Below are 72,089 nucleotides of genomic sequence, written 5' to 3' on the forward strand. Positions count from 1 at the left end.
TTAATAATGTTGGTAAACCATTCTCCTTGTCAGTGAACGACTTGGCAATGAAAGTTTTCTAATGTTGTGCTGGTTATTTTCTTGTCAACTTGATACAAACTGAGTCACCTGGGAAGAGGGAACCCTATTTGAGAAAATGCCTCCATAGACAGGGTTTCTCTGTGCAGTTTTGGTGCCTGTCCTGGATCTCTCTATATAGACCAAACTGGCCTCGAACTCAGAGATCCACCTGGCTCTGCCTCCCAAGTGCTGGGATTAAAAGCATGCGCCACCAGCACTAGGCCGTGGGAAATTTTCTTGATTAATGATTGGTTTGGAGGGGTACCATCCACTGTGCCTTTGTACTACCCCTGGAGTGGTTGTCCTGAATTGTAGGGGAAAAAAGCAAGATGAGCCAGCTGAGGAGCAATCCAGTAAGCAACATTTCTCCATGGCCTCTGCTTCAGTTCCTGCCTCCAAGAGTTCCTATCCCAATCTCTCTCAATGACAGACTTATCACTTGGAAGTGGACGATGAAACAAACCATTTCTTCCTCTTAGCCGGTCCTGTCAGTGTTTTATCACAGCGAGGAGAAGCAAGCTAAAACAAGCCATGATCAACAAGGTACAAGAAAATAACCCGTAAGAAGCTTCTTGAATACAGACTCTTTGACCTTGAAAAGAAGATGCAGAAGAAATGGTGGCACACATGGAATATTTTCCAGTAACTCGGGAACTTCAGGCACTGTGCTATACCCTGAGGTGATGCAGGCCCACCTGACCTGAAAATGATGCAGAGCTGAAAAATGATAAACCCTGACTTCTTCATGAAACTGTCTTTATATCATCCTCAGACCGCCTTGCCTCTACATTGCTTTTAAGATAAATATCATTAGTTTAACCTAGTTTGAGATGCAGATAACTGTACTTCAGCCAAAACATCCTAACTGCTGCTATTAATCATCATTAAAATTAATTGGTGAATTTATTTTCATATTTTTTAACTAAGATGAAGAAACTGCAGTGTGCAACTATATTACAGGGATTACAGGGATCATACTGACTGAGGATCCCCATCACAAATGACTACGTCCACTTTAGCTCAGATGAACAATAGTACTCCTGATACATAGATTCCATCACAGTTAGCTGTTTCTATTAGAGCTGTTTTAATCTCTGATTTTTCAAGTGTTTATCATTTTGAGCAATTAGGACAAAGAAAAAAACATCAAGGAGAGTCTGAGACTAATATCTAAGACTCTTAAGCAATGGTTTGGACTAGCCAGGTGGGAAAAGGCAGAAACATAACAATACAAAGAAAAGAAAGGCAAACTGATCAACAAAAATGACATATTAAAATTGTCAAGAAATTAAGAAAATAAATGATAATAGATAATGTTGAAGTTACTAGCACATATAATGATTTTAAAAAAGAACCATATAAATGGTGCCGATAATACCCCAACTAGATATCATAAAATATCCAGTACCAGGAATTGGTTACATCTTTTTGAGTTGTTAGCCAAAAGGACTATTGCCAATGTTATTGGTTATCCTCTACAACAGTGGTTCTGAACCTATGGGTCACAGTCCTTTTGGGGGAGGATGTTGAACGACCCTTTTCCCAGGGGTTGACCAAGACCATCGGAAATATCAGTTATTTACATGACGATTCATAACAGTAGCAAAATGATAGTTATGAGGTAGCAACAAAATAATTTTGTGGTTGGGGGGCGTCACCACAATATAAAGAACTATATTAAAAGGTCACAGCATTAGGAGGATTGAGAACCTCTGCTCTGACAGCCCTTATTGCTGAAGACAACACCTTCTTATACCACAGAACATGGACAAATACAGCTGGTACTCCACTGGTAGCTTTTACCCCTACTAGTTAACATTTATAGTGCTAGATGATGCTATACACATTACTGGAGGAGAAAAATAATCATCAGTCTTATCCAGCTATGAACCCTGAAAGCTATAATAACAACCTGACTGCAAGATACGACCACTCGAGCAACAGTGGCCCAAGGTTAAGGAGTCACCAACTACTTTCTTTTACTTGAATTTAAGGTGCACTCTAGGAGATGGAACCTATATCTGATATTGTTAAGGATTTGAAGAACATGATATTAAACAGGGCATGGGCCCAAGGGAAATCCTACTACTATTATTATGCTAAATGAACACTACAGTAAAATAACTCCTAATTCCATATTGCTACAATCAGAGATGAATGCGTTGCTCAATCCTCATCAGAGAAGCTTTTCCTTACAGTAGCTGCTAATCAATACAAAATCATTGCATACAGTAAGAGACATTGGAGTGCTCAGCCTTAAAGGGACTCCACTCGGGGTTCCATGTGGAAGAGGAGCTGGAAAGATTTTTAAGAACCAGAGGTGGTGGATGGTTTTAAGGAAACAACATTTTCCAGACACATCAGGGCAGATGTATATATAAACTCACAGATACTGTGACAGCAGGCACAGAACCACCACAAATCAAGCCAGACAAAAATCCCAATGTGAAGGACAGGAAGTGGGCATAAAGTCACACCCTTGACTTAGATTTTATTCACAAATGACAGGTGTGGTGAGAAGGCAAAACACTTTTTTCAATGGAGTGACAATGAGTACCTGAACCATACTCTAGGGCAGGTACCACCCTCAGGAGTAGATGAAAAACACAAATTTGGCTCCATGTTTTCAGTGACTTTTTCTCTTCCTTCCTTCTTTCCTTCCTTCCCTCCTTCATTCCTTCCTTCATTTCTTTATTCATTCCTTCATTTCTTTATTTCTTTTTCATTTTGTTGTTTAAAACAGAGAAAGACTATGAAGTTGGGTGGGTAGGGAGGAGAAGGATCTGGGAGGAGATAGGGGATAGGAGAGATTATTATGAAAACACACCGTATGAAATTCTTACATGAAAAGTTAAAAGAAAAAGAAAAAATAGATTCCATTAAAAAAAGGAAGGTTTGTATTGTCCAACTCTCCTTCAATGACATGTCTTGATCTGTGATGGAGACTAACAACACTGCAGTGGTTTTTCCTCCATGGTGTGTTATGTTAGAGAAGAAAAGTGACAGGAAACAAAGTGCACGAGCTGCAAGGGTGGAAGTTAATGGGCAATGGATGCCACAGGACAATAGAAAAGTCATGAATATGGGATATCTACCAAGGACAATTGAAGGCACTGAGTGGAGCCAGCCCAAGAGAGAGACCATGTGGGCTGCAAAATAGCCCATAGGCACAGGGCTGCCCCAGGCCATTAGAATTACATCCTGATACTGTGTTCCCTGGCTGCTGAACAAGGAGCTACAGGGTGTAGTATTCTCTCCTCTGTGTTTTAGTCTTGCTTTGATCCCATTTCTGATACAGTATCTCTTTTGGAATGGATATGTTTACTGTATACCACTGCATATTGAAAGTACACAACTCTCCTTTTCCTTTGTAGGGATGTACAACTAAATGATCACCAGGATCAACAGAAACTCTGACCATAGAACTGAATAATGTTGGAACTATTGATGCATTATGAAATGACAATGGGCCTTTGGGAGCCAGTGGCAAAGTACTATATGGGAATATGAAATGTCTCCCATAGATGCATGTTGCCCAGACAGCGATGCTACATTGGGAGACTGGAGCCTTTAGAAAATGGGGCCTAGCTAGCAGAATGAGGCCACTGGAGGAGGGATTTTGAAGGTTATACCTGCTGCCTAGTTCCTACCTCCCTGTGTCTGCCATGATGTGAACAGCTGTCCCTGAGCCCATGATCCTGCCAGCATAATGATCTGCCCAAAAAAAGTGTGAACTGAACTCTGTGAAATTATGAGTTTAGAGAAATCTTTCCTCCTCTAGAGTTGTTTGGTTAAGAGTTTTATCATACTAATGCAGAGGGAACAGACAGAGCTGTTGAGAAGAAGTGAAACAATGCTATCAGTCTTCTTTGAGCCTCTTTTGAACATTCCACTTACCGCAGGCCCTTTAGAAAGTGTAAGGATGAAACCCTTCAAGGAGCCATTCTTAATCCCACAAGGGAAGGCTTGCTTTTGGTATACTTTGTTTTTAGGTATAGAGTGACTTAAATGATTGAAGATTTGGGAGAGAGAACATTGACATGTTGTGGTCAGAGTCATTTCTTCCTATGAAGGTAAATTTATAAAGCACATCCAAGTTCTTGCTTTTGGGCTTCTAGCAATGAGTTCATGCATTGGTAGAGGGGTCTGGAGTTGGTTGTTCTGTCTAGATTTGCTGTCTGTGTTGGACTGATAACAGAACTCTGATTATTAGAATTAATAACCCCAAGTATGTGACTAATCTTGAGCTATGTCATCCAGTTGAGCATGCTTGTGATTCAAATGTTACTTTAACTTTATATGATAACCTGATGCTTAACATCACAGACTGTTAGTGTCTTACAAAGGAAGAAGAGAAATTCTAAGAACCCCAAAATGTGCATTCAATTTATTTCAATATCCATCTTTAATTATGTGGTAGTCCTTATGAATTGAATCATCTAACCAACAAATGTCATTAAGAAATATGCTTGAAACATAGACTAAAATTGTTTTACTCAATATTTGAAACATATTTGGGTTGTGTGTTATTTTTTTAAAGTAGCTTAGTGAGAATAATGATCTCATATTTAAGCATATGTCATTCCTTAAGCATCATCAGATTTACTCACTGAACTCTCCATAGACATTTAGTGAACTCGTTAGATATTCAGAATGAACTTAAATGGCAACACTGAGCTCATGAAACCGGCATTGGATTTATGGTTTGGACAGGAAGTCCACATGATAATGGTGGCTTCCAGACTAAGGCATTGCATGGATGAGACACACAACTTAGACAAGCTGTCTCCAGAAGCCTATCATACCTCTGCACAAGCAAGGAGTTCCACTGGGCATGTGAGTTCCATGTGAGAACATTTGGATTTTGTTGGTTCTATTGTTTGTCCGACATCATCGTCATATTGTGAGGCTGAACTCTAGGCATTTCATGTACACTAAAAGATGCTTAACTTAAAGAGCAATGTTTCCATAATTTCATAAAATGAAATGTGACATTTAGTTTCATAGAAGGCTTTTATTTCCTGTGGGTTTTATTCAGAGTTTTGAGATGTTAAATTTAGAATTTTGTTTTCACAAATGTTTATGTGTTTTATTTAATTATATGAGAATAGACAAGTTTAAAAAAAAACTAAAGACATATAATTCACTCTCCCATTGCTTACACACAACCATGATATAGTTTGAGCTTATAAATTGATATGTAAAAAAGTCAATCTCTGAATATTATTCCTTCAGAAATAGCATTTTAAATTATCTCTTTTCCTTTGACCTCAGTATATAACTTTTGAAAATCTTAAGCAGCTCTATGGATAAAAAATACAACCCCTTTCTGTCACGGTGTTGCTCTGATTAATTGATAAATAAAACGCTGATTGGCCAGTAGTGAAGCAGGAAGTAAAGTATAGGCAGGATAAACAGAGAGGAGAATTCTGGGAAGTGGAAGGCTGAGTCAGGAGACGCTGCCAGCTGCCACTGCCATGAGAAGTAAGATGTAAAGATGCAGGTAAGCCACGAGCCATGTGACAAGGTATAGATTTATAGAAATTGATTAATTTAAGATATAAGAACTAGATAGCAAGAAGCCTGTCCCTGCCATACAGTTTATAAGTCTCTGTGTGTCTGAGCAGCTGCAGGAGCCAGGTGGACCCAGGAAAACTCCAGCTACAACTCCTCATCTTTACTTATAGATTCATGGGATGATTAACATTCATTGTTAGCCACAACGGATTTAGAACTTCAGGGAGACACACCGCTGGGGATGTCTATTAGGACATTTTCAGACAGGTTTAACTTGGGGAAGGGGAAGGAAGAGGGACACATTCTGAATTTGTACACCATCTCAATCTCATAGGCTGGTGTCCTGACCTGAGTAAAAAAAAAGTGAATTGAGCATTCCTGAGTCTGTGTCCTGACAGTGGCTGCCGTGTGACCAGCTCTTTTATTTTCCTGCTGTCATGCATTCTCTGCCATGATGAACTGTATCCCCTGAAATCCCGAGCCAAAATAAACCTTTGCTTCCCTAAATTGCTTTTGCCGGCTATTTTTTTTTCCCATAGCAATGAGAAATGTAACTCATGCAGAAGACTTGTGCAGAGGAATAAGCTGGAGCTGCCAGCTATAATTGTTATCCATATCACTAAAAACAAATTTCATGCTCTGCACTGGGACCACATAAACAGTGCCCCGAGGAAAAGACTCCACTCACCGAATGCTCCAATCATAAGAAGGCAAATCCCTTGAAAGATGAGATCATATATTCAGAATGCCTCTGAAGAGGTTCCGTTTTAACAACTGCCTGAGCAAGTATTTCCTCAGGTCCAGCTACCAAGGATCTCAGAAGCCGCTACAGCTATGGCAGAAGGGAGCCAGACTCTATTCCAAACTGGCGGCATCCTGTGAAAGCATCATCCACACGACGTTAGTTTACCAGGCATGCAAAATCCAAGCGTTATAGGGTCATAGAGGATTCAGAAAGTTGTTGCAGTCAGGAAATGTGCGGCAGGGGTGGATTTCTCACAAGGGGGATGCCCTGAGAGTCCACTGTGTGAATCTCTGGATGTCCCAGGATGATGGTATGCCCAGTGGAGATAGCTGCAGGAGCAGAGTGGAGGCAGCTCAAGAGAAATCGTATGAGTGCTACAGGGGGCAGAGCGGGGCTTTTAGAGACGGAACTAATGTGACGGCATTGGGCAAAGAGTGTGAGACCAGGAAACAGAGACGGAATGTAGTAATTTAAAGTGATGGTTAATCTTCACTGTCCACGTGATGGGATTTGGAACAACCTAAGAGACGCACTTCTAGGCATGTCTGTGCTGGCTTCTCCAGAGTGGCTTAAATGAGAATGGAAGGACCACCTTGAATGTGGAGTGGCCCCATCCCATGGACATAGGTCCCAAGCTGAAAAAAAAGGAAAAAGAAAAAAAAAAAAAAAGGAGTGAGCCAAGTACCAGCATCCCTGTCTTTCTGCTTCCTGACGTTGGCGTCAATGTGACCAACTGCCCATATACCTGCTACAATGCGGTTTTCTGCCACAGTGGAAGTCATCTGCTCAAGCCATCAACCAAGACAAACTCTTCCTTCCTTAAGTGACTTTTACCAGGTGTTTCATCAAATAATTAGAAAAGCAACAAATAAAATCTGTTTCCCTTTCTAATTGTAGAATTTCTATTTACATACATTTGTGTGTCCTTAGGAGGCTTGATGAGGTATTTTAACTTATAGCAAGCCAATAAACAGCATGGGAGCATTGAAATTTCTTTTGTGTACAACACATTGTTTTTAATTATATTAACCCTACTGTCCTGTGTAAACCCAGAGATTATTCTTCCCACTTAATTGTATCCCCAGCAGATCCCTACATCCCCCCTCTCCTATCTTCCTCAGTTTTTGGTGCTCATCATTGTACTCCCAGAATCCACCAATATAAGATTTTGGAATCCCATCTTTGAGTGAGAACAGGCATGTAGCAATTGTTTCCCTGCTCAGCTTATGCTAGCTAAGGTAATGCCCTCCAGATACATGTGTGTTCGTGTGCAGATATTTTCTTTAGAAAAACCATATTCCTGAAGGAGTTGAAAACATGTCATCTCAGAATAAAATAAACTGGCATGTTGATTATTTCAAGCTATAATCATTTGATGAATGTTACAACCAGAATAGGCCGTTTGGATTTTCTCTGCCTCCATACTTGACCATTATAAAGATTTTCTTGAAAGGAATGTTCTTCACATAACAAAGCTGGAAAATAGACCTGGCAGCTAGGGAGTGGTAACTGGGGCTGCAATGGACCAGAATAAATAAACTCTTTGGAGCAATCCTTCACTCCCTTCCACATCTGCCCTCTGTATATTTCTGAGTGATAGTCCTAAAATTTACTATCTTAGACCCGACAGCTGTCAAACATTCACAGATTTATTATGATTAGCCTAAAAGGCATCATGCTTGGCTATTCCCTTTGTAATGGGCGTGTTGCTGGTTGTCTAGAGGTTTGCCCAGCTTGTTCACTAGCCCAAAGGTTGAGGGACAAGGAAAACAGACCAAGCTGCAGAGAAAAGGAAAATGGCTTTCTAGAGGAGAGAAGACTAAGGCTGGAAGTTGGTTAGATGAAGGCTGGCTTGCATACATTATATGGCTTCTGGGTCCTCCCCTTCCTCTATTGGTCCTGTTTAGATATCAGTCTTGTGCCTTCCCAGGGTTCCTCTTCACAATGTCTTCTGGGAACAAGAAGCCACTATCTCAAGGAGCCTGCCGTTGCTTTCTCTGTCTACCGATGTTCGTATAACTCTGCTTCACCTTGGCTTTCACTTGTAAAGATTGTCATATACAAGAAATTTAAATAGTGGCAGCCCACGCCTATAATCCCAGCACTTGGGAGACAGAGACAAGCAGATCTCTGTGAGTTCGAGGCCAGCCTGGTCTACAGAGTAAGCTGCAGGACAAGCTCCAAAAAGCTACAGAGAAACCCTGCCTCAGAAAAAAGAAAGAAAATTAATTAAATGTGTGTACTTTCTCTTTATTCACTCTAATATCAGATCCACCCAAAATCCCTGTACATGAACTAAGGGGAGGATACTCCATGGAAATCAGACAGGATCTCTCTGCTTTACTCTCTCTTTTCCTGTTATAGTCTTTCAATGAAAAAAGGGGTCTCCTTGCCTGCGCCAGCTAACACCTCAGCAAGGATGTTGGAGTTGGTATATAATCTAAGACATGAGGCCTTTAGGTGTTTCTTCCACACGGTTATTACTAAATGGAATGAGAAGTAGGTTAATGCAAATGTATTTATGAATTTTTCATGTGTGAAGAGTTTGTGATTATTTGAAAGCTTATTATCCATTACAAGTGTTTTAAACTGTATATCAATGGCATAATAGAAATTTTGTCACCATGTCAACCTGCTTTCAAACTATCCCTTGACCAGATAAAACAAGTGGTTTTCATAGAAAACAGATTGTCAAGTGTAATTGATATGGATTTATAGATTATTTGACATTTTTTTAAAGACAATTGAAGTACAGGCGCGTTTACTTCAGTGTAAAAATACGAAGTGACACATTCCTGTAAAATATCATAAGGAAAACTCCCAGAATAAAGGCAACTATACAATATACATCAGAGCACATTTTAAGGAAATAATTTATATTGTTTATTACACCTTCTGACAACACACGATCACGACTTTCAATCTTTTCACCAGTTTTCAAAAATGGATTTTTCAATAAAGCAATCCATGACTGTACTCAGATATTTAAATACTCCTCTTTCAATAACTGGTGGGCAAATAAGAAGAAACTCACTAAAGACTGATGTGCTAGGCAGGGGGTGCTGGGTAAGTGGGAAAGAGGCACTGGGTAAGTAGGTAAAGGGTGCTGGATAAGTAGGTAAAAGGTGCTGGGTAAGTAGGCAGGGGGTGCTGGGTAAGTAGGTAAGTTGTTGAGAAAGTAAAGGAAACACAAGTGATGTACCAAATAGATGATTTATTGGAGCTTCCTACCAGAAAGCTAATAAATAAGGCAGATAAGCTTAACCAAGGTCAAAAACAGGTTGATAAACTTCTTAGTGGCAAACTGGGCAGGGAATCTGACCAAAGTGTCAAGCGGTGTCGACCTCCTCAGTTCTGTCGTGGCACTAGAGTAGCTGCTGGCCCCTCACATGCTGCTGTTTTTTGTTTTTATGATTTTTATTTTATGTGTATTTTATGCATCGTGAGCATGCCTGATGCTCATAAAAGCCACATTAGGGTGACAGATCTCCTGGAACTGGCATTGTAGATGTTTTGAGCAACTATGTGGGTATATGGGTGCTGGGAAGCACACACAGGTGCTATGCAAGAGTTTGTCAAAGCTGTGCATCACCACACCTGGTACAGGCAGTTGATTATTGACTAGTTACCAAGAGTACACACTGAGTGGGGAAGGGTTGTCCATGAATTGTGTAGTGTAAATCCTGTATCCACATGCCAGAGAGTGTAACTATGTCTGTCTTTTCTCATACAGAGAAATCAACTGAAACAAATACTTAGATGAAGGATGTGAAACTTAAGTGTTAGAAAATTATGAGTGACTACTAGCACATTAGTAAGCCCCAAATAAATAAACTATATTGTTCATATAAATCAATATGCACCATATAACTCTGTATAGATTAAAATATAAGAAATATATGGGCTTGTTGGACAATCATGAGACTTGAGTTTGGACCCCCAATACCCACATAAAACTCTGGTATTATGTGTGGTACATGCCTGTAATCCCAGTGCTATAAAAGCAGAGGTAGGAGATCCCTAGGTCTTGCTGTCCAGCCAGTCTACCTGAATTGGTGAGCTTTGGGCTCATATCGAGAGCCCGTGCTGTGGGATGGTCTGTATGTCAAATTGCTCTGATTGGTCAATAAATAAAACACTGATTGGCCAGTGGCCAGGCAGGAAGTATAGGCAGGACTAACAGAGAGGAGAATGGAGAGAACAGGAAGGCAGGAGGAGTCACTGACAGCTGCCACCCTGACAAGCAGCATGAAAAGATGCCGGTAAGCCATGAGCCACATGGCAAGGTATAGATTTATGGAAATGGATTAATTTAAGCCATAAGAACAGTCAGCAAGAATCCTGCCACGGCCATACAGTTTGTAAGCAATATAAGTCTCTGTGTTTACTTGGTTGGGTCTGAGCGGCTGTGGGACTGGTGAGTAACAGAGATTTGTCTTGACTGTGGGCAAGGCAGGAAAACTCTAGCTACAACCCCATCTCAAAAATTAAGATGGATAGACAAGAAGGAAGACACTCATTTTCAGTCTCTAGCTTTCATCCTCATACATACATATATGTATGCATACGGCTCACACATAATGCATACATGAACACATACACCATACACAAAATAAATATATATGAACTAACTAATTTAAAATGATCATTTCTCTTCTTGAAAATTGTCTATAAGCCATAAGGAAAGAAAAAAAAAACAGACATTGGAACTACATTTTCAGTAACAACAGATCTATGGAACCCAACCCACAGGAAGAGCTACTAATTACAAAGGAAGTCAAATCCAGGGAAGCAAGAGAAAGCCTGCACAGGTTAGTTTTTAAAGTGACTGAGCTCCTAGACTGATTCTGCTCTCCATGGGATGAGCATTGCAGTAATAAACACTCCCATAATTATTACTGTTGTACACAAATTCATATCCATATCCACATATATATACATATACAAATACACATTGGAAGTAATGAGCACAGATTGTATCGCCCATATGTCCATGAGTTTTTTAATGACCACAAGGATGTGGGCAAGCTTTCCGTGAGCTTATCCCTGAAGAAAACTGACTCCCCCACCCCCAGAAGCCATGAAATGCCTGTAGCTCTTCAACTGGGCATAGGGACTTATGAACCTGTCCCCCACCCATGTTAGCATGTTGAGTGGTGTGATCTTGTGCAAGTTTTATACAGGCAAAAATAGTGTTTAGAGTTCCTGGTGCAATATCCCTTCTATGTCCGGAAGGAATTTCATAGCTGTCTTCCTGGTCCTCTGGCTCTACAGGCTTCCCACCCTTTCTTCCATTTTTTTTTCCTTGAGCTTTGGGAATAGGTATTATATGACAGATGTCCCATTTGAGGATGTAAAGTCCACAGTTACCATTCCTTGTAAAAGCTTCTGTTTTCTGCAAAATAAAGCTTCATTGATGAAGGATGAGAGATGCACTTCTCCGTTGGGTAAGGAAAAATATTTAAGAAACAGTTGAACACTTTATCAGTTGAACAAAATGGCAGTGGGAGGGCTCTCCTCCAGGCTCTGTGATCTCTCCAACCACAAGTCTCTGGCTGGCTATCTAGTACCAGGCATAAGTTCTCATCTGTTGAGTAGGACTTCAGTCTAACCAGACAGCTGTGTGTTATTCCTAGTAGATTAGTGCCACTATTCCACCATCGGGCATACTTTAAGATTATAAAAACCTTAAAGCAAATTCACATTTCAAAAGACTCAGGCTGATATGTTGATACAATATCACATTAGTAAATATAATCATTATCGGTAGTGCTGAGAGCTAATTTTATTGTCATATGGCTTCTTCAAATGTATAATGTTCAACTGACATGTTTATCATCTTATCAGAAAATTAACATATGGAAAATACCTACAACACCAGATCTATTTTGTAAAAGCCTCTAAATGATTTGTCTCTAAGTACAACATCAAGAGAAGAAAAGTCAAACTGCAGAGTACCAGTTGAGAAATGTGAAATCTTGGGACAACAAGCTGTACTCTAGAGAACAACTCAAAGAAGTTTGGAGAGATGTGTCAGCAGTTAGGAGCATCTGCCACTCTGCTAGAGGACCTGAGTTCCCAGCACCCATGCCAGGCTGCTCATAACCACGCATGAATCTGGCTCCAGGGTATCCAATGCCCTCTTCTGAACTCAGCAGACACAGACCCACATGGCAAACACACACACATACACAATACATAACATAAACAAAAACAAATCTCAGAAGGAAAAAAATTAAAAACATACAGTTTAAACCTTTTGCAAAGTAACAAATGTGAGGGTTGTGGAAAGAAACCTTTACCAAGTATACGTTCATTGTGCCATTGTCTGCTTAGATATGTCAGTGGAGTATCCATGGCTTTTCTGCTTTCATGAGAGAAAGAAGAGAAAGAACATTGGCTTCTACAGTTATATCTTTTTCTACTTCAATCATAACTAAAATTGTCAAACCAAGTGCATATTCTTGTGAGCTCCAGGAAGTCCCTGATCACACTTCTTTTAATCATTTCAATGTTCTGGCTGTCTTCTGTTTCAGTTCTAATTCAAAGAGCACTTTTAACTTTAAATGACTTCCTGAATTATTTTTGAAATAAAGGCTATATATATATATATATATATATATATATATATATATATATGGAGCTAAGAACATTTTCTGATACTAATTTATGATTCAAAATTATATCTTCTGTAGTTATTTCATGACATTTAATATGTTGATAATATTTGTGCATGTATGTACCTTTCAAACACACATATACATATACATATACATATACATATACATATACATATACATATACATATACATATGTATACATAGGCTGAGAACTTTTCTATTGAAGAATAAGTGTCTGAAGTTATTTGGGAATATTAGAAAGTCCTGTTAATCTATCAACTACTGTACTAGAGACCCTCTGATAATATACTCAAGAATACCTTTCTTGTTAATCCTCATAACTAGCATCTTGATTTTTACATAAACAATGCAAGCACAAGTTACAAAGGAACAACCCAAGGGCATGAGTTCAATTCAAATTTCCAGCCATTACTGTCTCCTTACCAAGAGTCAAATCATGATCTCCGACATTTCAGGGCTTCCAGAGACAATCTGCATACATAAACCACACACACACACACACACACACACACACACACACACACACACGAGAGAGAGAGAGAGAGAGAGAGAGAGAGAGAGAGAGAGAGAGAGAGAGAGAGAGAGAGAGAATAATAAACAATAAACAATGTACACTCTTCTTTATTCTTTATCTCACTAAATATGATGACAACTACCCAAGAAAAAATGGAGGTGCCTTATTTTGCTTTAAAACCACAAGTAACACTGGAGTGGTAGTTTGTGAATCATACTTGCTCATGGGGGGTGGTGATTTCTAATCACTTGCTGGTAGGTGGGATCATTGCTGACATTAACATCTCATGTAATTATACACCCATATAGGCATATTTGCAAAGTAAAATTCTATGGCTGATACATGTGTTTGAAAGGTACATACATGCACAAATATTATCAACATATTAAGTGTTGTGAAATAACTATAGAAGATATAAATTTGAATCATAAATTAATATCAGAAAATGTTCTTTGCTCCACAACTCTTACTGAAATAATTTAAAAATTTGAACCATGAATGTACACATTAGCCTAAAGCATCAAATATTTATATTTTAAAGCTTTAGCTTCAATTTCATTTTTTAATTTTAAATATGAACAAATAAGTTGTTTGTAGAGCTCATTTCTTTCTTTTAACCCTTACCTTGCATGAACTCCAAAGTGGTCATGCCTCAAATTTCTACATTCCTTCCCATCTTTTATGTTCCTCATGGAAGGGGGATGGGATGATCCAGGAGACACAGGAGTTGAGGAGAGTCCCTGGAAATGAAGAGTGCATGAAAAAGTCTTATGGACACACACTGTTAACCCAATACAAAATAGGGGCTGGAGGGACATCTCAGCTGTTAAGAGCACTGGCTGCTCTCCTCTAGGACCCAAGTTCGATACCCTCTTCTGGCCTTGTTTGGCACCAGACATGCACATGGTGCACAGACAGGCATACAAACAAAACAACCACACACAAATAAGATAAATAAAATAAGATTTGATTATTATACTCCATTTGTTGGTATTTTTGTGGTATTCAAAACATAACACAGTCTTAATAATAACAACCCCAGGATTTTCTTATGAGATTCATTATAATCGATTTTATGCATTATATAATTATGATGTTTACATTTCTGTGTGTTATGTATAAAAACAGAAATATTGGTTTTGTAATATTAATCTGATGCTTGTGGCTTTACTACATTTATTAAAGTTAAAGACACACCACACACACACAAAGCATTCTACAAAATTACTTCCATTTCTAAGGTATATCAGTACATCATCAATAGACACATCTCTTATGGTGCTTCTTATACTTCTAGTTATTTCCTTTGTTGTTTTTGTATTTTGAGATAGAATATCATGTAGCCCTGACTGGCCTCCAACTCATTGTAGAGTCAAGGATGGTCTTGTACTGCTGACCCTCCTGCCTCTACATCCTATTTCTGAGAATAGAGCAGTGTACAGATAATAACCATGACAGAAGTCCTTGTATACTTCCTAACTCCAACATACAGTGTTAACTTTTTGTATGCAGAATAACCCTTGTTATTGGACCATGTTGAATATTTTTTAACCAGGCTTTTTCTAGCCCTGTTCAACTGAGTTTTATTAGAAATTTAACTATATTCCCAATTCTTTTCAGCATCTGTTGCTTTTACACAGTTGTTGTTGTTTTTTAGTTGCTAGCATGATAAGCCGATTATTCTTTGATATTTAAAATTGTTTGCCCTTTTGCTTTATTGAGCACTTGAGTTACTTTACAGTAATTTTATTTCAAAATCTCAGTGCACTGCATTTGTTAATGTTTTAATTAGAATTTGCCATCAACTGTCACAAGATTTGTTGTGATTTTCTTCTTTGGCCTGTTCTTACAGTCAACATTATGATAATTTCATTTAAAACTGATGTTGCCTTTCATTTTATGATCTGGGAAATTGGAAGTTCTCTTGAGGTTCTATGACTTTGAACAGTTTGTGGGATTTCCACTACAAACATTTGTAAGAGGTATACTACTTTGGATATTATGTTTTGATAACTTTATACATTTTTTTAAAGTCAATGATCATTGTGTATGTATATGACGCATGTGTGCAAGGTGGGGGTCATTTCCAACCACAGGAATCATATTTTGAAACTGAAGCCTGCTAATTAGATTTGAACTTGGGCATGGCTGTGCTCACAGGTAGGCTCTCAGAAGACACTGCAGAGGACAAGATAATACTGAGAGACAATAAATCTATGTGCTTTATACTCAGGAGGCAGACATCTGATTAAGGCCAGCCTGGTCCTCAGAGAGTTCCAAGTCATCCATGGCTATACATAGAAACCCTGTCCTGAAAACCAAAATAACAAAAAAAGGAAAGAAAAGAAAAGAAAAAAACTATGTGCATTAAACAAGTAAGTTTGTGGAGCTAGAGCATCAACTATTACAAGTAATTTATAGTTTTCCATGATTAAAAGATGCCTCCTACATTGTCTAGTTGTGGGAGTGTCTACTCCATTTGTGGTTACTAAAGTTGTTTCAGACTTTCAAAGTCAAGACCACATATCTTACTCTGCAGAAGCTTTGCTATTAAAACTCTCAGTAGCCCCCAATGTAGCTTTGGTTTTCTAGTCTATATTGGTATATTTATTTGTTGGTAAAATTATTCTGAAATGTCTTTCTGAATTCAGAAATGCTCTGGAACATTCTTCTGTGCTTGAAACTAGCTTAGCACTAAAAGAGCACATGTATTTTTGTTGTTTGTTTGTTTGTTTTGTTTTGTTTACAATGGATAATTACTATCTACTGAATTCTACTATCAACAGACACAGAGGAAATCCAGATAGTCATAATAGCATACTTATAAAGAAGCTATACTCAACCAAATAGGATTAACAGTCAAAGTGGTTATCCTACCAAAAGAAGTCTACAGATTCAATTCAATCCCCATCAAAATTCCAACACAATTCTTCACAGATCTTGAAAGGACAATTCTCAGTTCCCTATGGGGGGAAAAAAACAACCAAAGTAGCTAAAACAACCGTGAACAATTAAAGAACAGCTGGAGGTCTCACAATTCCCAATTTCAAGTTGTACTACAGAGTTACATTATAAAAAAACACATGCTATTGTCATAAAAACAGACAAGTTGATCAATGGAATTGAATTGAAGACCCAGACACCTATGATCACCTGATTTATGATAAGTTATTATGTCGATCTGTTTTCACTGGTCTGTGCCATGAAGGGACCATGTCAAAATCTCAATGACTTAGAACAGTAAATGTACCCTTCTTGTTCAGATCCATATGAAATGCAAAATGGCTGATTCTACTCCAGCTCAGCTGCTAAAAACACCATCTACCTGTTCTTTGCAGAACAGATACAGGTATCAAACATAACCTCAGACTCACATTTAATACTTTTGCTCAAGTGGGACATGTCACATAGTCATTCTCCATTATCCAAAGTAAGATTCTCAGTGAGCCTAAAGTAAATGGGGCAGAAAGATTTAACAGAACACACTATAAAAGGAAAAGATGAATCCTTTCCACCAACCATAAAATAAGTCACAGCAGTGCTAACTCATTGCTTTGGCCCTTTTTAAATGACATTCTGGTTCCCTGGAAGGTTATTCTTCATCTTTAGTTTGTCCAAATCTGTCACTTTCCAGAGTTCAACTTAACTGAGTCTAGTCCCTTCAAGTGGCTCCTCATCCCCTGATATTTTGATTTTCTGTGCTCTCCTGTATTTATATTTATTGCTTATTTTTATGTCAAACAAAACTCTGTATAATAGTGTGTTTGTTATTACTCTTGTGCTTTATTGATGGACAAGGACCAAACTGGTTAATACACCTGATTTGCACCATAGATGCTCTAACAAGTTATGTAGTAATGTTTTGTTTTACCCCTTTCCTTTGAAAATTGGTTCCAAAGAATTTTTTTTAAAGTAGGAAAAATACAATGATTCCACTATTTCAAAATTGATGCCATTTATTTATATTGCAAGAACTTATATAATGTATTGTAGCATGTCTAAATCTGTATTACTTAACAGTGTACTCAATAAACACTGAGCTATCTGCAGCTCGATTTAATGGGAAAACATATGATATGGAGGCTTAGCTACTGAATATGTGTCTGCCTTTGGGAAACTAACAACGTATCTGAGTCTTATATGTAAGATATGAGTAATGTCTATCTAGAGAACATGATATAGAATAGACAAGGATCACTAGGATCTTATTTGTCATAGGCACCAAATGTAGTAATTATTTCCCGTGCTCATAATTACTTTTTGTTTATCCTTGGACATTTGACAATTTATAAAGCACTGATTGAGACTGGTTCCAGTTATGAAGTAGAATCAGCTCCTTCTCTATCAAATAAAGCTAAGGTGACGGCTTCATGGATAGTGGCCAAAGCAATAAGGACACATTCAGTTTACAGAGAAGACAAGCAGAGGCATTTGGGAAAAGTTTGTGAAGGTAAGGAGAAAGGCTTGGATAAAAGTGGCTATTTAAAGACCTGTATACCGTGTGTGTGTGTGTGTGTGTGTGTGTGTGTGTGTGTGTGTGTGTGTGTGTGTGTATGTGTTTGGTGCATGTGATACAGGCGCACATGATGTGGGATGGCGGCGATGCCATGAGTACAGGTGGAGAACACAGAGCATCCACAGTGTCTTTTCCAATCACTCTCCACCGTATTGCTTCCAGACAGGTTCTGTCACAAAACCGGAAGCTCACCATTTTGCTTCGATTGCCTCACCCACAAGCTCCTAGGATTGCCTCTTTTTCCTCTCCCAGTGCGTTCATGGAGGTGGGGGTGTTGGTCATGTGCAGCCATGGCTGGCTTATTTTTCAGCATGAGGATTTGAACTCAGTTCCTCATGATTGCACAGCAAGTGAAATTATTTGCCCACTGGGATATTTCTTCAGCCATTCACAGAACTGTGTGAAAAGCCAGAAAACTATTATGAAACCATTAAGTAACTATTTCATACACTTACAGCAGTGTGACATAAATCATAGATCTTGAAAAGTTCTGGTATCACCAAAAGAAATACTTTCCAACTGTACAGTATTTTTAAAGTCTAAAGCAGAAATAAGCATGGGCAATATATAAAACAGAAAGTGTACTCATACTGCTGAGTCCTATGCTGGACTTGCCACTATTAACTGGGATCTGTCTCTGAAGTGTTTGAGGTCCTTGAAAATGGCATGATAACATTTTGAAGTCACAAAGTATGCATTTCTATCTGTCTACAGCCTCTATCTTTGAAGTGTTCGGGGTCCTTGAAAATGCCATGAGCACATTTGAAATCACAAAGTATGCATTTCTATCAGAACATGGCACCTTGTGATGTTCAATTTATGCTTATATGTCCACATATAATTTATATTATTTCTGAGTATGGATAACCATGCTGTGAATGATGGAAATATGTGATTCAATTATTCACACTACGAGGCAAACCCAATGGCAGCTCCAGCAAGCAATCAAATATTACAAATGTCAAGGCTGCACATTTTTAGCTAAATATGGTGGCACTGTCCTGTAGTGCCAGTACATTTCTGGAATGATAAGACAGGAGAATTGCAAGCTCAAGGTAAGTGGGTGTGTAACACATTAGGACAAGGTCAAAAAGAAGGGTCTTTCTTTCCCATCTTTACACTATCCCTGAATGTCTTCTGTCTTTATCTTCTCAGTTAAAGAGCAACAATCTGAAAGTCATTTAGCGGTACAGTGGTCCTCTTATCTGTGACAGATAAACTCCAAGATGTACAGTGGGTACTTGAAGAATGTGTGTGTGTGTGTGTGTGTGTGTGTGTGTGTGTGTGTGTGTGTGTTGTGTATAACATGCCTGCTAAAGCTTGATTTAGAAATCATGCATAGTCAGCATTAGTAATAGCTAATGATAAAAAAGAGCAATTATAACAAAAACCCACAGAAAAATCTTATGAACTGTTTCATATTTAATATGTTCAGACAATACTTAAGTATAAGGTAGTTAAAAACTTGGAAAGCAGAACTATAGATAAGGGGATATGGTACACTCTGTGTGTGTGTGTGTGTGTGTGTGTGTGTGTGTGAACAATAACAGTGATAGGCACATATGAGAAACTCATAAGCAGATGTTCTCCACCTTCAATAAAAGTTATGACAGTCTAATACCCATAAAACACTTGAATCTTCTTATTTTCAGGACTCTGTGTCCTTTTTATGTTTTATAGAAAACCAGGACTGTCTGTCTCTAAGTTAGCAAAATAAATTTCAATTTATTACCACTGTAACTGCATACTTTCTTACTTTAGATACAGAGAACAAAGTTAGATTCCTTTCTTAAAAGTTTCCAAGTCTTTATTATTTTTTACACCCTCATCCATTGGAGATTACCACAGCCATAGCAGCAACTTTGGAAAAGCATCATTGCCAAAAATGTGTAAGTATTTAAGAATGTTGAATATATACAGCACTTTTTTTAATCATCAATTGAAAAAAAAATGTCATGACAAAACTGTCCCTTTCTTCATTTCACTAACAGTGAGATACTCACATTAAAGCAAAATTAAAGCATCAATTCTGAGAATAATAGAAAAAAGTAAAGCAAAATCAACATCTGAAAGGTTTACAATGTGTTTCTAAAACAAGAGCAGTAGCAAAAGGATCCAGTGCATGTATCATTTTATGCTTCAAATTCTCTCTTTAGCCACTAAGAATAATTAGACCATATACACAAACATGAAAACTAAGATTAAATGAAGTCACAAGTCACATCAGAGAAGAAATTGTCATAATTTAGTTTTGTGGCTTAATAGTGGCTGATAGGATAAGCTGGTAATTCTGGAAACTGAGCTGAGAACATTTTCACACCTTCCCGTTACTCCTTTTCCAGTGGGAGATTTCTTCATTAGGGAGCCCATGCCAACTGTTTTGAAATCATTGAGTTACTTCCCACAGAAACAGCATTGTTTCTGATTTCTGAAATACTAGAGTGGTTCAATAGAGCCCACTGGGTGTTCTATGTTCCTTCGTGCCTTCATTTTGTCATTGGTGCTTCTGGACTCAGCACATAAGACTTTCACACCGTGAAAGACCACATAGCAAGAAACATGTGTAAGCCCCTCAAGGCATGGAGTGGCCCAGCCCCTCCCCTGAGGACCTCCAACCACCAGGTTCCACCCACAGAACACTCTAACTGCCTTAACAGCTTGACCCAGCCCTACCCTAAAGAATAAAAAGCCCCAACTCAGGATTTGATATCCCACCAATCCTTGGGCTTGCCCCAAGCTCTGGACTTGAAATCCCACCAATCCCCACCTTTGAAAGCTCCACTATGGAAAGCCCCGCCCACCCAAGAAATCCCATGTAAACCCTGTCTTCTGCTCAGTTCTCTGATGCTCTTCACCTGAGCAGAGGCAGCCATCTTTCTGGGTTTCCCCCCTCCCAATAAATCTCTCTGTGTGTGGTTTGTTGTGCAGGGTGACTTTGTGGTATTTCTTAGCTCCCCACTGCCAGGATTCCTTTCCATCTGAGCTGTAACACTCACACAATGACGCTGCTAAATTCTAGTACTGTCCACAACACCTTCTTATTCTCAAGTAGAGACAGGAATTCCCTGTTGTCTCTGGTTAAATGATACTCATGTATCTCATCCTATTGAAGGGCTTTTCACACATAAAAATTCAAAATCAGATGCTATAACACCAAAGCTGAATGATAAGGTTAAAAGCTAAGACTAATAATTAATTGAGGGCAAATTGGTAGCAAGTAACTAATTACTCCTATTAGTGGATGAAATGAGTCTTAAAGATCCCAAGAAAGCCTTTTCTGATTCACACACTCAACACAGAGCAACTCATCTCTGGTTTTCAAAGTGCTTAGGGATTTCTTTTTTGTCCACCAGCAACAAATCAGTTCTCTGGAGGGCATCAGGTGAGGTGTAATTTAATTTACTTCTAACACTTTCTGTTTGGAGACAGTGTCCTATCCCATGGTTAAAGCTTACAACTCACAATTGCCCCTACGGTCAGAGGCCAACTATACGCCCCAATTTAGGACCCGTGCTTCTGATCAAATGGCTACTGATGACAATGTGATCCTCTTTGAGGAGTTACATGAATTTTCTAGAGTAGCTCAGAGAACCTAGGGAACTATTTTAATTACATATATCACAAACAAACCAGCTGAAGCCAGACAAAAGAGGAATGTAGAGCAATCAGGGTGGGCAGAGGATTCACGCTCCAGGAACCTAAACATCTGGGTACACACAAGTCCACAAACACTGTCCCTTTTAAGTTTTGGTGAAGATTTCACAGGATAGGCATGATTGATTCAGCTTGACCTTCAACTCTACTTCCCTACTTAGAGGTCAGGGAATGGGGCTGACATCCCCAACCTCTGATTAGGCCTTGGTCTTTCTAGTTGTCAGCTCCTATCCTGAAACAAGGGCCTACCTTCCACCAGTAATCTTATTAGCATACAAAGACACTCATCTCTGGAGATACTGAAGGTTTTAGGAGCTGCTTACAAGCACAAGAGGCAGAGAATATGTATGTGTGTGTGTGGACATGTATGTCTCTGAGCGCTTTATACTCAACATCGCAGACCTCATGTGAACAGTGTGAAATCTCCCTGTTTCAAGATCCTTAACTGTACTGCTATGATTGCAATATGAAGCATATTCTCACAAATGGTTGTTTGTTGGGGATTGACCTCTGTTGTGCAACTATTTTGGGATGCTCTAGCAACCTTAGGTTTCAACTGGCCCTGAAGTTTCAGAATAAAATGGCCCAACTCTTGAACTAAGATTTTCAGTGGGCAATGGAAATTTTTCATAGAACTAAAACTGGAAAAAGAATACATTCTCAACTTGAAGTTACTTTAAAATCTGAGGAGAAATAAAGAGAGAAGTTTCAGGTTTGAAGTCAAGAATACAGATAGGCATTCAATGTAGATGGGGGGGAAATCCATATATATAATCATATGTTATATATATATATATATATATATATATATATATATATATATGAAGAGGCCATAAATTTGAGTAGTGGTGACAGAGATATGGGATGAGTTGGAAGTGGGAGAAGGAGGGGTAGACATGATGTAAATACAATACTTATGAAAGAAATTCTGAAACACTTTCAAATTAAAAAAAAACCCACAGGCATTGTAAGAAAGATTATTAACTTCAAAGACATTTTCCTCGAAGAGAACTCATTTTAAGAATAAAAATAAATCTTTCTTGAATGTGCTAGGAAGTTTTAATTTTCATTAGCAGTTAATAAAGTTATTCATGTGGAAGTGTATTCAACAAATACTCCTCCTTTTGATTTCCAATGGACATTGTGTGTACCAGCTTCATTAAAATAAGTAATATTTGAAAATTATAAAAAAAATAATCCCTTCATTTTTCTTAGGTATTTTGACACAGGACACAAAACTAATTTATATATGAAGTCACTTTGCCATTGAAAGAAATTCAGTCACAGGTTCCTGGGTTTATAAAAATGGACATATGTAGGGACTTTGTTCTGACTCCCGCACTAGTAATCATGACTTCACATGAAGAAAGACTGGGTCTGGCTTATCTTTGATGAGCATGGTGGCGCTTGTCTATAATCCCAACATTTGGCTAATGTAGAAGGATCATAGATTTAAGGTTAGCCATTCAAGGACCTCCTGGGCTATGTGGTGGGTGGACTTCAGGATAGCATGAGCTACAAAATGAGATATCTTCTCAAGTAAATAAATAAACAAATAAATAATCCATCTCTCTTTGTCAATCAGTCTGTCGGTGTAAAGAAGAATGACCTTTGTTCCAGATTAATTTTCTCTAAAACATTTTTATTTTCAGCAGAAGTCTTCTACACTCAGACAGATAATGCCAAGGATAGGTGAAGTTGTACCTGGGAGAAAGAGCCAGGAAACAGGTCAACCCCTGAAGCTTGGGAATGGACACTATTTGGTGATCTGGACCCTAAACTGAGGAGGAGCAGAAGGCCAGAAGAGAGATGGGTCAGAAACCAGGGAGAAAACAAATCCTTAAGGTGGCAGTGTCTGCTCCATCAGGCTCCTGTCTCCGCATCTTCTCCTGCTGGGGCAGGTGGGAACTCTAGAAGCAGTGGAAGCAACCAGCGAGTCACCTCTGTTAAAGTGGTGATGATATGTGGAGAAAGTTGAGATCAACTCCTCTGATTCATGAAAACACACAGTTCTAGAAAATCCCTACCCACTTCCCTTTTGAAAAAATCTCTAAATTTACACAAATGATCTTTCTCCTTCATGTAATGACAAAGAAAGTCAGATTATTTTGGTAAACTTTCAGGAATGATACTCACCCAACTTAATAGCTTCTTAACCAGGCTCTGCTTATAATTTCATAACAAGTACATAATCCCTCTTGCTCATCCATACAAGCCTTCTGCTTTTGCCTCTTGAAGAGATTTTGATGTTGACACTATACTTCACAGACTCCCACTTGAACATGAGTTCTTACGTTTTATGAGTGTTCCATCTTGGATTGCCATCTATGAATACAGATAGGCCATATTGTTTCTCAGAGCAGACAGTTAGTCTCTTTATGTGAGTATTTAACATCTGTCTAGTAATGAGAGGCAATCTTTGTGTGTGGGCCATAAAATTTCAATGGATGAAAAGTATCTGTCTTTCCAGAATACATATTTTTATACTTCTCCTCAAGATTCTAAAATATGTATCTAAAAGAATTTGTAGGTGGTAATATTTTACATCCATGTACACAAACCTATAGAGTCTAGATCCATTGTCTTATATATTTTATATTCCTAACTTGTGGCTTCATCAGACTCAATCAACCATTGTTTGAGTTAATAGACCATTCCCCATACTCAGCACAACTATCAATTTCCACAGCCAAGCACCATGGTAACTGATCACTTCTAATCTATTCTAGGGAGAATGCAAACAATTGGGACTATCATTGAAAAAGAATCACAAATCAAGTCGTGCGTGTGTGCATGTGTGTGTGTGCGTGTGTGTGTGTGTATGTGTGTGTGTAAGACAATCTGAAGGAACTCATTTTTAGCATAGAAGAAACTGATTTCAATTAATAAAGAGTTAAATATTACAGGATTAATTAGTTGCTTTGTTTCTAGTCTCCCTTGCATTACTTCATTTTTGTATTAGAGTCTCAAAACATAAACAAAGTGAAAAATCACTAAGGCAAAGGGAAGTTATAATTTCTATCTTATGAACTTAACCTTTTTTTTTCTTCCTGTAGAATTCTGGCAGCTGAAATATTTTATATGAAAAGCAACGGCTGGCAAATTGTTAAAGTGTTTGGGAAATTCTGGCATACTAGTATTAGTTTAAGACAATGCTGGCTGACACAAGCTGTAGCATTAGGCAGATTAAAAAGACAAATGGAAATGTAAGAACAGAAATAACAAAAGGTCATTGCTCCACAGTAGGATCTTGCCCTGGGCTTGGACAGTAGATAAAAGAGCTGCAATTGCTGCTGAGGGATGCCATTAAGAAGAGAAAGAAGATTCCATCTACATCTGATCCATACTAATTCATTGCCCAACCTGTCACTATGGGACACCAGCACATAGATTTGCAAAAGACTGAATGCAATTATTCCTGTTTTCCTAGTCACAATTTGAAATGTCATTCACAGAGCAAACAGCTTCGAGTGTGGTTTTCAATGTATTTTCATTAAGTTCCCCTGAGTTTTTTCCATCAATTTTGTAACAAATGTATGTGTGCACATTCGTGTGTGTTTAAAGCCTGATAACTAAATATTGAAGAATACCATTGATATTTTGATACATAGTTTGTAAGCTTTTTCCATGTGTATATAAATATACTGCTTTTACCTTAAAAATCAAAACCACCATAATTTAGTCAACTTATAATCCATAGTGGTTTCAGTTAACCAGGATAGTCCATCTAACAACTTGTATGAAAATATGAAGAATTTTCTTTTCAAATTTTCCCTGAGAAAAAACATGCAGAAAAAAACAATGTCAGCAGTGAATTCAAACTGCAAATGTCACACTTTCAAATTTTGTCCCCATCAAGTAAGGATAAACAATTGATGCTAATAGGTCACTTAACTAAATGCCATGCCAGAAGCATTTTCGCTGTATTCCCCAGTCTTTGAGGTTCCCACTATGCCAGTCTCTATTCTGTTAAACCACATGTGTGCAAGCATATCCTTTCCCTTAAGCTCTTCCTAATATATATATGTTTAGTTCTGGACTTCCACTGAATTTAACTCAAGATGTCCCTCTTCTGATTGTCTCTGCTCTTCTTCCTGCTTGGCTCTGTTCTAGGATTTGGGTGGCTTGTCACTGATTATGAATGGAAAGCAGATGCATTTTATCTTGGTTTCCCTTACCTCTGGTGATGTATTTCATCCCATCTGGGCCTCTGTGATTAAACCAACCATCGTGACAGATGTCTGCAGTCCTGCTCTGCTCTGCAGTGGCTAGAGTCACTATCTATCTTCGTGTCCTCCTCCAACGGCACTGTCCCCTCCCTGTAGATCCTCATTGTTCCTGTGTGACGTGGGAACTGAGCATGGTGCTCAGACTTCAGCGCCCTCGGCTCCTCTAGTCTCAGCGTGAGCTGCTAGGAAGTTAATCTTTCACGTATTGAATATGGTTGAAAATTATAATATTCAAAATTATCTCACAATGGCATATTCATACACCATGTATTAATTAGGGGGAAGTTTTTAATGTACAATTTTAAGTACATAGATACACAAGCACATAAATATGCATCATTTTGGTGACCTGAGTTATAGAAATGTCTCCATATTAAAAACCAGGGTACATGGGTGATAAAATACTGTAGGCATCCTCTCATAACTGCAGAGATATTTTCCCTACACAACAAATTGTGAACAGTTATTATATTACTCTCCAGTCTGTGAAAAGACAGAAGGTGTGTGCACAGGCTATAAAAAGAATGTACAAGACAAGAGCAAGCAGAAGTTCATTGAAAAATACTGCAAGAGAGCAATGGTAAGTCCTAGAGAAGGATTGCAATTCAATTAGAATGGTTAAGGGGACATTACTTTGGTTTTCTCCATGGGCCATTTGTACATAGCCTGTATATGCAGACATCTCACTATCTTGCTTTGCAGTACATTTTGCAACATGAAGTGATTTTTTTCCTGTGACTGTCATTTTGGGTAATGCACCATGGGTTCTTATGAGTTATGGTCTTGCCATCTGCATAAAACGTCATCAGTCACTAGGGCTCAGGTTCCTAAAGGCCATCATCTGGTTGATAGAGTGTGGGAATTTAGCTACTATTTTTGACTCTTTGTCTCAATATTTTTTTTACATTTTTTCTTTTATTATTAAAAGAAATGAATTATAAAATTGTAAAACATGTTTTTGGTAAAATGAAAAAGTAGACATGCTCATATTACTCAATATGTCATTATAGCCCAATAAGTAATATTTGCTTATTTAAATTTGTAAAATACATTTTTCAGAATTAATATAGATCTGCATATGAGAACAACTCATTGCTCTGGCCCCTCCCTTCTACACAAGGAACTTCTCTTCTAGTCATCCTCAGGTACTTCCTTCCTTCTACATTACCTATGCTATCTCTCACCAAATCTTTGGTTCTCCAGTTCTAAGTGTGAGCAGATTCCATCCTTTTCCCCATTATGAGCCTCATGCAAACAACCATTCATAGTCTTCCCATCATTCTTCCTTCCATATCTTTGTCTTACTACAATAGTCTGGTTTCCACCAATACCCCATTGATATTTTAAACATTTTCATTTAAAAAAAAGTTCCTCATCAACTTTAAAAAAAGGTAGACTAATCAACTGTACCCTTAAAAACATGAATGACTCCTAGAAAATAATCAGTTTTTTTAAAAAGAAAATGTTAGAAAGTTAGAATTACATAATAGTAAGTTTCTCTGATTTTTTTCCACTTAGCAATATGAATTTACATTTTCTCAATGCTATTTCAAAAACATGTTTGAATAAATAGCTCATTCATTTTAACACAATAGTCCACAAAGCCTGCTTCATGAATAGGGTTATAGTTTCTTTGAAGAGAAACTTCCTTACTTCCAATTGGGAATGTAAAGTTGTTGAAAACATTCTTGTGTAATCTGTGTGTTTTTGTGCACGTGCATGAATGTGAGTGTGTAGTTTATTACTCATTTTGTTAAATGTCTAGGACACATTTGAATAAGTCTGTGGTGTTTTGAATAAGAATGACCCCTATAGGCTCATAGATTTGCCTGCCTGCTCATCTAGGGAGTGTCACTATTAGGAGGTATGGCCTTGTCAGAGTAGGTGTGGCCTTGTTGGAGGAAGTGTGTAACTGGGGGTCAGCTTTGAGCTTTCAAATGCTCAAGCCAGGGCCAGTGTCTCTTTCTTCCTGCTGCCTGCTAATCTAGATATAGAACTCTTGGCTCCTTTTCCAGCACCATGTCTGTCTGCATACCACTATGCTTCCTGCCATGACAATAGTGGACTAAACCTCTGAACCTGTAAACCAGCCCCAGCTGAATGCTTTCCTTTATGAGAGTTGCCACAATCATGGTGTCTCTTCACAGCAATAAAAATCCTAACTAAGACAAAGACAAAGGCTAGTTAGTCTTATAAGAAACCAATAAGCTCTTAAAAGGTGACTACACCATTCTTCATCCCCAGCAATAAGGACTAAGTTGCTTTTGCCCCACAACCTCACTAACGTTGGCATGGTGATTTGCATTAATTTCATCCATCTATTGGGTTTTAACAGTAACTCACTGTGGTTCTCTCCAGTGGCACATAATGTCAAAATATATGCTTGCATGCTTACTACGAATGAAGTAGGAATACATACATACATTCATAATACATACATATGTGTGTGTGTGTGTGTGTGTGTGTGTGTGTCTTCTTTTGTGAGGTTTTGATTCTCATCTTTGCCCACTTTCAATTTTTTGTTGTTGTACTGCATTTGAAATATTCTTTGTATATTTTACAAATAAGTATTTATTAGATGCATTTTAAATTTTATTCTACTTTGTGATTTGTTCCTCATTCTCCTAGCAATCCACAGGCATAAGCTTATTTTAAATTTTATTTTAATGAACTTTGACTTCTCAAAGTTTATCATGGATCACACTTTTGGCATTATGTCTTAAGAATCACAATCAAACACAAGGTCACCTAGATTTTCTCAATGCAATGTTTTGAAAAATTTCATTTCACATTATAGTTTTAAAATAAATTATGTAAAGTCTTTCTCTTCCTCCATCTCAGCCTCTTTCCCTTCCATCCCCTTCCCTTCTGTTCCTTTCCCTCCACTCCCTTTCCCTCTACTCCTCTCCCCTTCCTTCTTCCTTCCTATTGTTTTTTGCAAATGGATGTTGCATTAAGAAGGTACTTCATCATTTGCTGTTTGATCAAACTTTAGTTGACTATATTGGTACTGCTCAATTTCCCAACACTATGTTATGTTCCCCAGATCTGTGCCACTATCTGCTGTCTTGGTAATTGTACTATATTGTAAATATACAGGACTGTGACTCCTGACTTTGCCCTTCATTTTCATTATTGGTACTCAGTATTGGCTATTCTGAGCTTTTGCCTTGCCATATAAACTTAACAATCTTGTTGTTGAAATCCAAACAACAGCTCACTGGGGCTTTTATTTGGATTGTGCTGATCTATTGATCAAGCAGGGCACCTTAACAGTATTGAGTCTTGCTATTCATAAATATGGGACACAAATTGATAAATACTAGCTTCAGTTTAGTCCACCCAAGTTTGACATTTTCTTCCTGAACGTATTCCACATTTCTTGAGGTTTAAGTAGGATTTTTGTTTAGTGCTACCACAAATGATCATCTTTTACATTTAAATTCCAATAGTCCATCTATGTTATACAGGAAAGTGGCTTATATGCATTAGTCTATATTGTAACATTCCTATATTCTACTAGGAATTTTTGTCTTATTGCATTTCATAGATTTTTAAGCATGGTGTTGAATAGCAGAGGTGAGGTGAAACAACCTTGTCTTGTTCCAGCCTTAGGGACCAGCATATAGTTTTATAACCATTACATAGGTTTGCCACAGGCTTTTTGAAGATGTCTTTTTATTAGCCTGAGGAAGTTCTTTCTCTAGTTCCATTTACTAGTGAGGGATTAGTCATGAATCAGGAAATGATCTTGCCAAATACATTTTCTGCATCTTTCAATATGATCATGTGATAATTTTTATTATACAGCCTATTTGTCAGTAGGTTGATTATATTAAAAATGAAAGTTGAGGTGGGACTGGTGGGTGGGGGAAGGGGAAGGGGAGGGGGGCAGGAAGGGAGAGAACAAGGGAATCTGTGGCTGTTATGTAGAACTGAATAGTATTGTAAAATAAAATAAATAAATAAATAAATAAATAAATAAATAAATAAATAAATAAATAAATAAATAAATATATCCGTACAAAAAAAAAAAAGAAAGAAAGAAAGAAAGTTGAACCAGAACATTGAACTTCAGTGAACCCCACTTGGCCATGTTGTTTGTATACATGTAGATTTGATTTGCTAACATTTTGTTCAGGATTATTGAATGTGTGTTCATAAGAGGTTTTCATCTGTATTTTGCATTTTCTGTATACAGTTTGTATTGTCTAGTTTGAGTAACAAGGGTTATTCTGGTTCATGGAAACAATGAAGAAGACTCTTTCTGCTTCTGTTTCCTGGAACATGTTGTAGAGAGCAGATACCTCTTCATTCTTAAATGTCTGATGCGATTCAGTGACAGATGGATTTTGCTCTCTCCACTTGAGAAAGTTGTCTATACATTTAATGCATATATTATGATGATCATATATACATAAACAGATGTGTATATACATATATACACAATTGATGCCACATTTCCGATTAGTGCTTGAGTCTGCTTGTACCTTTCCTGACTGGTCTGACTGGGTATACACAGGTTGTTTTTCTGTCATCACTGTTGTCTTGTTTTCTTTGAGGACCAGCTTTCAATTTTCTTTATTTTGTTTCCTCTTTAGTGATTCTTGCGGTAACTTTATTCATTCTCTTGTTTTCCTGTCTTAGATATCTATTGCATTCTTGTGGCTTCTTTCTTTAGGAGAAAGCTTAGATTCTGAATTTATATCTTTCTCCTTTTATGATATATGAACTCAATACCACATATTTCCTCTCTTAATTCCTCCCCTGTTGGCCATAAATTTTATTTAGTAGTGGTCTTATTCAGGTTTAAATAGTTTCAGGGGTTTTTATTTTGTACTCTGATTACAATTGTGCGTTTATAGACATGTGCTGATTGATCTCCAAACACTTTGAGAGTTCATTAGTATTTTTCTGGTTTAATTCTGGTTTCATGTCACTACAGTCTAAGGACATGGCAATGTATGATTCCTATTCTTTTATACTTGTTGAGGTATATTTTCTGGACCAGAATGTGGTCCTTGGTAAATGCTCCGTGTGAGCTCAGGAAAGAGGGACATTCTGCAGCTGTTGGATAAAGCAGTCTATAAATGTCATTGCAGTCACTAGCATGAAGATGGTGATCAGTGTAACTCTATCTTTAGTGACATTAGCTTGTTGGATCTGTCAAATAATAATAGATATAGATGCTTATTGAAATCTCCAAATGTTAAGAGGGAATTATTTACATTTCTGTTGTAGTTTAGCCCATTTTTGCCTCACATACTTTTATGATCTGTTATTAGGCACAAATACAGTAAGAAATATATTACTTTCTGCCCCCTTCTTGCTTTATTGACATACATATTGACTCTTAGCCTATAAATTTCTGTGTTTAATATCTACCTTCTCCCAATAGAGTCAAACTTCATAAGAACTGGAAATTAGTCTGTTTGGAACTCATAAGAACTCAATCAATACTTTTAAAATAAATGAATAAAGTAACAAATTGATAAATGAACAGTATCCCATGCCATGTACCACAATGTATGTTATTCTATTTTTCTTTTTGAGAAAGATTTACATTTTTATTTGTATGAGTGGGGATTTTGGGGTTTTTGTTTGTTTGTTTGTTTGTTTGTTTGTTTGTTTTGTTTTGTTTTGTTTGAGACAAGGTTCCTCTGTGTAGCTTTGCGCCTTTCCTGGAACTATGTAGCCAGGCTGGTCTCAAACTCACAGAGATTCACCTGACTCTGCCTCCCGAGTGCTGGAATTAAAGGTGTGCGCCACCACTACCCGGCTTGTGTGAGTGTTTTGTCTGCATATATGTATGCTCATCAAGTGACTGCCTGGTGCCTAGAAAGGTCAGAAGAAGGCTTTGCATCTCCCAGAATTAGAGTCACAGATGGTTGTGAATTATCATGTGGGTTCTGGGAACTGAACCTGTGTCCTCAAAAGAACAAGAGTGCTCTTAAGCACCAAGTCATCTCACCAATGTCCCCTCCCCCTCCACATGTTATTCCTTCCTTACCAATAGTCAGATCAACACAGTAATTCATATGTTTGAATGAATGTTTTTGTCTAACAAACATACTTGTCTAAGAAACTAAAAGTCAAAATGGAAAACCATTCACAAGAACTGACCATTGATTTTCAAGGCAGTTCTTTCTCAGGCTTGCCTCACTGCTAGTACTGACATCTTGTATTCGCCCCATATTTTGATTTTCTGTCTCGTTATTGGAGGCTATACATGAATCTGTTGTGTGAGGATAGTATGTAATAATAATGCAAATCAACTTTTGACAGAGTCCACAAATTTCACACAAAGAAATGTGTGTTATGCCCAAGAGTAGACAAATGCTAAATCAATCACAAAACAATTACAATGAGATATGGCACCGTTAAACCAGTTAACATGACAGAGAGGAAAACTGACAGCCGTGATTGTGTGACAGATGTCGCAAAAGACTTCCTTTAAGGCTGAGGTGGTAAAACAAGCTTGTGTGCTAAAATGTTTGCCCTGCAGACATGATGATTGAGTTTGAGACCTCTGAAGCTCTTCCCCAGAACTGCCCCCTCTCCTGACAAGTTACTGACTGGCAGGTAGGTCACATTTGTGATCACAGGTCCATGAAGCAGAAACAGAAGGATCTCCAAAGTGGTGGGGCAGCCAAACAAGTCTACTAGTGAATTCCAGGACAGTGAGAGATCTTATCTCATAATACACACAAAGCGGTACATGAAGAGCAACAGCTGGGGTTGTTCTCTAGCTCACACACACACACACACACACACACACACACACACACGCACGCACGCACGCACGCACACGCACACGCATGCGCACAGCCTAAAATAGTTATTTTATAACTAAAGGACAATGAGAGCTCTTGGGATGAATGAATTTATCTTAACGATTGTTCTGGGAACGCCATAAATAGGGCATTTGCTACCATGTGACCATCATATGTTCAAAGGGCTCTGTTAAATTAAAAAAAAAAGTCAAGCTTCTATTATACTTTGTGAATAGAAATAAGCACAGGTGAAATCAGAATTTACAGATCTTCTCCTACAGTCTTCATTCCCTCCTCACCCCATCCCTTTTTCTCACTTGCCAATACCCAATGCATTCTCTCTCTGGAAACATGCCGGTCATGACAGCCATGAAATCAGACTTCCTTCTTTCCCCCATCCCTCTGTCACAGTCATCAACACTGGAGGAAGTTCCTTCCTGGAATCAGATAGGCAATTCTCACTCTCCTTCCTTTCTTCTAATTCTAATTGTCCAGTCCCATCTACAGCCCAATAGCACATCACCTTCAGGGGCCTGTCTTCTCTCTCTTCATTTTTCTCCCTCCTGAGGATCCTCTCAGATCCACAAATCTCTAGCTTGTCCCCATTCCTGTGTATCAGCTCCTAATACCTAAAAATAAGTTCTACCCTGGATCCCCCAGGGGTCACACCAAACAGAGACTTAGAAGTAGTCCCTACCAAGCAACCCACAGCAATCACAAGCTCCTAAGATTCAGAGAGGGCAACAGAAACCAAAGACTGAAAAACTATTCATAAAAGAAAAGACCAGATATCAACACTAGAATTACAATCATCCTAACCCCAGGTGTCTAGATGCCAGTATAAAAACACAATAACATCCAGGACAATATATCTCCACTAGAGCCCAGCAACCTTACTTACTAGGCCATTAAGAAAGCAATATAAATGAAGCACAAGACAGAGACCTCAAAATATCTCTTATGAATATGCGTAAGGACATTAGAAAGAATATAGATAAACCCATTAATGAAAATACAGACAATGGAATGAAATGAAGAAAACTGTTCAAGATATGAAAGAAGAAATAGAATCATAGAAAAAAAGGAAACTCAAACCAGACGAAACCTGAAAATGAAAAATTTAGGAACTCAAGCAGGAGCCTCAAGATACAAGCCTCTCCAATAGAATATAAAAGATGAAAGAGAGAATCTCAGGCATTGAGAAAAAGATAAAAGAAATGGGTATCTCAGCCAAAGAAAGAGTTAATCTAAAAAAAAAAATCTGGCAAAAATCATCCAGGAAATCTGGGGTACTATGAAAAGACCAAATCTAAGAATAATAGGAAGAGAGAAAGAAGAAGAAACTTGGTCAAAAGCACAGAAGATATTTTCAACAAAATCATAGAAAAAAAATCCTAACATAAAAAGAAAATGCCTATCAAGGTACAAGAAGTATACAGAACACCAAATAGACTGGATCAGAAAATAAAGTCCCCTTGGTACATAATAATCAGAACATTAAATGTACAGAACAAAGAAAGAATATTGAAAGCTGAAAAGGAAAAGTCCAATTAGGTCTATTTTCTTTACCCAGACCTAATGGAAAAAATTAATGTTTTTCCCCCCTATGGAGACTCTTAAAAACCCAAAGAGCCTAAAACAGATGTTCTACAAATCTAAGAGACCACAGATGTCAGTCCAAATGACTATACCCAGCAAAACTTTCAACATTAGTAGATGAAGAAAAAAATCATTCCACAATAATACAAATTTAAGCAGTATCTACCTAAAAATCCAGCTTTACAGAAGGTGCTAGAAAGAAAACTCCAATCTAAAGAGGTTAACCACACCCAAGAAAACACAAGGAATAAATAATTTTAGATCATCAAACCAAAAAGCTGGAGTGGGGGTGGGGTGAGACCCACACCACACAAAAAAAATGGAAATCAATAAATACTGCTCATTGATAACTTTCAATATCAATCCTCTCAATTACCCAAGAATAACAGAATAAAAGACAAGAATAACAGATTGGGTGTGAGAACAAGATCCATCCTTCTGCTGAATCTAAGAAACACACCTTAACACCAAGTAAAGACATCACCTCAGAGTAAGAGGATGAAAAGGAGATAACAACCAATAACCCAAGAAACAAGATAGGATATCCATTTTAATGACTGGCAAAATACACTGCAATACACTAATCCAAAGAGAGAGACAAGGACAATGTTTACTCATCAAAGGAAAAAATCCATCTTGAGGATATTACAATTCTTAACATCAATGCTCCAAACACAAAGGGACCCAAATGCATGACAGAAACACTACTCCAGCTTAAATCACATATTAACCATCACACACTGATAGTGGGTGACTTCAATAGCCCACTTTCACCAACAGACAGATCATCCAGACAAAAACTAAACAGAGAAATGCTGAAGCCAACTGACATCATAAAACAAAATATACCTAGCAGATATTTATAAAACATTTCACCAAAACACAAAAGAATATACTTTCTCCTCAGAATCTCATGGACTTTTCTCCAAAACTGGCCACATAATTGGGCACAAAGCAGGTTTTAACATATACAAGAAAATTGAAATAACACCCTACATCCTATCTGATCATCACAGACTAAAGCTGAATATCAACAATAGAAAGCTTACAGATTGTTGGAAACTGAACAATACACTGTTGAATTTATAAAAAAGCATCAAGACAGAAATTATGAAAGAAATTTAAAACTTTTAAAATTAAATGAAAATACCCAAACTTTTGGACACAATGAAGGTGGTTCAAAGAGGCAAGCTCATAGCACTAAGTGCCTATGTTAAAAAACAATTAGAGATCCCATCCTAGTAACTTAAAAACACTCCTTAAATCTCTAGAACAAGAAAATAAGAAATCGTATACAAAATGGGTGGTTGGCAAGAAATAAACTCAGGGCTGAAATCAGTATTTTTAGAAACAAACGACAACAACAACAAAAATACACGAACTCAATGGAACAGATTTGGCTCTTTGAGAAAAATCGATAAAATTGACAAACCTATAGCCAAATGAATGAAAAGGTGAAAGGAGAAGATCCAAATTAACAGCATTAGAGATGAGAAAGGAGGACAAAATTATATCCACTGAGGAAACCCAGAGAATTATAAGGACAGGATCAAAATGCCCATCCTCCACTAAATTGCAAAATGTAAAAGATATGTTCTTGATATATACAACCTACTAAAGTTAAGGTCAGACAAACAATTTAAATAGATCTATAACCCCTCATGAAATAGAAGCAGTAATTAAAAGGCTACCAACAACAACAAAAAAAAGTCCAGGACTAGATGGTTTTAGAGCAAAATTCTACCAAGAAGAATTAATGCCAATACTCCTCAAATTATTCCACAAAATAGACAGAGGGAACATTGCCTAATTTATTTTATGAGGCCATAGTTACCTTAATACCCAAACCACATAAAGACCCAACAAAGAAAGAGAATTGCAGACCAATTTTCCTTATGAACATAGATGCAAAAATACATACTTGCAAACTGAATCCAAGGACACATCAAAAAGATCATCCACCATAATCAAGTAAGCTTCATCTGAGAAATGCAAACAAAACAAAACAAAACAGGTTTTGTTTTAACAAATTGCTAAAACAATCCTGAATAATATGGGAACTCTTGGCAGTATCACCATCCCTGATCTCAAATTTCACTTCAGACCTATAGTAATAAATACAGCATGATATTGGCATGAAAAAAAGACATGCTAGTCAATGGAATCAAACTGAATACCCTTACATAAATCCACACACCTATGGATGACTGACTTTTTTAAAATAAAGAAACCTGAAATACATACTGTGAAAAAGACAGTATCCTCAACAAATGCTTCTGACCACACTGGATGACTACGGACAGAAAAATACAAGTAGGCCCATAAATATCACCCTGCACAAAATTCAAATCCAAATGAATCAAAGACCTGAACATGAAACCAGATCCACTGAACCTGATAGAGGAGAGAGTGGAGAATGGCCTTGAAGTAATTGGTACAGGACAAGACTTTCTGAACAGAACACCATTAGCACAGGCACCACGGTCAGCAATTAATAAATGCCACCTCAGGAAACTGAGAAGTTTCTGCATGGTAAAGGTCACAATCATTCAGGCAAAGTGGCAGACTATAGAATGGGAAAGATTTTTAGCAACTGCACATCTGACCGATAGCTAATATCTAAAACATGCAAAGAACTCAAAACACTGGAAGCCAAGAAAGCAACCCAATTTAAAAACAGGGTACAGACCCAAACAAAGGGTTCTCAAAAGAGGAAACTCAAATGATTGAGAAACAAAGAAATGTTCAACATCCTTACTTCTTTGAGATTTCATCTTATACCAGTCCAAATGGCCAACATCAACAAAAGATGCATGACAGCTCATGCTAGTGAAGATGTGGGGCAAGAGGAATACTCATACACTGCTGGTGGGAGTTCAAACATGTACAGCCACTATGGAAATCAGGGTAGTGGTTCCTTGGGAAGCTGAGAATAGGTCTTCCTCAAGATCTAGCTATATCATTCTTGGGCATATAGCCAAAGGACTCTACATTCTACCACAGATACACTTGTTCAACCATGTTCACTGCGGCTCTATTCTTAACAGCCAGACACTGGAAATAGACTAGACATTCATCAATGAATGGATGGATAAAAATAATGTGGTACATTTACACAGTCATTTAAGTGTTTAGGCTTAGGGTTAGGGTTTGTGAATGTTGGTAGTTAAGTCTTTGATAAGCAGGCTACAATCCACAGAACCACAGAGATTAGGTACAGAGTAAGGGACTGGGGGGAGGATTGGATTACAGTCGGAAAAGTAAATAGTCTAGACAGTGATGGATGGATGGGGGTCCTGTAACAGTAGGGAAAAAGGTAAGAAGAGGTTAAGGGAGGAATATGTTGAGAGACAGCTAAAACTGAAGGCCATTTAAGAAATTGTATAGAAACCTAATACAGTAGAAGTTTCTTACAATATATACATGTATAAAGGTGATCTAAATGAAATCACCAAATAGTGGGGGAGACAGAGTACCTTCTAAACATTTCTCATCACCACATAAATTCTCCAATTCTGGGAATGGGTTAAATCTAACTGAGTTTTTGGCCAAAAGGGATCCCTTGGGAACCTTCAAACAACCCAGGCTATTGCCAAGGTTATCAGTTTCTCTCTACAAACTGATGGTAAGGCCCCCTTGCTGAAGACAACACATACACAACTCACTGAACATGGAATAGCTGAGGTGATTCTACTGACAATCTCTCACTCTTACTGACTAATGTTCATGGTACTTTGCATTGATACTGTGGAAAAAGGTAAGCATCCACCCCGCTACAAACCCTCTGCTCTGCAATGGTGACTTGCATGTAAGATGTGCGGGTATATAAGTGGCATAAAGCTTGTGGGAGTAACCAACCCATATCTGATTGGATTTAAGACCCTCTCCATGAGATGGAACCCAACCCCAATACTGCTCTAATGGCCAGGAACTTGAGACTAGATAGACCAAGGACCTAAGTGAAAATTAAATACTACTGTCTGCTGAAAAAACACAGGAACAAAACCAACTCCAGTGACAATGTATTATAACTCATAGATTAATGCCTTGCTCATAGACATCAGAGAAGCTTCGTCTTGTATTGTATGGAAACAAACATAGAGACCTACAGCTGCACAATGTGGAGAGAGTGGGAGATCTTGGAAAACTCAGTCATCAATGGGATGTCCATCAATTCCTTTCTCTCATGGCTCGGCGAACCCTGCGGAAGAGGTAGTAGAAAGACTGTAAGAGCCGGAAGAGATAGAGAACACCAAGGAAACAAGGCTGTCTAAACACAGCAGGACCAATGAGCATATGAATTATTGAAGACTGTAGCAGCATGCACTGGGCCTGCAGAAGTTTGAGCTGGATAGGGTTCCAGTGCCGAGAGTTTACATAATCCCACTTTCTAAACCCAGAAACTATCTCTAATTGATAAGGGATCAAAATGAAAAAAAAACTGGTTCTCTCTAATGGAGTCTCACTGGATATACAAACTACTCTTAAGGCCAGACTCCACCCCCAGCATTAGATGGCCAACACAAAACAAACTCTATGGCATTTTTTGAGGTTATTTTGTCTGATAATACTTTGTCTGGGTTTTTTTCTTAACCTATAAGTCTTTACTAATATATTATGGTTTCTGTTTTGCATTTTTAGGGGATTTTTGCGTATGCCAATGTGGGTGTCTCTTCTCATTCTTTTTCTTTGACTTTTTGCTTTTCCTTTCATTTGTCTGTTTTGACCTACTTAGTTTGTTTTTTTAAAATCTCATTTTACTTCATTTTCTAAAAATGTTTAGATGCCTATTTGTTTTTGAGAAAGGATGTGGATTTGTTTGGTGGGGAGATAGTGAGGATATTGGAGGAGTTGGAGGAGAGGGAACCACAATTAGGATATATTTTATGAAAGACAGGTCAATTCTTAATTTAAAAAGCCCTAATCAGCTACAAATAAATTGATGTTTCCTTACTCTCAAATAAATAACTTTAGGATTTAATTCTATTATCTGTGAGGTTAATTGCTTTCTATAATATTTGGTTTTGTTTGTCAAGCAAACTCTATAAATTATATTCCACCATCTTCCTTGAAATCTGGTCCTCATTTAAAATGTACTGACTTTAGTGCACATCTATCAAATCACAGTTCTCTAGTCACTAGGGTGTTAATTCAAGGCTGGGCTTCCAGCGAGCTGAGTTCTCATAGAGGAACTGGTATCGATTCCCTAACACCCGCCACCCCCACCCCTGCTTCAGTACTTTTCTTTAAGTAACTCTAATTTTAGAGACTAGGAACTAGATGTCGGAATGTGAACATGATATCATTGGACTTGTAAATCAAACAAAGGCTTGGGTAGCATCTCATTCATGCACTGTCTGTTCTCCATGCCACTAGAAGCTTCATGTGAAAAGGATCAGTTTTTATCATTCTGTACTCCAGCACCAAGGACAGAGAACTGTGCTGCTAGTATGAATGAAAGCACACTGAGGAATTCCTCAAATATTTGTAAGCCAATGTAAGTTCAAAGTTCTGCTTTGGTGGGAAACACAGATCTCTAGAGACAGAACCACTAGTAATGAATCTTAATGTTGCTCTTAATATCAGCACGAGTTATGATAAGTCATTAACTCCTTTAACTTTTTTTTCCAGTGAAATTGGTGGGGATGATATACAAGACAGTGATTTTGTTAATACTCAAAGTAATTCTGTCCCTCTTTCCCACAGATGGGACTATAAATACAATTTAGAAGGTAGAATACAGCTAAATAACTAGATCTTGGGGGAAAAAATAAATCAATTAAATATAAATATTTCAGGGATTTGGTTCATATCAGTGAGGGATTCAGGCTACCAGAGCTGTCCAGGTCAACTATTAAACTGAAGTGGGTGCCTGTACCTGCTTGCCTTTCTTAGAAGCAATGTCAAGAGGGATGTTGGGAAATAGGCCTTCTGAAGGGTAAAGGGAGAGCAGCAGAGCCAGCAAGAGCAGGCTCGGTATCCACTAAAGGAGTAAGGGCCAGAGGGTTAGGGTGGGAAGAGCTACAGCAGTATAGTTCTAAGAAAATCATTCAGGCTGCAGAGGAGTCTCCAAGCAACAGTTGCCTAGCAGCCAATGTTGAGCAGAAACCATCTCTAATAACACCCCCATTGTAGTTAGTCACTGACTGGCAACAGTCCAAGGAAAACTGGTCTGAGTGGTGGCTCTGAAGAGGTGGTCCCTTGAGCTGTCAATCTACCAGTCCACACAATGGCTCTTGAAAGAGAATCCAGCATTGCCATAAGATATACACATATATGATAAAACTCAGAAAAAAACCTTCCTTAAAAGTTTCTTTTTATTACCATTACTTCATAATATTAAGCTACATCCTGACATTTTCCTTCTCTTATACAATTCTAACTTTTCCAGTTCCACTCTTCATTCCAAAATGTCTATATTTACCATTAAGTCAGATTCTGACCCCTTCTCCCCAACTCTCTAATGAATTCTTGCCCTCAAATATAGTAATCAGTTAATATGCATTTTCTTACAGCCACCACTTTTCAAGTATAAGCCAAAATCCCTCCTTGAAATGCCAATGTAGTGATTTCAATACAACTTGAATTGACCTTATAAAAATATGCAAGACTAAACTAAACTCAATCGTTTTCCTCTTCCTTTTGGCTACCAATGTGACTCAATATCATCATTCCTCTCCAAAGATGTCACACTCGAAAAAGTTGAGTCTTCTTCTCCTCTTGATATATAGAGGACAGTTGGGATTTGTCAACCCCCCACTCATTTCTAACCACAGCATAACAGTCAATGTCATCACCATCCTAATATCACACTGTGACATTAGTGTCCTTCCATTAATCTCACTCCATGAAATAAAGGGAGCATTTTAGCATTATTACAGTGTCAGTGTCTTAAAGAAGGTTAAAAATGGCTTACTATCCAGCATCTAAGCAGCAGTTTCGGGTCAGGAGCAGTTTTTCAAGCAGAGGGAAATTAAAGTTCCACATCTGTGAAAACATTTCGAATGATGTCAGAAATGGAAAACTAATGTAAAACATTGTGAAAAAAGCATTGCAAAAAATCTTTATAGATAATTCTTATTTTCTACCATATTGTGTAATAATACAGCATGGGATTTTTGAATGACCTCTTACATAATTATTTCTAGACACAAGGAAATTCTGTTTGAAATCAAAACTAAGTTTCAACATAAGGAAAAGTGGCATAATCTTTTATTCCATCCATGGAAACAATAAAATTTAAACTGTGGATTTTAGCATTCAACAGGGGATTGTTAAAAAATATTTTAACATACCTTCAAGGTCTTGCACAGATGAGGACTTCAGAATAATTAATGTTAACCAGAATTAGGATAAATTGGGCAAAGTAACAGTCTGTGTTAACAGTAGCCCTGCATGTGTGAGTCAGACGCAAACAAATCTTAGAGCTTTAGCCATGAGCTGGATACTCTAGAGTGGACATATGGAACTCCCTCTCCAGCCACCCTCCCTCTACGTATTCTACAACTGCCTCTACTTCTCTTGGAAGTAAATGTAACCTGAATAGAATACACAGCCTCTCCTCGAAGTTCTAAGAATGAACTGAGCATCCTCTAACCAAGAAGAGCACAGAGCAACTTTCTCATCTAGAATTTGCCTGGTATCCACCTCTCATGTTCTCTTTCTCAGCTGAGATGACCCATGCCTTCAAACGAAATACTTCCACCTGGCCCTTCTGCCAGAAAAACTGGCCGGTACAACTGCAAAGAGACTTCCTGTCTTGGTCCTGACATTTCTGCTTCACCCTCCTTCCCAAATTGCTAAGCTGCATCAATACACATAGTTTTGTTGAACATTTAGGTATGAGCTGCTAAGGAAATGCAAATAGTAACATGCAGACAAAAATGCATATACTGTCTCTCTCCACCACACACTTTCCAGGCAAGGTGTTCCAAACCACTCGAGGCTACCTCCTCCAAAGAGAAGCAATAGATGTAATTATCTTACAATGTAGAATCATGCCAACAAATAGCCTTAGGAATGTGCTGCAGAATGGTATGTCCCCAGCTCATTGCCCTTTGCCCCTATTGTGGGGTTGCCTACCACTCACCAGGATTAAGAGAACATTCATCATCACAAAACTCACCTTCTGTGCAGAATTCCTAATACTTTTCTCCATGCTTTGCATTCACCGAAATGATAGACTCATACTCTTTTTTTGTCAAAGAACACATTTAGTTTTTTTCTTTTTAAAATTTATTTTTAATTAAACATGACATCATTTCACCCTTTCCTTTCCTCTGTCCAGTCCTTCCTGTGTACACCCCTTGCTCCCTGTGGAAATCATGGCTTCTTTTTCTTTAATTATTATCACGACACACACACGCACACTTACATGTACACGCTTAAGTGTATAAATACAACTTCTCAGCTCACTTAGTGTACTTGTATGTGTGTCATTTCATGATTGAGAACTTGGTATTATATAAGCAATTAGTGGGCGTCTCCCTAAGAAAGTCTATTGCTCTTGCTCTCAGTGTTTGCTCTCCTCAGTTCCAGTAGTACTTTGTCAATGTGGAGGACCCCATGAGATTTCCCCCTTCCATGTCAGCAGCCTGTTGTGCTTATTTAGATAGCCATGCTGAGGTATCATGGACAAAGCTTTCCTGTCATTTTTAGGAGACACATTGTCACAACAGGTGTTCCACTCCCTGTTCTGCAATGTCCACTAAGCCTTAGGTGAGGGGGTTGTGTTGTAGACATACCATTTGCACCTGAACACCCATGATCAGTTGTTCTTTGCTTTTTGTTGTGGCTTTTCATAATGGTCCTTGTCTGGTAGTCTGTTTCAAAAAGTGCTTATTTCAATGAGTGGTGAGAGCTATACCCATCTGTGAGTATAAGGATAAGTAGGTAGAATACAATTAAAAATATGCTGGATTAGGACAGTGGTAGATTCTTCTCTAGGATCCATGACATTGCTAGCCCTGGGTAGTTTTCTAGGTTTCCGGGACCAGATATGGTTTTCCATCCTATTGAGAGAGCCGTTGGTTACTACCAACATATGTATACCACCACTGAACCTTCAGGATTATCATGGCATGCTGGTTGTTGTGCTTCCTGGGCATCATGGTTGGGTAGGACTATTAGTTGTATTACAGCTGGGGAGAACTATCCACTGCTTCCCTCTCTTGGAAGCTTGTATAACATGTTCCAGTAGTACAAAAACTAGTCCTCAGGAAGGAGCCTTTCAAGTCAGATCCACTCCGAGTCCAGGTCTTTTTTCCAAAGTGCATGATGTCTTTAGCAATAAGGACTACCATCAACATCTGGGAAGCAAACACGGGCAACAGCAATAGCCTATATTGTTTGGGAGTCTCTTGGAATCCCATGACCAACCAAAGGAGAGTTTCCCATGCTTGGGATTGGGGCTTTTGTTATAACATGTCTATGGCTCACGGAAGGAGCTTTGTCAGCCCAGGTGATATAACTTCATTTAAACTATGTATATGTACATATGCACATAGATTTGTATGTGTTATATGCTATTTAGAGTAAATAGTTAATTAATAATATGATACATATAGCCTTTTCAAACATCCTTAAGGTTTCTTAACCTTCTTCACTCCCTCTCCCCTGTACTGGCCTCAGGCCCCCTCCCTCTTGAATTAAAGCACCCTCTATTGTATTCATTTCTCCTTTCATATCTCTTATATCCTGCTATCCCATTCTCTAGCTCTTCCCTTTATGGTCCCCTTTTTTACTCTCCTGGTTTCTGTGGTAGTGACTCCATGCTATATACTCACATCTGAAGACTTGGAGCTAGGAACCACAGATGAGAGAGAACATTCATCTTTCCAGGCCTGGGCTATCTCACTCAATATGATTTCTTTTAATTCCATCCATTTACCTACAAATTTTGTGATTTTATTTTTCTTGATCAGCGAACAGTATTTCACAGTATATACTTATCACATTTCATTATCCATCCATCTGTTGAAGGACATCATGGTGGTTTGAATGAGAATGCCCCCCCCCCCCCCGCGCCCCATAGACTCATATTTGAATGCTTGATCCTTAGTTGGAAGAACTCCTATTGAGGAGGATTGGGAAATATGGATCAGTTGGAGGAAGTGTGTCACTGGAGATGTGTTTTGAGGTTTCAAAAGCCTATGCTAGGCCCAGTCTCTTTCTCTCTGCCTGCTGCTTCTCTGGTGCCAGCTTGCCTGCCTGTTATCATGTTCCTAACCATGATGGGCATGAATTCACCCTCTGAAACTGTAAGCAAATCCCAGTTAAATGACGTCTTTTATTGCTTGGGTCATGGTGTCTCTTCACAGCAATAGAAAAGTAACTAAGAAAGACATTTAAGTTGATTCTGTTTCCTACCTACTGTAAATAGAGAGACAATGAACATTGCTAAGCCAATACCTATGGAGTAAGTTATCAAGTCCTTTAGGCATATATCAGAGGACAGTATAGCTGGGTCACATGGTAGATTTATTTTGGAAGTTCTCCCCACTCATTTCCAGAGGGGTTGGGGCAGTTTTCAACTCCATCAACAGTAAGTGATAGCCCCACCCCCACATCCTCTTTAGCGTTTGTTATTGATTTTTGCCATTCTGACTGGAATATGATGAAATCTCAAATTTATTTTGATTTTAATTTCTTTAATTGCCAGGGATTTTGAACAACTTTTTGAGATATTTCTTAGACTCCTTGATTTCTTCTTTTTGAGAATTCTCTGTTCATGTCCCAAGACCAATTTTTGAATGGGTTATAGGTTTTGTTTTGTATTTATTTTTGACTTTTCCATATATTCAGATGTATAGCTGTCAATGATTCTCTCCCATTTTGTGGGTTCCCTTTTTACTTTATTGGTTGTTACTTTAGCTGTTCGGAAGATTTTTAAATTTATGAGGTTCCACTTGTCAATTGTTGGCCTTAATTGCTGGGTAAATGGAGTCCTATTCAGAAAGGACTTCACCAATATTATGTAGTGTGATACCAGTGTTTTCTTCTAGAAGTTTCTGTGTTTCTGGTTTCACATTTAAGTCTGTTATCTGCACAGTTTGTTTTTGTGCAAAGTGATAGATATAGATAGAATTTCTTTTTATATGTGTGTATCTAGTTCTCCCAGCATGCTTTGTTGAAGATGCTGTGTTTTCTCCAGTTTATGTTTTTTGCCATCTTTGTCAAATATAAAGTGTCACAGTTATGTATACTCATGTTTGGATCTATTTTGTTAAATTGGTCTACATGTCTCTTTTTATGCCAGTACCATACTTTATTATTAATTTATTATTATTATTATTATTATTATTATTATTTACTCTGTAATATATATTGATGTCAGAAGTGGTAATTCCTCCAGTATTTTTTTTTGTTCTAAATTTTTTGGACATATTGTGTCTTTTGGGGTTTTAAATGAATTTTAGGATTTTTTTTTCTGTTTCTGTGAAGAATGAGATGGGGATTTTACCTGGGATTGTATTGAATCTGTAAATAGGCTTTGGTAAGAATGATCATTATTATGATATTAATCTTACCAATGTTTTGACTGTGTGGATATAGTGAGCAGTCCTATCCCTCTTGCTGATTTCAAATAGATTGCTTCAAGTCTTCCCCATTTAGCATGGTGTTAGTTGAGGGTCTGTCATACAGTTTTTATTATGTTGAGGAATGTTCCCTCCAGTTCTACCCTCCAGGACTTTGATCATGACAGCATGTTGGTTTTGTAAAGGATCTTTTTATATTTATTGATATAATCAAGTGGTTTTTATCTGTGTCTACTTATTTAATCCATTGCATTTATTAACTTGCATATGTTGAATGACCCTTGCATCTTCAGAATAAAGCCAACTTGGTCATAGTGGATAATCTTTATGATGTATGTCTATATTCAGTTTGCAAGTTTTTATGATTTTTTGATGTTATGTTCATCAGGCTATTGGCCTGTGTTTTTATTTTCTGTTGAGTCTTTACCTGATTTTGGTATTAGATTAATTTTGTCTTCATAGAAAGAGTTTAGTAATGTTCCTTCTATTTCTTGGAATAGCATAAGAAAGATTGGCTATAGATCTTTGAAAGTCTGGTAGAATTCTGGTGTGAATTCATCTGGGCCTGGGCTTTTTTTAGTTTGAAGACTTAATAGTTTCAATTTCTTCACTTGTTTTTATAAGTCTCTTTAGGTTGTTAATCTTCTTGGTTTAACTTTGATGATTTTGATGGATCTAGAAATTTATCCCTTTCTTTTAGATTTCCCAATTTAATGGAGTACATGATTTTTTAAAAATATTCCTTATTCTGAACTTTTATGTGTTTATTGTACAGGTTTTCTGGTCATGTCTGAGCCCGTTAATTTAGGTACTTTCTTTCTTTCTGTCAGCTGGCCAAAAGTCTATCAATCTTGTTTATCTTCTCAAAGAACTAGCTCTTAGATTCATTGACTCTTTGTAGTCTTTGCTTTGTTTCTATTTCATTAATCTCTGTGCTGATTTTTATGATTTCTTGCTGCCCAGTGGATTTGGCTTTAGTTTGCTCTTGTGTTTCCAAATTCTTGCCTTGCATCATTAAGTCATTTATTTATACTCTTTCTGATTTTTTAATGTAACTACAAATTTCCCTCTTAAAACTGCTTTTAATGTGTCCCAGATGTTTTGTTGTGTTGCGTTTTCACTTTCATTTAGTTCCAGGAATTTTTTTTTATTTCCTTCTTGATTTCTTCCTTGGACCATTCATCACTGGGTAGTGGGTTGTTTAATTTCCAAGAGTTTGAGAATCACACTCTTTTCTCTCACACATTCTCTTAATAAATCACTGCTTTAAAATTGCTATCTCGGGGATTCTTAGTTTTCCTTCCATTTTTTGGGGGCAGGGAGCAAATATTTTATGACTTAGTCCCTGTTCATGTAGGAAATTTTTGAGAGGTTTTCTTGATTTTTTTTTCAAGTGACTCCTAACATTTAGTACTGGGTTCCTTTTACTGTGAATGATATTTCTCAGCAGGCACATGAGAAGAAACACAAGAAAATTCCAGTTTCCTAACTCAAAGCAGGTAAAAATGTTTACTGAACAATCTAATGATGTATTAAGAGTTAAAATAAAAACAGGGCAAATCACTGTTTTGTTTTGTTTTTCACTCATCCAGTTCTAGAAACTAAATATTTTTAAGTTTCTTCCTTTTTTATTTTGCAAGATTAAATTTTGAATAATAACTAAACTTTAAAAGATTTTTTGCTCTTTTATATCTGAAAGAATGGTAGAAATGATTCAAAAATTTTAAATATAAACAAAATTATTAATTTTAAAGTTTAAATTTTATAATTTAAAGATCATAAATGGTCTTATCTTTGAAGCTAAATGTATCACTTGAAAGCAGTGAAAAATAATTAAACTAAATGAACTGCCATACTGTTTGTTGCTATTAATTTTACCACATTTATATTAAGATAAAGCAAATCATGAAAGAGAAGTAAAAACATAGTAGCCATTTGTTAGCTAATTTCACTTGGTGGTCTACTAATATTATAGATGCATCATTAATTACAGCTGGACATGCACTGACTCCCTGCCTGAAAGCCTCCCTCCTAATATAGCCCCTTAACTTTGGCAACTATCAAAAGCATGTTTCATCTTTAAAAGTTATCAAAATATTGATCTGAAACTCCCAAGTCTAATTGCCTGTTTCACGATCCCATTGTCTAGGGAACAAAGCATTGGCAACATTTGTCATTTTGAGACAATTATTCTCCTAACACTAAAGAAGATAAAGCTGCAGATCAATGACCTGTTGGGAATACTGAGTACTGAATGATCACCTGTTCTGTCAACATTGTCTTCTCAGTAACAGTGTAAAGTTAATTCATATGCCGTACTCATGTGATTGCAAGTGATAAGGGATTCATGATGTTAATCATAAATCAATTTTTGTACTCACCATTCTAAGACCTTCTGTGAAGGAGAAACATTATTTGTAATCTATCTTCAGTAGCATGGCTGTAGATAGATTGCCAGAACTTACTGAATTTACCATGTTAAAATATGATGTGTTAACTACTATTCTCTTTCTCCTTCTCCAACTGTGTGAATGTGTTTATACATGCATTATATGTCTGTGTGTATTATAATATATATGGCAGACCTTTTGTTTTTAAATAAATTTCATAATATCTTGGAAAGTTCAAATTGCATTATACATTATTTGCAGTAGCTATCAATATTTTTCTTCAAAAGCAGTATTCTCGAGAACTAGAGATGAGAACTGAAAAGTCCTACCTGAGATTCAGACAAAAACAATGAGTGGCAAATTGCCCGGTACATCCCATGTAGGTGGCTGATAAAGACATGGTTCAGATAAGATACACAAGAGCACACCATTGAGTTCCTAGAGTTAGTTGATCAAGCCTTGGTCTTTGTCGTCTCCTCTGGCAACAAGGAGAGAGTGGAGGAGGAGATTTGCTTTGTTGTTGTTGTTTTGTGTGTGCTACAATCAACTGTCCTAGGTTCACAGCACTTTGGTCTCAGAGGTTTGCCTTACAAGTGCATCACCACCAAGTAACTTATTGAATACAGTATGAGTTGAAAGCATGCCAGTGTCCCTCACCACCTGAGAATTTTCTAACTGGGAGGCTATTTCCTACCCCTGTGTCCCTCATCCCATAATTCAAACTCTGGCAAATGTTAATATGGTCATACCTTTTTAAAATGACTGCAAGGATAAGATCTTAGCCAAAGTTTAGTTGACTTGAAAAGAATCACTAGGCAAATGATTTCTCTGGTTAATTGATTTTTTTTTTTAAATTTTGGGTTGAGGGATAATGTGTTAGGGATAGGTTTGGTCTTACTTTATAGATATAGAAACAAAAAACCAACTAGGAATTTATTTCTTTTCCATGTGAAGAATGGCTGATGTTCCTATCACAATTCTGTGGGAGCTCTGCAATGTCACTGCATACATAGGTGCTTTCCAGATCACTGCTATGCCACCATAAAGCCTCCCTGCAAAGTGCAAGTTGCCCACTCCAGGTCCAGTTTCTCCATCTGCACTTCAGGTAATAGGGTGGATGCCACTATGAAGTCAAATTGTGTTCCATTCTATCAGAAGACATTTCAGTAGCCCTATAGGATGGAATTGTCACTGTCCAGAACTTCAACACTTGCCAGGTCCCCATATAGCTATAGATTGGCTATGAAATGCAGTTTTTACGTGTAGCCATATTCACAACTAAACACTGAGGTCCTGGTGGCAGTGGTTGGGTATTGAAAGGTCATGTTCTCTGTAGCACAAAATCTTTTCCTTTAACCAGAGGGGGGGAAAATCTTGATAGAATAGTAAATAGGTGAGGACTGTGAAACATGCATTGCTGCTTAGACAACGAAGTAAAACTTGACGCTTGTTATTAAGTTGGCATGTGATGATGATACAACTCCAAATCAGTCTGTTTCTTCTCCTAGTCACTGCTTGCTGCAAATCAAGAACTGAGATTGACAGCTACTTATGAACAGAGACTGGACCTTGTTGACTCGACATCTCAGGGCTTCTCCATTATAAATGCAAAGAACAGGCACTGCTTAAAAGAAGAAAGGAGCGGGGCAGTGGTGGCACAGGTCTTTAATCCCAGCACTCTAGAGGCAGAGGCAGGCAATTCTTTGTGAATTTGAGGCCAGCCTGGGCCACAGAGTGAGTTCCAGGAAAGGTGCAAAGCTACCCAGAGAAACCCTGCCTTGAAAAAAAAAAAAAACAAGAAGAAGAAGGAGAAGGAGGAGGAGGAGGGAGAGGAGGAGGAGGAGGAGGAAGAAGGGAATTTTACAGTGACTTAGGAGCCAAATAAAGGCAAGTAAAGATGTGCTAAAAACATGTGGGTATCCGTTACCTAAGGATACCAGTTAGTACCAAGGGATGCCATCCATCTAAACTCTCCAAGTCTCCTTCTGTCTTCAGTGCACACAATAAACCCCCCTGTGATTTAACAAATCATGAAATGGTTACAATGGGTCTAAACTTAGTGCACTGTGCCATCATTCCCCTACCCACCTTCATCAGGACATGGTGCTTGACTGATAGACTTCCTCCTCCTTTCAGCTCTCTCACATAGGATAATTTAATATTTCTCCAGAGTATCACCTTCTGGTTCCCTCATCTGTCCAAATTGTTCTACCAAGTTGCTTCCATCCCCACTTGAGCAACCATCACATCTCACTTGGTTATCACCTCTAGTGTGGAGTTTTAGAAGCCTGGCATCGGCACTCATTTTCTGCCGCCTTATTTCTCCCAACACATTTTTCATGTAGCAGTCATAATAATCTTTCTGAAATGCATGCCCTGTAATGACAGTCCCCTAATTAAAATCATTCAGTGAGTTCATTTCCCTTACAAGCAAGGTTGAGTACTTTAGGATGCACATGAAGCCCTGTATTATGGGGCCTTCAGCAGCTTCAGCTTTTTCTCTGCTCCTTCCTGTCCCCTCCCTTTTATCCACTCATAGCCAACTGCTTAATGTCTTTTGAATGCATAATTTTCTCTCTGTAAAGTGGCCATTTTCCTCATTTGAAATGATGATCTTTCTCTCTGTACCTCTCCCAATCTGTTGCTGTATCTGGAAGCACTTACCCACTTGTATCCATTAGTCATTTCCTCTGAGAAACCCTCTTTGAGTCTCATTCAACCCAAAGATGCAGTGAGGTAGTCCAGATCTCTGCTCCCACAGTATCCTATGCTTTGGATATTGTGGACACAGTGAGTTTAGTTCTAATTTTATTGCTCTCTACTTCGGTCACAGTTGACTGCTACTTCTATAAATATAGTAATGTCTGTTCTCTGCCTTGCTTGTTGTACTTACCCTACATATAGTATGAAATTATATGAACAGTATAAATTTCAATTAATCTCTTTTAATAGATTACAATGGAGACACTAAGACACCAGAAACAAACAAACAAAACCCCTGAAATGATCTATGAAACTATAGTGGCAGGTCTTATATTCCTCTTAGTTTTCTCATAAATGTTTTGCTGAGAACTGAGGGCCTCAGATCTCTCCCCATAAGTCTCAGAGCTCAGATACAGGCCTTGGATCATCTCCTCTGGTCTGAACCCACAGATGTGTAACATATTCAGGCTTTCTGGAGCCTGCAGAGCAGCACCAAAGCCCTCCCTCTCTGCCTTGTGTTTGTGTAGGAAAGGCTGATCCCTGGAGAGCACTGTCAATGCAGCAGGAAGTCCTTGCTGAACCCTCCCACCACCTTCTCAGTCTGTGGGTTTCCGTGAGGTGTGTGTCTTACTTCAGAAAGGCCCTGCTAGTTTTTCCTCATTTGTTCTTTCTTTCCTGGGAAATAAAAGGAGAAACTGCGCCAGAGGGTGATCAATGCAGTTCATCAGGATACATGATACTATCTAACCAATAAAAAACGACTCTTGTGGTAGCTATACTTAATATCCTCCTGCTCTATTGTGCATTTCCCCCCTCAATCACTCTCTTATTCAGATATGATAACCTCACTCACATGACCCTCAAGCAGCTTTTGTGAGAGTGTACCTTGGCTGTCTGTAAAAGCTGTCTTTCAAAACATGAATCTCTTTTCTCCTTCCACAAAGATCGTTTCAATAGCCTAAGTATTAGTTCTTGAGTTACACTTTTATGCTATTTATCATGTAAGCACTAACTATTCTTACTCATCCTTTCATGGGAAGAGCTCCAGAAAATTGAAGGTGAAAATGAATCTGGGGAAATAAGCACAGGTATTTTAAATGTGCAACTCAAACTAAGAGCAATAGATGATTTTTTATCATGAAGATAAATGCCAAATATTATTCAATATATACATCAATCAAAATATCAGATTACCCCATGAAGATACATAATTTTATGTACACATTGAAATAATTTGTATTTAAAATAGATAGCTCTTAAAAACATCTCATTAAATGACAAAAAGTAGTCATAAAATACCATATATTTAATGATCTCATTTATATGATGCATGCAAAATGAGTCATATCCATAGGTAAAAAACTAGATTACTGGCTGTGTAGGGCTGGACAAGGACAAACACATAGACAGGAAGTGACTTCTAATAGGTACAATTTTTGATTAAGGTATTCTAAAATTATATTTAGGTGATTGTTACATAATTCTGAAAATATACTAAAGTGATTGAACTGTTCACTGAAAAAGCAAGCCTTAAATGTATAAATTATCTCAATAAAAACCATTAGAAATTAGAATATTCAAATTAAAAGAACCAACTGATACTGAACTATATTAATAAACAATTTTAAAAGTAGATAAAATGAGGAAAACCAGAATGTACTAAGAATGTCAAAGCTCTCTGTTGTGAGAAAACTAGACTTGTCCTTCATCAAAAATAATAATGATGAGAACCAGTCTAGTTCTTGTCAGAAGATTCCAAAATAAAATTGGGCGATGGAGCCTTAGTGCTTAGCAGGTATTATTTAGAATCCAGCAATAAAATACATTCTATCATAGACATAATTACAGACTTAAACTGATAGAATACTCATTTTGGAGAAAGAAAACTGGATTATTTTCTGTATGAACACCAATGGGACTCAACCGCATTCCAGTTGTCACTCAGGAAAAGCTGAGTTCAGAAGAAATGAGAACATTCAGAAATCTGTAGGCATATGAGAACATCCAGAAATCTTCAGGCATATGAAGACTTGAATGGTTTGACATTAATTCACTTTCCAGGACAATGAAGTCTTCAGAGGAAGGCATGAAAGATTCCAGATATATTTTGCCTCATTCGTGGCCATAAATACTTGATTTTCTGTTTTCTTTTGCAGCTAGGACCTGGGACACAATTTTGACCACTGGGCATCATGAAGAGGTGTTTTTTTCTTACTTTTTTTCTTGTAACAGACACAGTGTCCCCTGACCAAAGGATAAAAGCTACATAATAGGGGAAAGAGAACAGATCAACAATGGGAGCTTACATTCTCAGTGTTGGCTAGGCATTCTAGGTCTAAATGTTTAATGCAAGAGATAATACTTACAATCAGTGTTTCTCTTTCTTATTTGTAGGGAAGTAAATTCTGAATGAGATATTCCTGTAAAGACATGTAAAAAGAGACAATAACAATAAACATTATAATAGTAACTGAAACTTCAGGCAACAAAAGGGAAGTTAGGGCTGGGCGGTGGTGGCGCACGCCTTTAATCCCAGCACTCGGGAGGCAGAGGCAGGCGGATCTTTGTGAGTTCAAGGCCAGCCTGGTCTCCAAAGCGAGTTCCAGGAAAGGTACAAAGCTACACAGAGAAATGTGGGAGCCCGTTCTGGGGTTCCTCGTGGCTTTACCCAGCAGGTCCGAATAGAGGATGATCAGGACCACGGGTCTGAGTGCAGGTGTCTGAGATGGTCTGCACTTGGCTGTGCTGGGGGAGGAGGTCTTTTGCTCCACCCCTTGGCATCTCTATAAAAACCCTGGGCCAGAGACAGTCGGGGCCCATTGGAATAGGTTCCAGGCCCTCTCGGGGCTATCCTTTATTTTCTATCTGTTTATCTCCGCAAGATTCTCTGCTATAAATCCTTCTATCTAATATTTCCTGCTGATCGCACTCAAGAAAACTCTGGGAAGCTGTGGGGGTGGTGGGTAAACGCCCCACAGAGAAACCCTGTCTCGAAAAAAAAAAAAAAAAAAAAAAGGGAAGTTAGAATTAACTTTAGAAGTGTCTATTGGACCCCATGGCATGGGCAGACATACTTGATAAATTGAAATAACTAGAATTATGATTCTTATTGTATGGTCTAGACACAATGAAAATATGCATGCTGTTTTTATTTTAAATGTGAAATATTAGTTTTCAACATTTTTTAAATCATTGAAATGTCTCTAACATTTGAAAATTTCATATTATTTACAAGCTGAACTTAATGTTAAGAGGCTGAAGTTTGTTGGTTTTTCTTCAAAGGACAATAAAGTTGAATATTCAAGAGTAGGTACACTTAATTCTCTCTTTTTTTTTTTTCACTGCAAGAAAGCTTAGAGATAAAATCAACAAATCAACATTACCATATAACTTGATAGAAAGCAAAGCATGCAGGGAAAATCACATAAGTAAAAAGTTGTACAATGAGAAGAAATTGAAATTTCTTTTCTACAAGTAAGGAACTTCACATTTTCTCAGACAGGCAAATCGAGAAAATAAATAATAATCGTGAATAAGGCAAAATCATATGCAGCAACCGGCAGTAATGACTAAGAGCAAAGGGGAGCGCTGTGGTCTTCACGTTTATCTCAAATGGATATTTGTGTGGGGTCATTCGCATTTTCACTTTCTTTGTTTTCTTGGGGGAAAAAATACATTCTATCATAGACATCATTACAGACTTAAGCCAATGAATACTCACTTTGGAGGAAGAAAACTAGCTTCTTTTCTGAATGAACGGCAGTGAGACCGAACACCACGCCACTCCATTCCACTCCCCTTTACCATCTAGTGTGCCAGATTCAGGCAGCAAAGGGAAGAGGACACACGTGTGGCACAAATCTTCAAAGGTCTTATTAATAGTAAGAAGAACAAACCCGGTGCCAGCTATTGGGATAAATTCTGAAAGATCAGAGAGACAGAGCAAGCCACAGCCAACCTCACTACCCCAACTCCTCAGCTGATCCTGTATGCCTCTGAGTCCTCACCTGAACAGATCTCAGCTGAACTACTGCTTAAAAGCCTAAAAGCTTAGAAGCCTCTAGTTCCTGGCCCTCTAGCCTTATATGCCTTTCTGCTTCCTGCCATCGCTTCCTGGAATTAAAGGTGTGTGTCCTTTCCAAGCAAAGACATGAGATCACAAGTGCTGGGATTAAATGTATGTGCCACCATGCCTGTCTCTGTTTCCAGGGTGGCCTTGAACTCACAGAAATTCGAATGGATCTCTGTCTTTGGTAGGACTAAAGCCATGTACTACCACTGCCTAACCTCTATGTTTAATATAGTGGCTGTTCTGTTCTCTGACCCCCAGATAAGTTTATTGGGGTATGCAATAAATCAACCACACACATGGAGAATCTGACTATCCAGATAGTGTTAGTCATTGCCCAAATGACTCCTAAAACATTCTCACTGAATTCTGAAGCTCATGAATATCATGGAATAGGCTTTACTTTAGCTGTTTTTTCCTGTTTTCATAATATTTCCATATTTTGAAAATGCACACAGTAATTCAGAGAGACATCTTCAAACATGTTTTATGCTAAGTGTTCTTGAATTAATCATTTCACATTGCAGTCATTGTTTGAAAAGGGCTTTTACATCCCTTAAGTCTTTCTTTTCTGCATACGTCTGAAGCTCATTCCTGATTTTTCATGCATTTTTGTATAAGAAAACTGAAAGAGCAAAACTGAAACGTGAAGGCTTCTAGATGCATTGCAGGTCTGATATAGAAAAATAAAACACAGAAATTAAAAACAACCATGAAAAGGAAAAGCATCTAGACCTTTAGAGAAATAAACATATACATATATATCCTTCTGCCAGATCAGTCATTGAAAAGAAAAGGAGCCTGGAGTGATTCCTTTTATCATCTTAGAATTCTAAAGTGAAGACGAATTAAGGAAAGTACTGATAAAAGAAGGTGATTCAACAGAGTGCCAGAGATAAGCATAATTTATAAAGTCAATCTAGTGAGCCAGAAAACAAAACATCAGTAGAAGTATTAAAACATATATTAAGGCTAAACCAAAAAATGGAAGTGGATACTGTTTTGAAGGGGAGGAGAAGACTGGGTCTGGAGATGAGGAGCCAAAAGCCATAGAATGATTTTTATACTTGTGTGCAGGACAGTTTTGGGTAAATTTCAAGTAAAAGACACTAACCAAGGTTAAGGAATTACTGACTACGTAAAAGACAATTCCATGTAGTTTCTCAAGTCTGCATCTTACACCCATTAATAGCTTTCATTGCATAAGCACTATACTTTCTTAAAATAATTTATTCATTTTGATTTTATGTGAATTGGTGTTTTGCCTGCATGTATGTCTGTGTGAGGGTGTCAGATCTTGGAGTTGTGAGCAGCCACATGGGAGCTGGGAATTGAACCCAGGTCCTCTGGAAAAGCAGTCAGTGCTCTTAACCCCTGAGCCATCTCTCCAGCCCCCATAAACATAATTTTATTCTTGACTGTGAAAAAGATAAACTTTCTTCCTTGTATTATTCCATAAACTTATATTTAGAGTGTGCTCATTGTTTTCCTTAATATATAGAACTGCAAAACACTAAAGAACTTGGACCAGGTTTGAAACATCTTAGCATTCATATGAAACAAGATAATATCCTGTTCTTAAATATTCCTGTCACTGCTGTTGCCACAATCAGGTTCTTGATTTTGTGGTCCAAGAGTAAAACTGAGCTCTCTGATAATTAATTCTCTTGACAGTTTTATGCTGGGAAAGAAAGATCGTAACGATGAAGACTAATATAAATGTTGACATTTAACAAAATGCTGTAAAAGAAAATTTTATTAGACTACAGTGGCTACTTACCAATTGATTTCTTAATAACCCAAAAGAATAAATGGACCTAGCAAAAGTCTCTAAATTATTCTTAGAGAATAGCTTCTGTGGATGGATTTTGCTTTCAGAGATGATAAAATTGCCCAGGCACTACTCTTGGCTCCCATGGATCATGAAAAACCATGAATTCAAGTTTCTCAAGCCCTTTATCCTCAGGTCAGAGGAGAATGGATGTTCTCATGAGTCACTCACTGTTCATCATAGAGTTTAAAATCCATTCAGCATACCAAGAGTGGTTAGCTCAAATCAGGAACACAAATGTATCTACAGAGCTTGCAATTTAAAAACTGCTCTAAAATCATTCAAAGATGCAACATCCAATTAAATGTCCTCTTTTCACACTTAGGATATAAGTTCAATTGTCTGCAACTACATTTTACTTCTGTGTTTATAATAACAGTTTCAGAAAGATTCCTCGGAGGTGTTGATCTATACAATTCTCTTAACATTTGTTGCTTGCTGTTCACTAGCTACAATCATTAATGCTCCAGTAAATAGACTGTTTCTGGAGTTCTTCTAAACAGAAATGCTAATAAAGTCAAAGCCTGCCTACCTTGACCTGGAACAGAATATGGAATTAAAATGACTCCTCAGCTGCTATAACGTTTTATGATGATGGCGTGATAAGAAATTCAAGGCAGATGCTGCCTTAGAAGCAGAGTCCGTCTGCTTAGGCCAGCCCCATTTGAAGGCACCCCTTGATCCAGAGAGACAATAGATGATAGCGAGGAACAAAGAGTCTTTGCAAATATTGGCTGACCCAGAGCACTGTATAACTCCCTTGTTCAGCACTGAGCCGGTTACGGCCCTGTCAGGTTGTAAAATCAAAGGGTCCCCCTGCCCTCGCTCTCAATTTCAGGTTTTATGCCCTTTTCACATACTGAACAGAGTGCTATTGTTTCTCTGCAGAGTGTCCATTTTCACTTTGCCATTTCCCATATTTATTTAAGGTACTATGACATGGGTGTAGGGGGGGGTGCCTGTGTTATAGAGTTTTCATGCCTTCTGAAATACTTTTTAAATTTTTTGCTCATATTTTTTTAGGCGGTACTGGGATTTCTGCATGCTGAGTATGCATGCACTCTGCGGAGCTGTTTTTCTAGTCTATCTTCGGAACCATTAAGACTGGCATTTTATTATTAGCCCTGTATTTCCTTAGTATATAATATGGAAGGCAGACTTGACATTTTAACAGACTCCTTTTCTTTGTTTGGGTTTTGTTTTGTGTCCTTCTGTTGGTAAAACAGGAGCTCATCCCGTCACCCGGGCTGGCCTGGAACTCAAAATGTAGCCCAGGCTGGCCTGGAACTTAAAATGTAGTCCAGGCTGGCCTGGAACTTTGAATAGCGACCTGCCTCAGTTTCCCAAGTACTGAGACAACAGTCATGGGCTATCATGCTCAGCTTTAAGACTTTTCTTTAAGGAGGCCAACATAGTTACTATAGAGTAATCTTTTGGGAGGTCAAATGTTATGGCATTATCCTAAATCTTTCTAATAATACATATCATTTTCACATAATTTTGTTTCTGCAGGATGACCGAAGGTTTGAAGGAGCCTATTCCTTCCATCTTGTGCTTGGCATTAGCTTTTGGTTTCTGATGGGTCAGAATCCGTGCTGAGGATGACTAAGTTATTCACGACACAACTTCTAAGAGAGTGTGAACGTGACTCGAATAATAACTACCGCAGTCCTTTAATAAGGCTCATCTCCTGCTCACATTAAAGCCCTGCACTGTTTCTATAATCCAGTGGAATTTTACCAAAGTCAAATTAAGACACATAAGAGCACATTCTCCAAGTGCATCTCCTAATCCTTAGGAAGTGACTGTAATTGATTTACAGCCAACCAGCTGCACTGGGAACACAGCAGTCCCAGGTGGCCCTGCTGGCTGTGCTTGGGTGAGCCGGCATGCACAACCTGCTGGTCTGCAATTTTTTATTCACCACGTTGTAAAATACAAAGATAAAACGTGCAGTTGATGGAGAACTTGTAGCAGAAAAACTACTGGGGAGCCATATTGCTTAGGTAAACATTTACTTAAACACATTAATAAAAACGTCAGGAACATTGTAAAAGCACATAATCTATAGAAATTGCTAGGTGTTTCTAAATGCTTCCCCCCCCACCTCTCCTTTCTAGGTTCTACCTAAGGTGAACTTTCCCTTTCCTGTGACACTCCGGCACAAGTGATGGTGCTGTGTCTGGAAATGGCTGCATCTGCCTCCCTGGCTCAGCCTCGCCATTTAGATTCGCTTTGTTTCGTTAGCCATGGCCAATTATTAGCCTAATTATTAGGCTATGACTTTAAATTGAGCAAGAGAAGTGGTCATTTGTAATGATTTCTCTCTAGTTATTTAAAAATTCATCGAATTATTTTTAATCACATGTGAAAATGCTGAAAGTCTAATAATTGGAATCTTTCACCACTTACTAGGTAACTGAATAAGTATGGCTATTAAAGGTGACAGAGATAGATGGCAATGACCGCCTTTTCTTTTTCCCTTGACAGCTTCTGCCCACAACATATGTTCAGTACTATCAGGGCTATTGCAGAGAACACAGAATAATCAGGTAGACAGGTTCACAAACAGTGCCTAGGACACACGCTGGCCTCCCGGTGTTAACAAGGAGCGTCATGCTCACTTGTAAACACGGTCAGATAATGTGAGGATTGGTCACTTTAATTGTTGATTCTTTTTTTTTTTTTTTTTTTTAAAGATTTTTATTTATTATTTATACAATGTTCTGCCTGCATGTATGCCTGCAGGCCAGAAGAGGGCACCAGATCTCATTACAGATGGTTGTGAGCCACCATGTGGTTGCTGGGAATTGAACTCAGGACCTCTGGAAGGGCAGCCAGTGCTCTTAACCTCTGAGCCATCTCTCCAGCCCATAATTGTTGATTCTTAAGATCATGGTTAAAATACTCATGTTGTTTACAGACCCGCTAGATTTGAAGGTGGGATGCCCTCGTCTGACGTTACTTGTTCTTGTGTCATGGAAAGGAAGAAAAATTACAAGCTCTGTAATGGTTCTGACGGGTGACTCAACCATCCATGTTTTACCTTTAGAAAATAATTTGGGGGTTAAGGTTTGTTCTTGACTCTAAATTTTTTATGGATAATTAATAGGGAAATATTATTTGTTCAAAAGGTTATTAATAGCCACCTGCTTATTAACTTCTTCCTCTTCTGGGAAAAAACTGATGCCTGAATCTGATTCCAAAAAAACATCTCAGAAGCTAGCGAGATGTTCCAGTGGTTAAGAGTGCTTCCTGCAAAACCAGAGGGTCAGAGTTCAGAGCCCAGCACCTGAGCAACAAGCCACGCATGGTTTTATGTGTAAAACCTCATTAGTGCTGAGGAGGCAGAGACAGGAGGATTGCTGGGGCTTGCTGGCTACCAGCCTAGGCAAGAATATACCACGAGTTTCTGGTTTAGGAAGAGACTCTGACTCAAGAGAACAAAGCAAAGGGTCACCGAAGGGAACAAATGCTACCTTCCTCTGGCCTTTCCGAGTGTGTATGCATGTGTGAACATATGTCACACATACCTACCACCTCTATCACAGTCATACATACACACACACACACACACACACACACACACACACACACACACACCACAGGGGCAAGGGGGGGGGTGAGAGGCGAGAGAACAGTTCAGGAACCCAATTTTAAGGAAATTTACGTAATTCACAAGCCTAATTTCACAAGCCTTAAATTGTCACAAATCATTCATAAAATAACACATCTATGCCCATGAGTTTGATATATGTATTCTTTTATTGTAATTTTTAACATATCATATATTTTATGTACACATATCATTAGAGTAGGCATTAAGGAACTAATTGGAGAATATCACTGTTTACTTTCAAAGAATATCAAGAAAAGTAAACTGAAAAGATGCACACCGATATAATTCAGTCTCCATTTTCATCCCGTGAGCTTATTCAACACACTCACTGGTTATAACAACCAGTGTGTAGGAAATACTACAGAACATTTCAAAGAACAGTTGGTCAAAACAACAGATAATCACATATAAATCAGGGATCATAATTTTCAACTATAACAGTTATCTTACCTATTATATAGGCCACCATATTGCAGCATTTCACAACCTGTGGGTTGTGAAAGGGTTGCATATCAGATATCCTGCATATCAGATATTTATATTACGATCATAAGAGTAGCAAAATTACAGTTAGAAAGTAATAACAAAATAATTTTATGGTTGGAGGCCATCACAACATGAGGAACTGTATTCAAGGGTCACATCATTAGGAAGGTTGAGAATCATTGCAGTATTGGTTTGGTTTTTGCCAAATAGGCATAAGTTAGAGCCATTTGGGAGGAGCAATCTCAGTTGAGAAAAAGACCTCCATTGGACTGATCTGTACGCAAGTCTGTGGAGGCATTTTCTTAATTAATATTGACATAGGAAGCCCCAGCACAGTACAGATGGTACCATCCCTGCACAGGCTGAGAGAGCTGGCTGAGAAAACCATGGGGTAAAGCCATATTCCTTTACCCCATTAAAATAAGCAATGTTCCTCCATGGCCTCTGGTTCAATTCCTGCCTCCAAGTTTCTGCTTTGAAGTTCCTGCTTTGGCTGCCCTCAATGGACTGTGACCTGGATAAGTAAGTTAAATAAATTCTTTTCTCTCTAAGTTGCTTTTGTCAGTGTTTTATCATAGCAAGGGAAAGCAATTGTCCCCCAAGACTGAGCAGGGTACCATTCTCTCCTACAAGAGGGTGTGTTAGGGGTGGAAATAGTTTGCTCAGCTAGGATCTCCTCCCAGAGCCAGATGGAGCAGCAAAAGCGGCAGAGACGGTAGCCAGAGCCTCTGTGACCCAGAGAAACAACCTGGGCAGCATATGAAGCAAAGGAGAGCAGGATCCTGTTCACTTTGATCCCCGAGCCTGGCTCAGGAGTCCCAACAAGTTTACTGGGGATGGGAAAATGCGGGGAGGCACCATGGAAGGGCTCCAGAGTACGGAAGTGGAATAATTCAAGGAGAATGAATAAGGACTCTCTCAAGAACTAAGTTGGTGCCTCCTTTCCATGCTACTATAGCCAACAAGAACCTTTGGATCTATGAATTGATAGAATCTTTTGTTCATTAAACATTGCTTAGGTTGGACTTCAGTATCTCTTGAGTTATGACTTTTTTTGATCACCTGGCCTTTGCTCAAAACAGATGACATTGAGCTTTCAAAGTGCTTCACGAAGATTGTCTCCTCTTTCCCACCACTCAGTACGACATGGTGACTTCAGGATTTGCATCATTGTCCTGTCCATCCTCTGTATAGAGGCTTTGTTACATGTAGATAGCATAACACTAACCCTTGAGTGTTTTCTAGATTTGGAGATTCATTTAAATGCCATGTAAATGCACCCGAAGAAGGTAGCATTGGGAAATAAGTTCACAACAGATGCAAAATCAGGTGTTGGTATAGAATTCCTGGGAACTTTATGGTTGGGTAAGTCCCAAGGTGTGGCCTGTTGGAGGAGGAGCACCTAATTCCCTAAGTCCACACCTGATGTCCAAGGACTTAGATACTCTGTCCTTCCAGATTTATCATCTACAACATACTTCTCTCTTTCTCTTTCCACACCCTGTCTAGCACCTAGATACCCTATGGCTCAGACATCTCCAGCATCCTGGGGTCTTCCATGTAATCCAGGCTTCACCTTCAGAGCTTCCTGGACCTCTATGCAGGAACTGCCCTGCTACACACATACGTCAGCAGTATTCCTTAACCATGGAGGAAGATTCTACCATCACTTTACTTCTGTATCATTCATGACTTAAAGCCAGAGTCACATGGCCAATGCTGCCTACTTCTGCTGCTAGCATGGGATGGACTCTGTCCCCTTCTTGAACTACATTTGCAGAAGCTATGATTTGTGGTTACTTTTTAGGAACAGAAAATTCTTTAGGCCTTTTCCCTTCATGAGTTTCAGGATTAGTTGGGTGGTGTCTTAAAACTGAGCCCCCCCCCCCCGCCCCCGCCTTTATTCCATTTCACATCAGGCCTCTTTTTACCTATTTCAGCATAAGCCTTGACTCCAGCATTATATTTCCTGGTGCTCTTTTTCTCCTCAAATGGTAAATTTTGTATTTCTTTTTGTTCTGCTTGCTCTTTTTCATTGTAGACCTGAACAGGAGTGATTACTCATAGCCATGAGACAGAGGTAATATTAGACTGTCTTGAAATCTCCTGTGCCAATGAAATTAGTCCAAAACATTTCAGTTTAGTCTCAGGTAGATTCTTAGGGCAAGGACAAAAAGTAGTCTCATTATTTGCCAGTGTATCACAAGAATGGTCTCTAGCCTAGTTGCTAAGTATTCTCCTCAGAAACCTCTCAAGCTAGGTCTTCATAGTCAACACTGCTCTTAGCACCGTTATCTTCCAAAGTCCTTCCAGTATGGCCATTCAGCCCCATTTACAGTATTCAACTATTTTGCTAGTCTAAATTCCCAAAGTCTTCCACATTCCTCTAAAAATCAGCAAGGTCAGGCCTGTCAAAACAGTGGTCCACTTTCTGTTAATTGCTATAAATATAATGATATTTCAATGGCAGAAAAAATATCATAGAAGGCTCAATTTATTGTCTCTAGTGCTTTTTTTTTTTTTTACATCTGCTGCCTGTTTACATCTGAAAATAAGATATTGCTTTAAGGAAGCGGTAGTAAAGGAATTATATTTACAAATATAATGATTTTAAATCTTTGTTTAAATCATAATCTCAAAAGCCACGCATCTTTCTCCTTTATTTGGAGGCAAGCATAATTCAAGGCCCATTGGGCTGATAAACTTAATACACCAGGAAAATTTTAGCAGAGATACAGAAACACCAGCGAGAGATCCAGTCAAACTGACCTCAAGCCCCGATACTACCCAACATTTTGTTCTTACAAAACCGGATTCTAAAATTGTGCCTTCAACTGAGATTATAATTAGGAATAACATTTCTCTTAAAATGTTGAAATAACAGTCATTTTGCTTAGATGAATGCATATCAAATCCAAATGCCAGTATTAAAAGGAATATTCATTTTTTCTTTACACAAGGCCACACAAATACATAAGACCCACAGCTAACAAATCCAAATTGTTATCATTTTCAAAATTATAAGTCTAGTTGCCTACATAGCTTTCCAGTTTTAAAGAGGCTTTAAAGTGGCACATCTAATTTTTAACCCTTGGCCTTAATATAAAAATATTAACATAACAAAAGTCTTTCATTTTGCCTAATAAACAAAGGGCATTCTTGGTTCCATTAAATACATTAGAGCTTGTTTGTTCTCTCTCTCTCTCTCTCTCTCTCTCTCTCTCTCTCTCTCTCTCTCTCTCTCTTGACCATGTGCATATTGTGTAAATATACATAATTATACATAAATCTAGAGACAGCAGTAAAAATGACAATTGGGAGAAAGGATAAACTTTATACAAATACTATTTGCATTCCTTTCCTTTCTTTAAACATTAATTTATTTTTAATTTTGCAAATGTGTATGGTGGTATTTTATTCGTACTGAAATGTGATTTTAATTGTATGTTAATAAATAAAGTTGCCTGGGGGTCAGAGCTATTAGAGCCTTAGAAAGAGCGTGGCGGTGGTGGCGTATGCCTTTAATCCCAGCACTTGGTAGACAGAGCTAGGTAGATCTCTGTGTGTTCAGGGATACTGCCAGCATTGGAGACACACACCTTTAAGACCTGGAGGGCTGTACTTACAGGCAGTGACGAGGCAGTCACGTGTTTGGGTTTATAACCAATGAGAAGGCAGAACAGAAAGACTTTATCAAGACAAACGAACAGGAAGTAGGTCTCGTTCAGAGAGGTAGGACCACCGCAGGAGAAAGGGTAAGGTTTTAGCTCTGAGCTCTGACCTCTTGGTTTTCTTTTTTACATTGGTTCTGTGTTACTTATTTAATAAGATGGTTGGTTACATCTACAAATGTGTTTGTGTCTGTATGTGGGTTTGTGTACATGAGTGCAGTTCCTACGGAAGCCACAGAAGCATCTTCTCTCCTTGGAGCTGGAGTTTCAGGTGGTTATGAACTCACCAACATGGGCCCTGGGAACCAAACTCAGATCCTCTACAAGAGCTATATATTCTCATCACTGCTGATTCATCTCTCCAGCATCGATATGTCTTTTTAAGTCAATGCTACCTCTAAACACTGGGGGTGTGTCTTCATCCACTCCTATTCGTCTAATTCATCAAATAATTTAGAATTTTTAACCATCAGAAGAAATATGCTGTATGAGAAAGTTTGCATTTATAATATATTGTCTGAAATGTAGAACTAAAATATTACCAATATTCTCTCTTCCATTGTTTATTAAGCCCTTCAGCACACTGAACCCATGTACTGCCTACATTTTATAAGCCATGAAAACAATGAATTAAAGTAGACACACGTACTGATCAAGGTCATGTGGTTAGAGGGCATTATGGACCATAAGACTTAATCAAACATAACTTAGCTCATTTTGTAATTTCAACTAAGATAAAAGCTAAGTGGTTTATATGCCCTTAGGAAATTTCATAAATATTGCAGCTTCAACATCATTTTTTTTCCTGAAGGACTACCACACAGGCACTTGTAAAATAAACTATATTTTGAAAATATAAGCTCAACCTCCAAATTATAAAAAAAGGGTAAAGGTCATATAATGTAATATTACAGACCCAAGATAACATCATAGGAGGACTGCATGGGAGCAGTGTAAGAACCATGCTGTGGGAAACATGATAGATAGTTAAGTCAAAAGAAAAAGTAGTAGAGAAGGGACAATGAAAATGCTTGAGCGATGCTGTGATAAAGAGGGTGATGGTGGTTGCCATAAGGTTGCTGAGTTCTTTCCCTGATACTAACAAAGACTTGGATGACTGACTGGTAAGGGCAAAAGAACAGAGATAAACGTTTGGAATAGGAGGAGCCTAAGGTTCAAAGCCTTAGTTTGGATATTTTATAGCCCCCCCATCTCCCGCCCTCCCCTTCCTTCACCCCATACCCCATCATCCCCCATCCCCAACACCAGGGGTCCTTCCCTTCCCCCTATTGGTCCTGTCTAGACACCTGCCTCATGCCTTCTAATGTTTTCCTCACTGAGTCTTCTGGGAACCACAAGCCCCAGTTCAAGGAGGCTGTTCTGACTTTCCCTGATCCTTTAACTCCGCTTCAGTGTGATCTCAGTCTGTGAGTAATATGGTTCAAAGGCTAAACCCACCCCTGTTTGGACCTAGACTAATTCCTGTCTGAGGTGCAGCAATTTCTGATCGTATAACTTTGATATATTAGTTTAACCTCTCTGAAATTTAGTTTCTTTGTTTATAAAATAGGATTCAGAAATTTATATCTTTAAGGATTCCCAAAAATGTCTGTGAAATAATTTATGTGGCACTGATCTGATAATTATTAAATGAATGTTAATTGATGTCATAATTTTCATTACATACATAAGCAATGTGTGTCACATTTCATAATGTCTGCTTTATAGCACAAGAATATATAATATTCATGTTTCACAGGAAAACATGAATTTCAAAAGATCATGTTAGGGTGAAGACTTTGGTAATAGGCAAACTCTGAGATTTTGATGTCTAATTAACCCGTTCTGCTAGTGGCTAGGTGGCTCAGAAGAAAGCCCTTATAGAAATCTGTTTGCCTCAGGAAGCAGCAATTTCTAGAATTCGTATCCATAGCCATGGAAGTGAACTCCGAGGCTTTTCACTGCTTCTGCCCAGAAGTGACATATGACCCTTCCATCCCTACATCATTAGCCAAGCCAGTTATTTGACTTTCCCCACCAACCAGGGCAAAGGAAATGCAAAGGGTACTGGTAAGTCAGGACACATGAGTATGTGGTAAGGATTAAGTGTCTTTCCCACAAAAAAAGTATTGACTAAAAGAAAATTTGGTAGATTTTACTCAAATCAAATGTTGATTTCATTAGTTCACCTGTCATTTTTGACTTCTCTAATCTTTGAAAGACAATGTAAGATATAAAATCTATATTGATCTTGGACAGGTCTCCCAAGCTGCTGCCATTAAATAACACTGAGCTAAATGAGCTGTGAGGCCGTCTCTCTGCAATCAACCTTTCACTGACGTGTGGTGTAACTCCAAAATATGAGTCAATAAACACATCTCTGCTGGCTTCCGTATATGCATAATAGATGGATCAAATTCAATGTTTTCTAAATTTCCATCTAGCTGGGGGGGGGGTGTCACCTTAAATCAAGGCATTCTGCCAGTCTCCAGCTCAGCTTTGTTTCTGATTTCAACTTAGTCATACAATCGTGATTTTTTATTGATAGTTTTGGACTTATAAACTTTACTTAATGTCACCTGACACCTTTTATTTCAGCTTTCTCATGAAATTTTTGACAAAATAAAGATAAATATATTCACAGGATAAGTTATAACTCTGTCAGCTTTTTTTTAAAACAAATTATCCCTCTGTGAATATGGGTGTGACAAGAATAGGGTAGACTGTGTACATTTCAGACATTGATACAACAATTGGGATATAAGTGTGGTGGTACAGAGATCTGATTTCCTACATCTCTTGGGTGCTGTGACTAAAGGCATGTGCCCTTACACCCAGCCTGCAGTGGTACTCAACAAAACACATGAGACTTAGGTTCTTAAGGGTCAAACTGTACTTAAACCACCCCAGTTATTCAGTACAGAATTAAGGCATGTTTGAATAGTACAACTAAGTTGGGGGTCTAGACAGGAGCAAAACTACAATGCTTTGGCTGAAAGCAAAACATTCTGGGGAAACCTTGATCCCATTACTGAAGTCCGTCTTCAGAAGTTCAGAAGCAGAGCAAAGTGCTGCATGAAACTAATTGTAACAGCTGTTCGCAATGTCAGCTACCTCCATTATTTTCTGTCTAAGGAAGTGGTTTCTCTACTAAAAATGTGCTTCATTTTGATTGGCTGTGGTTTTCTGTAATGGTCTTTGTCTGTTGCAAAGAGAAGTTTCCTTAGTGGGAAGTGATGACTACACATGAGATGGACAAACACAACACCAATAGACATGCCAAAGTGGGTGGGGAAAATCTCATGAGGCCCTACATAAAGATCTACAGGCAACTAAGGATGTAGAACACAGGAGAAACAGTCTTTCCTGGGGAAAAGCACATCCATTGATTATCCAATACCAAATGGTCAGCCCTGAAAACAAGCATACAAGTAACAGTCTTGTATTATACTGAGCAGACTATATTTAAGAAAATATATATGTAAATACACATATGCATTATTAATTTTAAAAGAGGTCATAAAACTGAAAGAGAACAAGGAGGGTATATGAGAAAGTTTGGCGGGAGAAAGGAGAAGGGAGAAATGTTGTAATCATAATGTTTAAAAGTTAGAAAGAAATGGAAAAATTTGAATTCATCATTAGCCTGTCTTATAATACTAACAAATACTGACTTTGCCATCAGGTAACAATGTGTTCTTAGGCAAAATAGCTAATTTCTATAGCTTATTGTCATTACCAGAAGATGGAACAATAATTATTATAAATCTACATGATAAGGAATGAATATCAGACATGTCTGATAAAATTAAAAGAGGTTCCACAGGAGCTCACCTGTAGCTGGAAGTTTTCCTATGTCCCGGCCGGTCGGCAGTCGGGACAAATCTCTCCCACTCATGTCCCCCAAGTAAACATACAGGGGCTTATATTAATCATAACTGTTTGGCCATTAGCTCAAGCTTATTACTGACTAGCTCTTACACTTAAATTAACCCATAATTCTTATTTATGTTTAACCATGTGGCTTGGTACCTTTTCTCAGTTCTGCCTTGTCATCTTGCTTCCTCTGTGTCTGGCTAGAACAGTCTGACTTAGAACTGAGATAAATACATTGCAGACTATGTATCTCCTGACTCAGCCTTCTTCTTCTCAGAACTCTTTTTTGTCTGCTCACCCCCGCCTATACTTCCTGCCTGGCTACTGGCCAATCTGCGTTTTATTTATCAACCAATCAGAGCAACACAAATTCACAGCATACAGAGCAACATTCCACAGGAGCTCACTGCTCTGAGTCCTCTGAAGAAGAGCTTGTCTACACAACTAGGGATAAATGGTCCCTGACCTGGTCATGCACAAGATGGGAGTGTGGGGAGTGGATAAGGTTTATGGTGATGGTTGCAATTCCCCCCAAACTTGTGGGCTCTTCATGAATGACTCAAGGTATCATCATGCCACAAGTTTCCAAGCTAGAAATGTCATTGTCATCATCTTCCTCAGACAAGCAGGGATGACCATAAAAGGACAAAAGGTATACCAGCTACAAGCCCCTAACTTGTTGTTCACTTACAGTGCCATATGTGCTTTCTTTTGCCTCCATTATTGTACTCTTTGCAGAGTTTCATCATAAAACAAAAGAGTATGCCAAAGGCCAGAATATTTAAAAGAGTTGCCCCCTACTCTAGAGTAACTTAATTCTTACTTAGAATTGTCAATATTGCAGGTCATCCAGATTAGCAATATACCATTAGCTTTGACAATACCACTGATGTGTGGATTATGATAAAAAGCTGTCTAGGTTACCTCACAGAATCTCAACACTGAGTTTGCTGAAAACATGGACTCTCTACTGCATCCTGCAGCTATACGATGGACAACTACATTTGGCGTCTCATGTTTTTATCTATGTTGTTGGCCGTTTTTGCTCTTTTGGGGGGCCCACCACCCAGCTCCCAAATAAATCACACATGGAGGCTTATTCTTAATTATAAATGCCTGGCCTTAGCTTGGCTTATTTCTAGGCAGTATTTCTTAAATTATCCCATCTACCTTTTGTTTGGGGGCTTTTACCTTTTCTCTATTTCTGTATACCTTTCATTACTAGGTGGCTGGCCCCTGATGTCCTCCTCTCCTCTTCTTGTTGCTCTTTGTTCTCCTTCCTCCTCCCAGATTTCTCCTTCAGTCTATTCTCTCTGCCTACCAGCTCTGCCTATCCTTCCTCCTGCCTCACTATTGGCTATTCAGTTCTTTATTAAACCAATCAGGTGTTTTAGATAGGCAAAGTAACACAGCTTCACAGAGTTAAACAAATGCAACATAACAGAATGCAACACGTCTTTGCATCATTAGAAGAAAAATGTTCCACAGCACAAATAAATGTGACAAACCTTAAAATAATATTCTACAATGTATCTATCTGTCTCAGGTCTAAGTCAGACTTGGCTCAGTTCTTCATGAAGATGAGTAGATCATCTGAAAAACACTGTGTCCAAGACTTTCCTGTGGGGATAACTGGGCCTCCCCCATGTTGAGGCAGATATGTGCTGCTTCTATCTCATTCTTGTGCTTCCATACCAGCCTGGGCACCCATTGCTCCTCACACTCCCCAGAAGATCTGATCCCACACTAACCTGTGAATCCAGGATGTTTCCATGAGATCATGACATCAGAGTCAGGAGGGATTCAACAACCCCTGACTGCAACCTTGAAAGCCCTTTGACAGGGTCAATGATAACAGCATCAGCAGGGACTGGGCATTTTCTGAAGTCAGTTACCACACTCATTAGTCACCTAAGCACAAGGGTATAATGACTAAACATCAGAAGGAAAACAGCTTTATAAGCTGTGCCACAGTGAATGGAGACTATAGGACTTTATCTCCCCAAGCAAATAAAAACCTGATGCTACTTCTCAGGAATGGAAGAGCTTCATCAAACCTCTGATTGGTATTAACTTTGTTTTGACCCCTCCCCATATAGGAACTTTATGTGCTCTGTTTGTAGTCTAAAACTCTTCCTAATTTCTATTCTACCTGAGTCATAAGACCTACCATTTGCTATTTCTTTATATCCATAACTTCTCTGAAGCTGAAACCTGACCTTACTATCTATAACTCTTAAGTGCATTAGTAATTATTAAAGACATTCATGACCAGGGAGTTTGATCATCACATTCTCCTTGATATGGTTTCAGGGATACAGAATCTATAAGCCACAGGCAGTGGCACTAGTTTGGAAAGTGCAATAAAGTCTGACTGACAGAAGAGTCAACATCTTTGATGAGTTCAATCCTTCACTTGACTAGATGATGCCAAACCCATTTAGAAAAGCTGATGGACTTATTCACTCTATTCATTTAAGGGTAAACTAACCTAAAATCTCCTTGATTAAAAACACCTCAAACTATATTTGACAAAATACTTGGTACCGTATAACTCATGAAGTCAATTCACACACAAACCAGCCATCATGGAGGTGGCCAGGAGATGCAGTTCCTGCCTCATGGTACCCTTTCTTGCACTCACACTTGTCAGTAAAGAAGTTCAGTTGTCCATAAGATGACTGCCGCACAGTGTCTTCAAGATACCACAATAAATCATGACAATTTTGACAGCTTAAAGCAACAGAAATTTATTTCCTACCACTCCAACAAACAGAAATGTGCCATCAGGTATGGTTGTTCCTGGAGGCCCCAAGGGAGATTCTGTCCTCTGCATGTGCTTTCCAGCTTCAGGTAGTTGTGGGTATCTATGTCATCACTTGGTCTTCCTCCCTGTGTCTCAGTGTTCCCTCTCCTACTAATGAATCTTGTCTTTGGATTTAGGGCCATGAAATACCCCATGGTGACAGTTCTATGGGAAGCATCCATCCTGTTCTCTGCTCTTGCCACATGTGTATCACGACCCACCTTAGGAATAGCCCTCAAAAATCATGTTCCCAGGGTTTACTCATCCAGGTATATACTAACTACTCGTTTCTTAATATTCAAGAAGTCACTACTTCAGGCATTCATTGTTCTGGACCTGTTCAGAGCTGGGCTGTGTTGCCGAGAGGAACTCATTTTGTGATTCTGAGCTACATAAATCCCAAGTGATCTCATCTTGTGCTCCTTAGCTACATAAGAACCTTCTTCTAATGAGTTTGCCTTCCGAATCTGCTGGTGTTGTGGGACAATCTTTTTGTACATGGTGAAGATGTGTCTCTGCCAAGGCACCTTCTGATTGGTTTAATAAGGAGCTGAATGTCCAATAGCTAGGTGAGAGAGAATAGGTGGGACTTGGGCAAAGAGATAGGAACTCTATGAAGAAGAGAGGTGGAATTGGCCAGCAAGACCTGGGAGAAGTGGGATGCACAATAAATACTGAGGAGAGATAACAAGCCAAGTGGCAGAATGTTGGGTAATATAAATGGGTTAATTTAAGTTTTAAGAGCTAGAGGGGAACAAGCCTAAACTAAGGCAAACCTTTTATACTTAATAAGAAATCTTCACATCATTATCTGGAAGCTGGTGGTACAAAGAAAGTCTGACCACGTGCCAGT

At 38.3% G+C, this 72,089-nt stretch overlaps 1 long non-coding RNA gene across 1 annotated transcript; it reads right to left on the bottom strand.

Moving 5' to 3' along the window:
- Nucleotides 1-38,356: 38,356 nt before the first annotated feature.
- Nucleotides 38,357-57,450, bottom strand: LOC143269492 (uncharacterized). The gene is made up of 3 exons (XR_013045921.1): nt 57,311-57,450; nt 53,245-53,298; nt 38,357-38,449 (listed from the first exon to the last, which is right to left on the bottom strand). It is a non-coding gene; the product is annotated as an uncharacterized LOC143269492 (long non-coding RNA).
- Between the last annotated feature and the right edge of the window lie 14,639 nt (nt 57,451-72,089).

The sequence above is a fragment of the Peromyscus maniculatus genome, chromosome 19 (genome assembly GCF_049852395.1).
Source record: "Peromyscus maniculatus bairdii isolate BWxNUB_F1_BW_parent chromosome 19, HU_Pman_BW_mat_3.1, whole genome shotgun sequence".
NCBI classification, from domain to species: Eukaryota; Metazoa; Chordata; class Mammalia; order Rodentia; family Cricetidae; genus Peromyscus; species Peromyscus maniculatus.